The 72,089-nt window shown below is 37.6% G+C and overlaps 2 protein-coding genes across 3 annotated transcripts in view; one reads left to right on the top strand and one right to left on the bottom strand.

Annotated features, from left to right (window-relative positions):
* LOC149826839 (F-box protein At2g32560-like) overlaps positions 1-7,428 on the top strand; it is a 13,992-nt gene extending 6,564 nt beyond the window's left edge. Inside the window, exon 6 of the mRNA XM_090020138.1 lies at positions 6,813-7,428. Coding sequence (XP_089876264.1) covers positions 6,813-7,000 — 188 coding nt within the window. The 3' untranslated portion in view covers positions 7,001-7,428. The remainder of the gene's footprint in view (positions 1-6,812) is intronic.
* A 5,498-nt stretch (positions 7,429-12,926) lies between these two features.
* Positions 12,927-64,016, bottom strand: LOC149826838 (cell division cycle protein 27 homolog B-like). 2 transcript variants are annotated; one of them, XM_090018991.1, is made up of 18 exons: positions 63,788-64,016; positions 62,878-63,303; positions 58,490-58,562; positions 58,231-58,340; positions 42,274-42,320; positions 40,818-40,915; positions 40,291-40,604; positions 39,249-39,401; positions 38,024-38,062; positions 37,538-37,757; positions 28,573-28,790; positions 28,414-28,479; positions 25,501-25,620; positions 18,141-18,217; positions 16,132-16,251; positions 15,836-16,055; positions 15,104-15,385; positions 12,927-13,393 (listed from the first exon to the last, which is right to left on the bottom strand). In XM_090018991.1, the coding sequence occupies exons 2-18, from the start codon at positions 63,013-63,015 to the stop codon at positions 13,346-13,348; spliced, it is 2,343 nt and encodes a 780-aa protein (XP_089875117.1). In that variant the 5' UTR covers positions 63,016-63,303; positions 63,788-64,016; the 3' UTR covers positions 12,927-13,345. The 2 variants fall into 2 exon arrangements, with proteins under 2 accessions (XP_089875117.1, XP_089875118.1); XM_090018992.1 differs by lacking the exon at positions 38,024-38,062 and having other exon boundaries at positions 63,788-64,012.
* Between the last annotated feature and the right edge of the window lie 8,073 nt (positions 64,017-72,089).

The following is a 72,089-nucleotide window of genomic DNA, read 5'->3' as shown; positions in this document are numbered from 1 at the left end:
GACAAGTTGATCAACCTCAAAATGGACATCACGACGACCCTGATCTATGAAAGCTTTGTAGGTCTCGTAGCTTTCAACAAGTTTGGCCCAGACTTGTCTGTGAATGTCACGCATATATTCAACGGCATCAAAGGCATCCGGAGCTGGAGCTGAGAGATCTGACACAGGGGCGAGGTCAACGACATGGGTGGGAGAACGACCATACACTACTTGGAACGGGGATTTACCAGTGGACCGGTTAATGGAGTTGTTATAGGCGAACTCGGCTTGAGGCAGAACGAGATCCCAAGTTTTGACATTTTCACCCACTAAGCTCCGTAATAAATTTCCTAAGGTGCGGTTCACGACTTCGGTTTGACCATCAGTCTGGGGGTGATACGCGCTACTGAACTGGAGCTTAGTTTTCAACAGGGCCCATAGCGACTTCCAAAAATGGCTCATAAAACGCGTATCGCGATCGGAAGTGATTGTGTGAGGTAGACCGTGGAAACGGGCAACATCTTTGAAATAATATGAAGCGACTAAAGAGGCATCGGTGGTGCGCTTGCACGGGATAAAGATAGCCATTTTGGAGAACCGGTCAACAACGACTAAAATTGAATCAAAACGACGTGGTGTACGGGGAAGGCCCACAATAAAATCCATGGATACATGCTCCCACGGTCGCTCAGGAATGGGTAACGGGGTGTACAGACCACTATTCTGACGATGACCCATGGACACTTGACACACATGACAGCCTTGGATAAACTTGGCAACATCTTTGCGCATTTTGGGCCAAAAGTATCGTTCATCTAAGAGAGCGAACGTCTTATCATGCCCGAAATGCCCTGCTAACCCACCTTCATGTAATTCAGAAATCAACTGAAGCCTGAGAGAGAAATTGGGTACACATAATTGGTTGCCACGGAAGAGATAACCATTATGAATACAAAAACGGGGGTCAAGGTTACGAGCGGAAGAGGTGCATCCTTCCCAGACTTTGTGAAAATCAGGGTCCGTAGAGTATAACTCTTTGCATTGTTCAAAACCTATGACCTGCACCGACATAGTCATCAACAGGCTGTTCTTCCTACTAAGAGCGTCAGCCACCTTGTTCAGGGTACCCGATTGATGCCGAAGCGAAAAGGTGTACTCTTGCAAGAAGCTGACCCACTTGGCATGACTGACACTCAACTTTTTCTGACTACTTAGGTACTTCAATGCCTCATGATCCGTGTACAAGACAAATTCCTTGTAAATGAGATAATGCCTCCAATAACGAAGGGCTTGTACAACGGCATAAAACTCAACATCGTAAGTGGAGTATTGGCACCTGGTCTGAGTCAGCTTCTCGCTAAAGAAGGCGACAGGCCTACGATTCTGACTCAAGACGGCGCCAATCCCCACTTTAGAGGCATCACATTCAACCTCAAAGACTGCACTAAAATCGGGGAGGGCTAAGACAGGGGCACTGGTCATTTTGATGCAACTCACGTTGAAGGAGGAGAGAAAATAATGGCCCACCGTGAATCGGTGGGACTGACTTCTTTATTAACTCAGAAATGTTTCAATAAACAATAAAAGAAATGCAATAAACAGGGAAGAATGCAATGGAAAACAGGAAATAAGTAAAGAAGGGAAAACTGCAGCAAAAGAAAAGTCGGTTGGGCTTCTTTTAATCTTCAATGCTCTTCACGCAACCCTAGACAGCCTTTTAAAGACTGTTTACTGGACCGGGTCGTGGATCCAGGTTTGGATCCGACCCACGATCCGGTTCAGTCTCCCTTTGCAGCTGGTTCTGGGGAGTGCGAGCTCCACCACGCCTGACGTAGGTGCGCAGGGGTACCTCCCTGCGTCGTGGCTCCGTCCCTGCAGGTGAGTTATCTCCACGGGGTCTTGCATCTGCCCTGTGTGGTGGATCGAGTGGCACGCTGGGCCCAATCGGGTCCTGCCCTGCATCAACTTGTCCCTCCTTCTCTTCCCTTCCGCCACGTGTCACTGCAGGATCTCCTAGAGGTGCTGCCACATGTCCACTCTCTATTCTTCCAGAGCCAGCCTCATTTGAATTTCAAATACAGCCTCTGAGGTGACGCCATTTGAGAAGACTCCTCCAGCTAGCTGACACTTGTCAGAAGCAGAGTCATCCTGAACTGCCACATGTCCAAATCCCCTTGCATTAGAAAAAGTAGGAACAACTCCCCTCTGAGGTGGCGCATTCTGGTTCCTCTGTTCCTGTCCTCTTGCCACATGGCAGTGTGGAGCCACCCTGAGGTGGCACCACATGTCAGCCTCTGCTCCCTCCAGAAAAAGCAGAAATTTGAACTCCTCAGAGGTGGCGCCACATGGCATTCTCCCCTCCTTCCAGCTTTAAATCTCAAACACCTTTTGAGGTGGCGCTATTCCAGATCTCCCACTTGGCTTCATTTTTTTGTTTTATTTTATTCAAAATAAAAGTAGCCCACCATGAGGTGGCGTCACATGAGGGCTCCCTGCAAAAAGCAAACTTTGAATTTCAAACCCCAGATAGCACCCTCTGAGGTGGCGCCATTTGGGAGACTCCTGCAGAGAAAATCAAGCTACATTTTGAAAATTTTCAAAATCCTCTGCTGAGGTGTCTCACCCACAAAATTCACATTTTTATTTTCTCAAATTCCAAGTGGCATGCCTTGATATGGCGCCACATGGAGGGCTCAGATTGAGCCTGTTTGAAATTCAAAATTCTCCAGAAATGCTACAAATACAAGGTCCCACGCCCAGCTTAGGGAGAATTCCCTTTGGATTTAACATTTTTACTCTGAGTGCCCTACTACACGATTTTGAATTTTGGAATTCGCACCCCCTTTGAGCTCAGTGGAGAGGGTGCATTGAAGCACCAACCTTGCTCGCATCAATCCCAATTCGATCTAGGCGTGGATCGATTTTCGTGAACCCTCGTAGGCTCGAATCGAAGGACAAAAGAAACCGTTGATAGTCGTTCAGTTCGGGAGTTCCAAAGCTGCAGGAAAACACAAGGTGCAATTCCTATTGATTTCGATATAATAATATCATTGCTCGATTCGTATTGTTATTTTGAAGAAAGAGCTCATCCGAGTGATGGATCGAGCTATTCTCATAAAATGACACATATCAAATACAAGGTCCCACGCCCAGCTTAGGGAGAATTCCCTTTGGATTTAACATTTTTACTCTGAGTGCCCTACTACACGATTTTGAATTTTGGAATTCGCACCCCCTTTGAGCTCAGTGGAGAGGGTGCATTGAAGCACCAACCTTGCTCGCATCAATCCCAATTCGATCTAGGCGTGGATCGATTTTCGTGAACCCTCGGAGGCTCGAATCGAAGGACGAAAGAAACCGTTGATAGTCGTTCAGTTCGAGAGTTCCAAAGCTGCAGGAAAACACAAGGTGCAATTCCTATTGATTTCGATATAATAATATCATTGCTCGATTCGTATTGTTATTTTGAAGAAAGAGCTCATCCGAGTGATGGATCGAGCTATTCTCATAAAATGACACATATCAAAGGATGTCTTGCATGCTTTCTTGATTAAATTTCTGCATTTCATCATGTTCATGCATTAAAATAAGTTAGATTTACGTTTTATTACATTTAAATAGCACGCTTCATGAATTTATTTAATATTTCATGCATTCAGCTTCATTTAGGTAACTCCTTGTTTTTGTCAGTCAGTCCACACGTCAGTTCATGCATTTATTTTTCGTTAAAAATGTTGAGAAAATCATATTATGCGCCCTTAGGTGTCCCCAACAATCTGCCAAAAATTCGAAATGATTTGAATTTGTTTACTATGGTAAAAGTTCAAAATGGTAGGTCGGGTTTTGTTACCCGGGATACGTTTTGAAAATTCATCCCCGACTTGTAAAATCGAGATCTCTCTCATATGAGGTCCGATTTTCGATCTGAAAGATGTTCTAAACTCAGGATGATGTCTAGTATTTAATCTGATTTTCTCAGATTTTTATGATTTTTTTTTACATCTGAAAAAAATCCGAGAGTTTGTGACACGTGTTAGAGCCTGATTTGGGCCTCTGAGACTTTGGATCGACTTAAGTCGATGGGTTCTCTTTGGGTATTGCTCCAAATCCAAATCTGTAAAAAGTGAATGTCATGTTCGGGATGTCCTCTGTTTGCATATGAAATTTTATGATTTTTAGAACAGTCTTACTATCAGTTTCGGATTTTTCTTGTCAGTCTCCCGTTTTGTTATATTTGTCTGTTCTGTTAATTTAGGCAAGTAATGTCGCATTTTTATTTTTGTTCTTGTTGATCAAATGCCAAAATCATAAAAATGAAAGTTGTTCCTGCATCTGTTAGTAGTTTCTCATTTGAATATCAGAAATTTCCAGGGTCGGTTGCTATTTTTTTTAGCATTTTATATTAGATCAGGTCGATTTCACCTCCGTCAGAGCCAAATTCCTGTTATCGAACTCACCGTAGTTCAAATTCCGAGGTTGTAAAATCCAAAAGTGTTCAATTTTGGGTCCTTTAGCAGTCTGCAAAATATCAAATGTTTCTATGGTGTAATTTTTTTATTATCATATTAAGTATTGCATTTGGTTCGGGTCCGTAGGCGAAATTTGCCCCTTTTAGGACTTTCTTTAAATTTCAGTATCTAAACCATGTCATTTCTTGAGTTTTAGCATTTTAGGTTGTTTATGAGAATAGGTAGATGCTTCATACCGAATTTGACAGCATTTGGAATTCGTTTGATGCTCGGTTTAACTGTATCATCAAAATAGGGCCCCGCGGGACCCTGATCCAAGCGAAATTCGTTATTTTTGATGAATGATAGCATGTCAAAATTCTGATTTTACAGTCCTAATGTGTTAAGCAGCATGTCATCATGCCTCATATTGCATTTCATCATCATTTGGTTCAATTCGAATTTCAAAATCTCAATTTTATCAAAATTTCCTTCAAAAAACCCTGATTTTAAAGGTATAACTTCAATATTAGGGGTATTTTGGTCAATTTGACCACAATTTCGAATTTCAAACTATTTCTTACTGGATTTTCTTGCATTTACATTATTTCAAATATCAAGAAAACATGAAAATAGGGTTTATATCCAATTAAGTCCAATAATTTCAGAATATTATTGGAAAATCTTGGAAAAACCCACATATTTGAACTAACCCCATTTCAAGTTTGGCAGGGACATTCAAGGGAAGGAGTTGAAGTCTGCAATTTCTTTTATTTCATTTATTTAGTGATGTAATAATGTAAATTTTGGAATAAGAGATTTAATTTTCTGCTTAGACTAGGATGCATATCATATAGTTTAAATTCCTGCAATATCCTGTTTATGTGATTCATGCATTTTATTTCAAAAGCACTATGGATGTACACGAATGGCACGTGCACCAACTCTTAGGGAGTTGATGAACTCGGTGGAGTCCATATTTACGGCCCTAGTCGGAATATGGACGAGACCCAGATCCATCATCTTCCTACCCGTCACACTGAGCCTACACTCTTAGGCTATCTTCCAAAACTTTACTGCATATTTTCAATTTCATAAAGTATTTTAGAATTAACTAAGTAAATTACAGGCATATTTACGGCCATAGTCGGAATATGTGGTAATATTACCTTAGCTTAATCCTAAAACTGCATATTTTCTGAAAAGAGGCTTTTACAAAATGACATTCATTCATATCATTTACATCATGAAATCACTGGTTTTCCTCTTGATTTTCTCAAGAAAATTTCATTCTCAAGAAAATCGATTTCTCAAGAAACTCTGAGAAATTTTCACAATTAGTTTTCCCAAGTCAAGTTTTTCCACAGTTTTCCATGAAAAGGGTTATTTTCTTAAGATGTTCAAAAGGAGTCTCTCATCTTTCTCAAGAATCAAAATCGATCTCTAAGTGTTGCAAGGCTAAAATTTTCAGGATTTCAGTTTCCCAAATTTCGATTTTCCTTCTTCAAAAGTTTTCTAATGAATTTCAACCATATTCCAAAGAAAGCTTTCAAAACTTGAAGTTTTTCCTGACAAGCATTTTTCCTTCAAATGTTTACCCTTTTCTCAAGAATCCTTTCCATTTTCTCAGGATTTTCATCCATTCATGATTTCCCCACACCTTTATGAACTTTCTCGTGATTTCAAAACCTTTTTCATCTGAGCTTCCTGAGAAATTGATTTTCATCTTTTCTTGAGAAATATTTTCCAACTCCAAAGCATTTTCTGAGCATACATCATGTTTTACAACTTGCATTTTACAAAATTTCATAGCACATGCCTGAATTCTCTCTGCATTTAAGATAGAACACAATTTTGATGATTTAACTAAGTCAAGCACATTTTTGGTCCTTGGTTCGATTACCCCTGTTAAAGGCGGCAGGAACGGTCGAACCTCGTACCGACAGGTTGAGCTCCATCCCATGGATTTTCTCGTTATTTTAAAAAACGGAGGCGAGTATTTCAAAAACAAATTTCTGAAATCCGGTCATTTTGACTCGTGAAAGCGTTTCCCTCTTTCTCTCCCGCAAGGGAAGGGAAGACGGAAAAAAATTTCGCGACGATAACACACTGCCAATTGCAAAGATATTACAATGAATTTACAAAGAGAGCATGTTAAAATATGCCATGTATTTCCAAAATACAACTAATGATTATGTACTTTATTAACAGATAATGCATCAAATAGTTATGGAATTTTTAAATCTATCCATAGCCCAAAATTGTGCTCTTGTGTGTGTCTGCATGTGCATGCCTGCATTCGTGTGTGTGTGTGTGTGTAAAATTAATCATATATTTCTGGTTATTTGAATGATTTTTTTTTACTTTATGAAACCATGTTGGCAGATACTGTGATGTTGGAGTTTAACCAGTATGCACCTGGTTCACGATGGCGGCGAACAAGAATCAATAGAAAAGATCATAGAGAAGAGGGGAATGAGTCCAATGGATTCTATGGTGGGATAAGGAAACTGCATAGCAAGGAGGAAATATCTGCTTGGAAGCGGCTGTGGCCAAATGAAGTCTTGGAATAGATATTTAAACTTCAACCCAACTACTTTCATGTCTTTGTTTCTAAGTGGCCGCAGCACTATTAGAAATTGAGCTCACTGAAAGTTGCCGTCACACGAGCCATTTCTTTGAAGAATTCTACATATTCAGGAACCATAAATGAGATTAGAAGCAATAGTATAGCCATTAGTCCCCAATTGGGTATATTAGAACATTTTTTTAGGATGTTATGAAATTAATCTGTTTCTTTCGACACCCACGTGCAGTTGACTGCTTACCTCCAGAATGTACTGCAAATCTGTTGTACCATATTTAGCAAGTGGTTGGAATTAGGCAGAGCTTTCTTATATTGCTGTTCAAGACTCCATATTCAGGAATATGATGGGTGAAGGCTATAAAACTAACTTGTTCCTTTATATTACCATATGACTTAATGCTGAAGCTGCTTCTGTTCTCTGCTGAAGAGACGACCTTGAAATTTATTGAGGAACTCAATCTTATGCTATCGCATAGAACTAGAGAAGTTTCTTGCCTCTATGCTTCATTGATTAGCTGAATAGAACATTTGTGATCCTCCTGGTGAATGACGATGCTTGCTTTTTAATTATGAACATTGTGGTAAAACTATAATAAGAGTGGGATGCTTAAAAGTTTCCATAGAGAAGTTATTTCCTAGATGATAAGGGGACGGGTATGGTCTCAGATTAGCACCTCATGGCGAGTCTTAGTCATCCATATATGCATATCTTTCAGGTTGTTATTGTGCATGGAGTTGAAATATATTGTGCAAAATGCAAAAGAAATGCATGCAAAGTTTGTTAGGCGAACAGCAAAGCATGATACCAGACAGCCTATTATGTTTCTACATCGACGAGGGCAGATGGTCCTGCAACTTTTTCTCTTCACCTGTTCATGGCTTAGTGTGAAGTGTAGTTGGTGCATAGCTTATTCCTAAACAAAATTCCCCTGTTTATGCAAATCTTCAAAGTAGAAAAAGCTTCATGAAGATAAATGGGATGTTGCGTTCAGAAGGAAATCGCTGAATGTTGAAGTCTATTCTTGATGCTAATGATGCAGAGTCGACATCAGATTTCTTGTGCAAAATTCATCCCTAGTGAGTAAATAGGTATGATGAGAAGGTGAGCAGACCATTTAATGGGATAAATGAGGTCTTTTTAGGGTTCCTGGGGATATGTTTGGTTGCATTCAAATGTGATTTAAAATCTCATGCAAATGAGAATGAATCTCATTTGCACATCTAACCAAACATGTGATTTAGAATCTCTTGCAAATGAGAATGAATCTCATTTGCCTAAATAACCAAACATGTGATTTGGAACCTTCAGCAAACAAGAAAAGTTATGTGAAGTGACTCGCATGTGATTCCAAATCACATGGTGGAATATGTGATTTGAAATCATGACTTCAAATCACATTTGATTCTAAATCACATGAGATGCAACTAAACATGATGTATAGTTTTTTCGGCAGTGTGATAAATATTTGGGTAACTCAACTTGACTGTGGAAAGTATTTGGTACTCTCATGGGCAAGTAACCCTCTGGTTGGAACTCATGGTGTTCATGGTGCGAGGTTGTTCGGTCCAAATCTAATCTCATTGATATATTCATAATGACCAAAATAGTAGAAATTGACTCTTGTATCCTATTTTTTCAATTCAATAATACAATTTCAAACGGTTAAAATTTTGGTACATTATAGACCATTAATTTTTTAACCCCAACAAAATCTTACATGCATGTTGGAATAACATGATTTAAACACCGTTTTTTACCAACCAAACTTGTAGATCTCATCTGGAGGGTCAGATATGTGAAAAAAACACTAAAAAGTAAAAAATATGTTGCTGATTTTTACTACCGGGTTCTTTACCTCACCCACGGTGGTAAAGAACATTAACCCTTTAATCTGACTCGTTTTTGTTAGAAAGTGTGCCTTGAATCAAATTGTTTCAATCTAAAGGCGCGATCTTGATCATGGAACTTTGGTACATTTTGGGGCATTGAATTGGTTTCGAGAGCATTCTGCCACTTTTTGGTGACTTTCACTTTTCACCATATTTATTGGATCAGGTATCATGTCCCCAAATCCGGGTCTGATACAGTACAAATATGATTGGAATATAGATGCACCACAGTTGGAATCGGACTAACCCGGTCCATAATTTCTAATATCTGCATGAAAACAAATAGGTTTTACACATTTATATTGGATCCAATATTAGGGGCACTAATATCATAACCAGATCCGAGACTCCAACCTTTATTCAAATAAAAAAGCAGGATATAGTTTGGGGTCAAGCACGACCCCATCCATACCCAGCTATATCTTGCTAGAAGGGTGATCATTAATGAGATAATGAAGAACCGAAATCAGATCCGACTGCTTCGATGCCTGATTCATATTTGTTGGTCCTACTGCTTCCTCTGCCTGCAGAGTAGGGGTGTCAACTGGTCGGGACATGATTAAGATCCGGGTCTGGATTCAAAGGTCCGATTAATACATGGACCCGGGTATAGCTTGTGAGATTTTATACGTAATTTTTTAATATAGAAATGATAAAAAATATTATTTTACCAGCTATGGTTTGGGTATGGTTTTTATTATAGTAGATCCGATTAGACCCAGGTCCAGACCCGATACCATACTCAAAAATCTGGTCCAAGTCTGGTTCCACCTGGGTCCGAACCAAACCCGATCCGTTGACACCCCTACTGCCGTGTGGCAAACCTCCTGTTCTCGTTCCATTTGCTTGGATTTCTTGGAGAGTTGGAGCAATCATCTGCGCATTCTTACCATTGACTCTGCAGCTCTTGAACTTGGTAGAGGCGCGGAGGAACCCCTTCGCTTCATCAACGATGACTTATAACACTGACTCTGCAAGCCTGGATACTTGCTGCAGCTTCTGAGCCCTTTGATCTGAAGGATGGAGGGTGCAAACCTGTTGTTGCTCTTGCTGCTGTTTTATCATCATCATCATCATGACCAACGTTCTCTTCTTCAGCGCTCCGGCGAGGTTGCTTCTGGCCGGCATCAGATCCCAACACCCCCTCCCCCCCATACACTACAGCACAGACTGAAAGCTGAAAGCAATGGGATGAAGGCAACTCGATCGGTTACAACAGATGGGGATCGATTGTTTTAAGTAGATGATAGCCTATGGCAGTAGGAGGTTCCCAGTTTGTTAAAAACACACTGAACCTAAACATATATCGCCTTTTTATCAGTTTCAAGGCAAACCACCTTGCTGAAAATCAAGGATGGTGCCTGGTGGTGGTTAGGGGGATCCGAAATTTTGGAAAGAGGTAAGATTTTACTGTTTTGATTCTTAAACTTACAAGACATTACATTAAAAAAAAAAAACCTTTCGAAACAGATTTACTCTTTTCTCCTTTTTTTGTATATGCATGCATGAAAATAAGTCCAACAGTATGCTTGAATTTTCCTAATAATGATCTCTTTGCTTTTACGGAATGAAGACCTCGGTTGGTGGAGATGAGGTTGGATAACATTGAGGAAGACAGTTTTCTAAGACGATAAGGATACAAGTTAAACATGAAGTTTTCTGTTAATTGGTTCAGTTCAAAGAAATCTTTGAACTGAAAAGGGATGTTGGTGGTTATAGAATATCACGGTAACCATCTGTGAGAGAGAGAGAGAGAGTGGATCTGCATCTCTTCCCACAACTTAAAGAAATTAACAGTTTATCCCTTTTTTTCCTAATAGAAGGAAAAAACTAAGCACCCCTAGCCTACTGAACGAGGATGTTGATAGATTTCGCAGTGCCGGTACTGGGTCCTAATCTGGGTCTGATCGGACCTAGCTTATTGAAGAACCAGACCCAGGTCCTAATCCAAGTAGCATAAATCACACAATTCACAGAACCAATATAACTTCACTGCCTTGGTTCATAGATAATGTAGGAACAAGTGAACAATATATATCAGTTCTTCTGCAGATACATACAAGAAAGACGGTTGTGACCAAATAATTCATAACACAAGATATGTCAAGGATTACAAGAACCACAAAAAGAAATGCGGAAAAAGAAATAGGTTCCTAGAGATACTAGGATAGAAACACGGTGAAAGACAATAAAACCTTATAGCAGAAGGCACATTCGACAATTGAGCATGCATGGTCGGAACATGCACTAGTTATACACAAAGAAAGCGTCCATGGTTACTTAAAATCATTTTTACGACCCGTTGAAGAGAATATACAGATCAAATCACCAAAGATGGCAAGTCCAACAGAAAGCCATTGACTATCATGTTGGCAAGAGAATACGCCTCTCAGAGAAAACCCTTATTGCCCCCACAACATGCACCAAAAATCATCAGAGAAACGACCACTAACAAGGATCCATGTGCACAACCCCCGTTTCAGCAATGCAGGTATAACACCACACTATCAAATTGCCACTATTGCATATCTTCCATCAAGTAATTAAACTAACAGTATAGCTATCAGAATGCAGTTTAATCAAGAATAATCATGATGATGGTATACTATCTAAGAGTTACCTAAAATGTTATAGAACATGGGGATGTGCGCTTTTCCCAAATGCATTTCAAAAGTGTGAAACGTGGAGAAGCACGCTTTCCGCTTGTTTCCTGTTTGCTTGGAAAGTGAGTTTCTTTTTTGGGGGGGAAGGAAAGAGCTTAGACAGTTTTAGCTTTTAACTTTTAATAATTTTTTTTAACCCAATATCAGGAAACCTTAATTTCTATTCACTTCCCACTCTAATCTTAGGTCGCTTACATAATCGAGTCAGAGTCATTCGAGTTCAGGTCTTCATTTGTATCCAAAACCGGATCCATTTTTACTACAAGTCTTTATTTTGGACTCAAGCCAACCCACGGGTCCACCAATATCAGTTCGGATCAGGTATAATGGGTTTGAGACATCGGGTCAGATATACTCGACTCAGTTACACCTTAGAAATTTTAATTCTGTAGAACATTTACATCTCTCACTTGTGCTATCTGTCAGGGCAACATCATGGCTGTCTCTACATGCACATGTGCATCGTACCTAACAAGGGCCGAGGAAGTGTAATTTGTCACAAATACGATGTCGAACTCAAATGGATTATGATGGATATTTGTTTTCTTCATTGATGGATATTTGTTTACTTCACAGGAACTAGTTGAATTCATATATGTTGTAGGTGATCCTCCACCTACCAAAGAGAAAACGTCATCTATTGAGAGAGAGAGAGAGAGAGATCTTGAAGTTTCAATAAACAGCCAAACAGGTAATATATGAAAATCGGGATATATCTTTCAGATATTCTAGTGCATCCAAACACTACACTTTTCTAGAATTTTAAAAACCAGAAATTTTAAAAATCTGCAAAGTAGAAAACCTGATATTTAATTTTCTAGACTTCCAACCAAACAGGCCCTAGACGGAAATTTTTTCCATCAGAATATAACGTGCATAGCAGAGTCCTAATGACCAAACTTTAAAGGTCAGAACTGCTTGAATGTGTCAACTTTTTGTGCCAAATCTTGACAACGTCCTAATGGAGGGTCCATTCTCAAGTTTTGATGGCTTACCATTATCGGAGTACGCAAGCCTTAACTATCTGTGCTGAATACAGCAGTTCTCTCTTCAGAAAAAAAAAACTCCACCTTGAACAAGGGTAAAGAAAGATGAAAAGATCTATGTTAGCAATATTGACTAGATGGACAATTAAACCAACAGATAAACCTCCGTCTTACTAAAGCATTCCAGTTTCATAGCAGCACAAACAGAATCAACCTTCATCCTTCCTGAAACATTCTAGTTTCATAGCAGCACAAACAGGAAGCTTTCCAGTTTCACAGCAGCACAAATAGAATCAATCTTCATCCACTTGCATGAAAAGGTGATACAATTTTCAGCTGAAGTATGCAGCGAGCACCGATTGAACAAATTTAATTGAAGATGAATCACTGATAATGGAGCTCAATTACAACATGCTGGAAATACACGGTCATCGCGATTTCATAATTATACAAGCCATTTTTGGCACTTGCTTCAAAGCTCATGCACCCAGGCAGTCTGCCAGAAAAGAAGGGAAAAAACAATTATAAAAACAAATAAAAATCTCTTCCTGCTCCACATTCGCTGTAATTTTCTTCTGTAAATAAAAATCTCTCCCTTCTCTGCATTCTAGAATACAAAAATGAGGAAGCTCTGGCAACCATCGCATGCTGGATTCAGAAGCTCTTACTGGTACAAGATCCGCCACCAGGGGAGACATGACCGCAGTAGGGCTTCTTCACATGGGAATACTCTGATCATCTAGGAGGCATGCAGTGGATCAGGTTCAAGTCTAACATTAGGCTTTATGGGAACTACAATTCCTGGACTTCATCTGGCACATGCAATTTCTCCATTGCGGACTGTCAATTATAAGCAAGCAATTAGCAGCAACTCTATACCCTTTCCAAGCAAAAGTTTAGCTCTATCTTCAAAGGATATCAACAACTGTCACTCGGTGTCGGCTTGATAATATCAGAACAAAATACAATTTATATTAAAGCCCCTTACAAACTGGTTGTAGTTTCAATAAGCAACATACATGTTCTGCATGCTATGTCACAGATACGCATGCAGATCTCGAATCGACGATTGGAGATAGTTCGCAACATGACCCTTTTATCGTCTCGAGCCCTGCATAGCTAAAGAGACCCGGTTTACTGGCAGACTTTATCGCTGTTTTCCGGCATCGTCCAGAAACCTCTGGTGATACGCCAACTATCGTCGGCATCACTACTGCACCATGAGCCCAGAACCTCCGGGTGCTTGCCAAGTCAACCGTCGAAATATCTGGCAGACCCGCACAAAATGGTGCATTTGATCACAGGTGGGTCCAGGTTTTAGTGGGTAGATTTGGCATGTTTTTTAGTGGACAGGTTTTCATCCATATATATATATATATATATATATATAGAGAGAGAGAGAGAGAGAGGTGTATCGTCAAACAGGTAAAGTGCCCGATACAAATCGGACACTTTTTACGCCACTAATCGTGCACACGATCAGCAGCGCAAAAAAATTTGCTTTTAAAATTTTTCAATGGCGGTCAAGAACCACCGCTAAAGAGTTTTTTTTCAAATGCGTATGATCTCGTCCAACGCCACAGGCACCCGATGTTACGCCTTTTCATATATATACACACACCATAGTCACCTATATCGTCCAAGATAATTTGTCGATGAGATTTTCAAAAGTTTGTATTTCTCAAGAAAATCTCGTGAGTTCAAAATTTTGAAAAAATATAAATAATAACCAAAAATAAAATAATAAGCACCGATTGAACAAATTTTGAAGGAACGAGTTTTAAAAATATAGAAGAAACAAAAAAATAGGAAATGAAAACTTAAAATATAAGAAATAGGCTTTTCCCCAAAAATATCGTGATATTATCACAAGATATTCCCTTTCATATTGGCTACCTTGAAATAGCTTATATCAAAGCAATATTTTCAAAATAGCAGTTGACATTGATAGGCACACACACGCACGCGTGTGTGTGAGTGAGTGTGCACATTTTTTAAGGAAAGCTGTGGATGTATACATGTATCTATGCATATGAATGTATAGAATGGATGGAAGAAACACTTTATGTGACTTGAAAATGTATTAAAATGATCCCACATAAAAGGAAATTGGATCGGGTCAGTTTTGAAAGTGGACTGACCCATACACATAATGTACCAGTACAAATGTTGATGCGCCAATACAGGTATGGCACCCTTCAAGAAGTACCCGCATTGCAAGTTTGCATGTCTATATGTGTGCCAGGCCATGCATCAAAGGTCTTATACCAGTCAACCAGGTCTTTGTGTATGGTGCAAGTGAAACCTATGACTCAGCCTGCACGACCACAGACCCACGAATGACCTAACTATTGCCTAACCATGTTTTGTGTGACAAACCAATAAAAATGCAATAAGAAAAGGGTAACAAAAGAAGATAAGTCATTCTTAAAAGAAAGTCATAGCATCGGAAGAAAGTTCCCTGCCAGCTATGAAGATAGTATTGCTGGCAATAACTAACAATTTACAGGGACATTTTAAATTAGATGAGAAGTACAATAACAAAAATACCTTGATAGCAGCCATATCAGCATCAGGGGGTCTTAGATCAAGCGCAACCCCAAAATGAAACATCGCCTTATCATGTTTGTTTAGTCGCTTGTAAATTTTTCCCATCAATGCATAAACACTGCTCTCACGAGGTGCAAATTCTTTTAGCTGTTCCAAGTGTTTCAATGCTTCATCAAACCTTTCAACACTGGCGAGTATGTTGGCTCTCTCATACATAGGGAGTGGGTTCTTCTCATCTGCTGAAATGGCGCTCTGAAGTATATCAAGGGCCTCCTCATTTCTCTGTCATATGGCAGAAAATTAAGCCTCTATTACCATCTCCAACAAAGGTCACAAACAGGAAATAAAGTAATTTACACTAGGTATATATGAACTATAAGTAGGATGACGATCTGGAAAATACAGACCAAGACCAATATTGTAGAGGACAGGTGTCATCTATTTTCTCTGAGATCACACAAGGCAGTCAGAAAAGCAACAATTATTGGTAAAACATAAACTCCAAAAGTTGTTCATCTACGTTAATGATCTGTTTTTTCGATAAATCAGAACTGACATGCCAAAAACACTGAACATCCTTCCAGTGTTTTGATAATTTGCAAGCATTGCAGTAATCTGATGTAAAATGTCCCAAGCAATTAACAAAAAAGTGTTACCTCAAGCCCATGTGCTTAACTCACAAATCGGACATAAACTATTGAGATACCATATGGTCATAACTAAGAAACACACCTTTAAAGCATGCAAAGCCATCCCGAGATAACACATTAGAACAGAAGAGCGTGGATTGATTTGAAAAGCACTTCGAAAGTGATGTTCAGCAAACTCAAACTTTTCTTGACGAAGGTATATCATCCCAAGGCCGTACCAAGCATTGTAATGCCTTGAATCTAGTCGAAGAGCACTCTGATAACACTTCACCCCATTCTCAAAATCCTCCATTGATACATATCTGTTAAAAGTAGACTTATTATGTAAGCAATCCCAATTTTCATGCAAAACATAAGTGTAAGATCAGAGATCCATACTCATGGCCACAAAGTGTATGTGCATAAGTAAACTGCAAGTCCAGATGAACAGCACGTTGAAAACTCTTCAATGCGGTTTCATGATCTTTCTGCAGGCTATAGCAGTTCCCTATGGCACACCTGCAACCGAAACAACAAATAAGATGTACTACTATAATTTGAAACTCCATGGAAATCAGTCACCAATACCATTAAGGACAAATTTTGAATGGAACAATTTATAAGGAGAAAGTGACATACATTTTCACATTCTTTCTAATGTTAAACTATGACAAGTGGCCAATATTTGCCATAAGATAATTAGAAGATTATTCAAAGGTAAGAATATCTAGGTATCACCTAAATGTCTCCTCTAAAAAGTATTGTATTTTACATATATTTTAATAAATGGTTTTCCTTGTCTAGGCATGTCAAAGAAATGGGGTCACATTATTATGATGTGTCATTGTTACAAGAGTACTGTAATATCAGGTGTGCCAACACGAGAATCGAGATAACCAACAAAGTATCATCACAATGTGTTTCTATCAGATGGGCCAAAACTGAATTTCATTAAAGGTAACAAACACAGCATATAATTCAGAAAAGGAAAAATGTTCAAGAAATTGTGAAACATCACTCAAGGTGACTGCTCTAGGACTTAACATATGCAAGAAATTATGAAAGCAACACCGTTTCCAACTGAACAAAGTACACTTTCAGATTAGGGAACATGGAAACAGCATGCCCTTTTCAAAATACAAATTGGTGGGAAAAGACAATAATGAAGACAAGACTAAACCCTATCTGAATACCTCAGATCTTGAATCCTTGACAAATTAAATGTTAGAATGACAGATCCAAACAGAAGGGTGGGGGCATACACAGGCAACCAAGGCCCTTCTTGGACCTCAGTAAAAGATGTTTGCATTGGAAAAAGGATTTTGGCATGGGCCACATGCCAAATCCAACCCTGGGATCTCGTTTATTAGAGATTTCCTGTTTGCATAGAAAAGGGATTTTTTGCATTGGGCCCATGCCAAATCCAACCCTTGGGAGCTCATGTCCAAGGCACCGAAACACCACCAAATATATTTAGCACATCTACAACTGTTAGAGTAATCATTCAAGGCCATTTGTTCCATGCTTAGGGACACGAATGTCAATTCACAGGAAAGATAATGTTTTTCTAAAAAGTCCCGCAAAAACCCTTTCACACAGAAGAGGTGTGAAGGGATTTTCACATGGAGGGCGGGAAAAGCTGGGGCTCACATTGCCAGCATGCACTTTTCCTATTGAAATGGGCTCAAACAAAAGGGCTCTCAAAGAAATTCTCTAGTTACTGGGGCACTAGTAGGAACTTCATCCACCATGAATTAAAAAAAAGCAGTTCATCAGCAATAAAGTACATCACTAGTAGTAGGAAGACAAAGCTCTGCCAACCATGGCACATGACATCCTGTCAGCATATTTTAGGCTTTTGACCACCCAAGGTGACCTCATCTATGCACATTTAAAGTTCCCAGCATAACGTTTTGTGAGCATCACCAACACTACCAGATAGGTTATGCCTATGCCACTCACAACCAACTGGGTCTGAGATATTCTTACAATTTTCATTACTTTCGGACAACCCAGCCAATTGCAATAATCTTTTGTTTGGGAACAAGGTACTCTCTGGTCTCCAGCTCTTCCTATTTTTCTATTACCAAATATGCTACTTTAGGACGGAAGATAGACAGAACATTTAAAACTCAAAGAATTACTTCTCTAGACATTATCACCTAGCACATACTTTATCAGAAAAGTACATGCAATCAACGTATCTACTTACAGCTGCTATGTCATGAGTTTCTCAAGAATATTTAATCAACTAAAATTCCTTCTCAAGCATGCATGAGTATTTAGCAAATATTCCATGGTCAACAGGTTGGTGGAGAATCTGCTGCATTTACAATATACAGTTCTGAACAAGCAAATCGGGGAAACTAGTCCAAGAATTCCGACTCAAAGAAATTTGAAGAGCATACCAAGCTTGAGGTGATAACCGATCTATTGAGATCAACTCTTGGGCCAAATAGCTTAATTTCATTTCTTCCTTTAAATGCTGCACACAATTGATGCTGTGAGTTGCAAGGAAATTATGGAAAACCTAACTACGAGGAGGTAGATTTTACCAAAGGAAAATATAAGACATGCTTATAGAGAAAATAGAATTACATGAAATGACAAATACAAAGCAAGAAGGTTAGCCAGAATATATTGCAACAATCACAAGCGAACTGCAGGTGCAGAAACTGGAAAATGACAGCATATGCACACCTCTGGTTTTTTGTGATATGTTGCAAGAGGATGGGCAGATTTGTCTATTCCAACCAATCTTGTTGCTTCATCTGAATGAGGCCTTCCAAACAGGAAGACTTAAGGATTTATATCCCCATTGGTTTGCTGAGGGCCTCAGCTCAAGCAACCTTCAATGTTGGGGATTTTCCAAGTCACAAATACCACAGCAACTGTTGTTTGAAGTTATTGCACTATATGTGCTTCCCTATATTTATGGTGCAGTAAATCGAAAAAAAAAACGTGACCCAGAAAATGCTCAACATCAAAGATTGCAAGAGTTGAGGCCTTGGATTTGCAAATGAAACAAGAAATCTACCACTCCCCCAGATTGGCAGACACTGACGAGACTCACTTCTAGTGCCAAATTTAAAACTTAAAAGTAAGTTCACTGATAATATTTGAAAGGCATTATGCATGTCAGTTATACATGGTACTCAGAACTGGTCCCCTAAGTTTGATTTTCATGCAAACATGATCAGAATCCACATCATAAATTTTGTCAAGCTTTAAATAAAATCCAAATGTTCCATAAGTAAAGCTTAACCATCAAAGAAATTAACTTTTAAATAATTAATGAGTAATAAGTATTAAAATATGGACTGGATATGGATCCGATAAAGGATCCATATCCATTCATGAGTTTTGTTTTGTATTCTAATGTAACATGTGTTACTAATACAGGGCACTTTTGTCCATGTAAAAATATTATTGTAACCCTATTAAGGCTAATGAAGCATTACTGCAGCCATTAGGTTTTGCAGTGGCTGCCGATATCTGAAAGCTCTTTCCTTCCCCTTTGCACTCTCTCTCATAATTTCAACAGAACATGTCTGTTCATAAAGCAAATTTATCATGGTATCAGAGCAGCGGAACTTCTGGGTGTGAAAGGCTTTGCTCACTTCACGTGAAAGTCGACTTCCCTTTGCCGTCAATAAGCAGTGAAACTTCTGGGCGTGAAAGGCTTGCTCAGTCGGCATGAAAGTCGACTTCTCCTTGCTGTCAACAGGTCACGTTCTTCTTCCATCTTTTCATTCCTATTTCTTCTATCTTCGTCTGTTGTGTATTCCTGTCGCAGATCTGAAATCTTTTCAGATCTGCTGTGTATCTTTAACAGATCTGAACTTTATCTTCTGCTGCCTTCTACTTCTATTTTCTGTCAAAAGATTCCTTTTCTTTTAACGTCAGCACCCTGTTTTCTTCTTCTACTTCTTTTATTTTCACTTGCTGAACCTCTCTGTCGCAGATCTGAAACATATTCAGATCTACTGTCGTTCCCCCTTTTTGTCGCCTCCTTCCTTTCATGCAAAGGTCGAGTTCTCTTCTAGTTTCATAAACCCGAGTTCCTGTCTGTGTGAACCTGGTTCCATCTTTTCCAGGGAAAGACCAGATTCACATTACTGCTGATCTGGATTTTGCCTGTCACACCTACCCTAAAATATTCTTTCGTTTTTGCTTCTCACCCTAAAATTTCCTTTGTTTCTGAATATCACGTTATTGATCTGGTTTCATTCTCTCCTGCGAGATCCACGTTACTGCTGTCCCAACATATTCTGTCATGCCTGTCCCAACATATTCTGTCAACTGTGTCAGTTTATGATAAAACAGGTCAGCATCAGCCACTAGTGTCTTTCGTTTCAATTCCTGTCAACAAATCTACAAATGAATACTTTAGCCAATTCGGGTATCTCTTCCAGTTTCCTGAGGCAATTAGTTTCAGAAAAGCTAACTACCAACAACTATTTGACTTGGAAAAGGCAAATTGCTCCTTTTATTCGGAGTCAAAATCTTTCAGGCCACTTGGATGGATCCACTCCAATGCCTCTAGAATTTATCACAACCGAAGTCAAAGAGGATGGAGGATTGCCGAATATTATTCACAACCCTGCATTTGTTACTTGGATGAAGCGCGATCAGGCCCTCGTCACATACATCACTTTCATATTGTCACAAGAAGTCTTGATTTCCATTCTTGATGATTGCACATCTAAAGTTTTGTGGGAGGCTTTAGCTCAGACCTACTCTCAGATATCAAAGGCTAAAGTGTTATTTCTTAAACACGAATTTCAGATGTTAAAAATGGGTGCAATGAGCATTATTGAATTCTTAAATCAAGTCAAAAGCATCACAAATCAATTAGCTATGGTTGGGTATCCAGTGTCAGATAAAGAAAAGGTGCAGCAGACACTGAATGCCTTGGGATCAGAATATCATGTTCTTGTTACATCCTTATTATGCTTGTCTACGTTGCTCAGTTTTGAGGAATTACACACCAAACTCTTTCAGTACGAGATGACACTGAAAAGCATGTCTGAAGCTTCAACAGGACAATCATCTATGCATGAGGTTCTTGCCACAGGGGTGATAGCTGATCGTGCGCGAGGAGGACGTGGCAGAGGCAAGGGAAATCCAATCCAGGGTGGACGTGGGTTACTACCTACACCAAATTCCACTGTCAGTTTTTCAAAGAATGATCCCACATGCTATCACAAACGAGGACACATCAAAGACAACTGTTGGTTCAACCCACAAAATCGGAATAGAACGCAAAACACTAGAAATGTTGGTACATCAGGAACTGCAAGTACATTTCAGGTCAGTGATGATGTTAAGGATCTTCTACTATCTGCGATGGCCAACTTGAATCTGAAGCAGAATGATGATGGAATATGGTATGTTGACTCTGGGGCAGCAACCCATATGACTGGCAATGCAGGTAAGTTCTCTACTTTGACTCCCTATTTTGGAAAATCTAATGTTGTAATCGGAGATGGGACTCACCACCCTATTTCAAACATAGGCAACGTCCCCATTCCTTTGTCTGAGTCATCTATTCTTTTATCTGATGTTCTTCATGCACCAAATATAAAGAAAAATATTGTCTCTATTTCTAAGCTTGTTGATTCTACCAATTCATCTGTGGAATTTACTCTTACTTCTGTATTTGTCAAGGATCTTCAAACGGAGGAGATGTTCGCTAAAGGAGAGCGACACGGAGACATGTATGTCTTTAATGAAGATCCAGCCTCCAGTGTCCTGAAACCCAAGTTTGATCTCGTCTCTAAAAGCATCCTAAGTACATCCAAATGTAATAAGTCAGATCTCTGGCATTCTCGTCTCGGTCATTGTAGTCAAGTCTTTATTGAAAAGTTAGTGTCCAATGGTTTTCTTTCAGAGTCTGTTTCACCTTCATTGAAGGATAAAATATGTCCCAGTTGTCAGGTCTGCAAAAGTCATGTACTCCCTTTTCATCAAATAAATAAAAAAGCCTTAATGCCCTTTGAGATAATATGTTCAGATGTTTGGGGCCCAACCCCCAATCCTTCCTCTTCTGGAAGTAAATATTATGTATATTTTATTGACAGTTTCTCTCATTTTACCTAGATATTCTTTATGAAACACAAATCCTATGTTAAAAATCAATTCTCTCAAAATATTCAAATTCTCCAATGTGATGGAGGTGGTGAGTATTCCTTCAAAGAATTTTTAGATTTTCTCCAAGACAATGGGATGCACCGTAGAAGTTTCTTGCCCGTACACACCACAACAAAATGGAATTGTTGAACGTAACCACAGACATATTGTGGAAAGTGCAATGAGTATGATGTATAGGAGTAACTTACCCATTAGTCTTTGGAGTGAAGCTTTTCACACTGTCACTCATGTAATAAATTGTCTTTCTATGCTTATTCTTGAAAATCAATCTCCCTATTATGTTCTTTTTGGTGCACATCCTGATTATGATGAGTTATGAGTTTTGGGGTGCACATGTTATGTACATATTGACAAATCCATGAGGACTAAATTTCAGGACAAAGACTCTATATGCCAATTCGTAGGTTATTCAGATGAACACAAGGGTTACAGGTGCTATGATCCTGCCAATAAAAAGATTAGAATTTCCAGAAATATTGTTTTTGATGAAAATAGTTTTCTGGGAAAAGGAGCAGACGCCAATCGTGAACATATTGGTGCAGTTGCTAATTGGTATGATCCATGGCTTAGTGCTGAACTTATTTCACATACTGCCGAACATACTATTTTGACCCCTGAAAGCATACATGGTGAGACGGTTTCAGATGATGCATCACAAACAGAATGTCTGAAATACAAAGGTAATGTGTATACCAGGAGACCTAGAGAGCAAACAAATGTACCTGTTGAAGAACACATTGCATTGTCTAATAACAGAGAAGCACCAAGAAGATCAGGCAGGATAAGGCATCCTATTGAAAAATGGGTTAGTTATGACAACTTTTCTATGGACTTTCATATTTTTCTATCCAAGATTGAAAAACACGATGAACCACTTGGTTTTCATCAAGCTATCTAATCCAACAAATGGATTGAAGTGATGAATGAGGAGATCGAGGCACTTCATGAGTGTCAAACATGGGAGATAGTTGGCCGTCCACCAGATAAAAATGTTGTTGGTTCCAAATGGGTATATAAAATTAAATATAAACCAAATGGTAACATTGAACGGTACAAGGCACGTCTTGTAGCCAAGGGTTTCACTCAAGAATATGGTCAGGATTATGATGAGACATTCAGCCCAATGATGAAAATGGGAACTATTCGCATTATACTTGGCCTGACAATTGAACATGGCTGGATCCTTAGTCAGCTTGATGTTAAGAATGCATTTCTTCATGGGGACTTAAAGGAAGAGGTCTACATGGAACAGACTCAAGGTTATACAGAGGGAGACCCAAAAGAATATGTATGCAAATTAAACAGAGCTTTGTATGGTTTGAAGCAAGCTTCTAGGTCATGGTTTGAAAGCTTCTCCTTAGAAATTCAGAAACATGGTTTCTTTCGTTCCCAACTTGACCATTCTTTATTTATATACAAGAATGGTACCACTATGGTTTTCTTACTCATATATGTTGATGATATTGTGATCACTGGTAATGCTCCAGACCACATTAAACGAATTAAAGTTTTATTGAGTATGCGGTTCAAAATGAAAGACCTTGGGGAACTGAGATATTTTCTTGGTGTAGAGGTGGACAGACAAGATGAAAAAATGTCATTAACTCAACATAAATACACTCTTGATCTTCTGGCTAAAGCAGGAATGACAGATTGTAAACCTCTAACCACACCCAGTGTTGTCAACCAAAAGCTCAGCATTTGTGATGGTGAATTATACCCTGATGCATGATGCAGTCAAGTATCGCAGTTTAGTGGGTAAGATACAATATCTTACTTTTACTAGACCAAACATTGTATATTTTGTTAATCAAGTATCTCAGTTCATGCATGAACCAAAGACTGGTCACATGCATGTTGTCAAACGCATCATTCGCTATCTAAAAGGAACGGTGGGTGATGGACTCACATATATTCAATCTTCATGGAAGTCACCAAAACATGACATACTGGCCTATACAGATGCAGACTGGGCAGGGGATCTAGATGAGAGGAGGTCTGTTTCAGGATACTGTGTTTTCATTGGGAGAAATCTTGTCTCATGGAGTAGCAGAAAACAGAAGGTTGTGGCAAGATCTAGCACAGAGGCAGAATATAGATTCATGGCAGCTGCCACAACAGAAGTAACCTGGATTAGGCATCTACTTACAGAAATGGGAGAGGATATCTCAAATTCGATACTTATGTGTGATAATAGAAGTGCTATACAAATTGCATTTAATCATATTCATCACAATCGGACTAAGCATATTGAGATTGATATTCCATCAGACAAAAGATAGCAGACAAAGAGATTGAACTGCCTTCAGAAGACCAAGTTGCCGATATGTTTACAAAACAAGTCACCGTTTCTGGTATCTGAAAAACAAGTTGCACGTGGTTCACTCCCATGCACAACTTGAGGGAGGGTATTAAAATATTCATTCACGAGTTTTGTTTTGTATTCTAATGTAACATGTGTTACTAATACAGGGCACTTTTGTCCAAGTAAAAATATTATTGTAACCCTATTAAGGCTAATGAAGCATTACTGCAGCCATTAGGTTTTGCAGTGGCTGCCGATATCTGAAAGCTCTTTCCTTCCCCTTTGCACTCTCTCTCATATTTTCAACAGAACACGTCTGTTCATAAAGCAAATTTATCATGCAAACCTTTTAAGCCTAGAGTTAATAGTAGTTAACCCTACGAGATTGTAATTAGTGCAGACCTTTTCAATTGCAGGATATCGATAGCAGTTAATCAAATTAAAATTGTAGCAACCTTGAGTCTGTTGGCCACATAGCAGACCTTTTAAGCCTAGAATTTCCCGAGTAGTTAAAGCAGCTGGCCTCAGTATGAGAAAATATATGCACCATAATCAGCAAACTCAAAAAATAAATAAATTAATGCGCTATGTATGCATGGTTCTACAAGAACAACCCTATTTGTTCAATAGTACCTGCACAATTTAATTTTTCATTAGTGGCACAGCCACTACACCATCTCCAGAATATTTTGCCAAAAGTTATACCAATGTCCTGTAGTCTTTTAAGTTGCTGAAATTGCTACTTAGGAGCAATAAGCAGTTTAAAATCATAAACTCTCTATATGGCTGTCCTGTAGGAGTTTTTTTTTTTTTGCCAAAATCTTGGGAAGCAGGCCCTCTTTCATATGAAAGAGGTATGTTCCCCACCTGCAGTGAAGCAATCATCCCATTAGAAAACAATGGTTTGCTTGACCACAAAACACCAGCTTTTCCATGAAAACCATTCACCCCCCCCCCCCTCTCTCTTGCCAAGCACTTTTGTAGAGACGATGGCTTTCTTGTGGAAGATTCATCCCACAACCCTGGATGCAACAAACACACCATTAAGGGCCCACTTGTTCTAGGACTCTAGAAAGAGGATATCAAGACCCATAATATTTTAGAAAATCCCATGTTTCATGAGTGTGAAAAATCACTAAGTGTGGGATTATCTAGAATAAATGAGATTCTTACAAAGCCCAAAAGATGTACTTGAAAGACAGATTGTTGTTATTGAGACAACCACAGCAACAATAAGTACACAGCAGGATCTATGACCAAAAATCAAAAGAAATATAGATATAAGACAACTACAAGCACAATGATCTTACAAATAGCACAGTGGAGTAAACATCCATTTCGTCCAAAGTGTAAGGTGATGCACGGCGAGCCCAACTAAAGGCAAGGTCAGCCTCTAAATAATCAACCATCTCAAAATATGCTTTTCCAACCTGATGGAAGTATAGAAAGTGATTTTACCATAAGGGAAGTAAATTATGTCCAAACATATTACATCAATCATAGATTGCCTCTAGCACAGTCATATTGGCTTCTGGCTGTTTCTAACAAGTTCATAAACAATTGAAAACCATAGCATTGTGAGCTGTAAACAAAATCATGCTGGATAGGGGGGGGGGGGGGGGGGGGCGGAAGCTTCCACATGAATATGATGAATACATAGCACTACATGGGAAATGTTGAGAGAAAGACTGAAGCCAGAAGACATGGAAGCTCAACATATACAGTTTACATGAACATTGCAAGTCAAAATTCCATTGTTACACTATTTAATACCTAAAACCTATTTAAATAACTTTTTTAAACGCAATCATTATGTATTAGAGTGCAATTAAACCAACCATGAAGTGCTCAAGTTTCACAACAAACATAAACCTTGTCTTTTCCTTAGAAGTGGCAAAAAAGTAATGGTTTTTGTAAAGCAACACATCCTAAGTATTAAGCATTGTTTTTTTATAGACAACTGTTTTTATCAATAGGCTTGGGTAACAGCAGGCCCCACAAAAGAATGACATAACTCATAAACAACCCATATGATTTTGCATAGGCTCCAAGAACGTCTTGAAAATATGCACTATGATTTTGACTAGCTTATCTGGTAGCATCATACAACTAACCATCTGTGCAGTTAGTTATTTTAAACCGTGCTAACCATTATCCACTGTGCATTTTCAATGTTTATCTGACTACAGATACTTTATGCCCAATCATTGCAGATATACATTATTTATTGAATGTAAAGCATTCTGTTTTTGACAAAATGAAATCTAAACACTACTGTGCAAAGATAAAAAGCAATCAACTGCAACGACCCCCAAGGACTGAAAAAAAAGACAGAACCCTTCTTGTTCTCCTAGATCATACTTACTCATCCTCCAGTTACTTGTTATCAATATTGGAGTAGTAACAAAGGTCATAAAGTTTAGGGTGTCATAAACATGCTTAAGTAGTTGACTTAGTCCCTGATGATCTCTAATCAGCTTGTGGTTCATCTTATTGCCTATATATCATACTTAAACCTGTATTGCAGTTAAAAGGCCATAAAGTCTAGATGTGTCATAAACAAGTAAGAAGTATTTGACTTGCTCTCCAGGGATCTATATCTCCTTACCATTCATCTTATTGCCTATAATATCATTCTTCAACCTATATTACATTTAACATCCTGCAATCACAATCACCAAAACATAATCAAGATAGAACAGAAGTTGCAATCTAGCCTACAGGCTGACACCAGTGATTCACAGGGTTCAAAGGTGTGCTTGTGCCCAAATTGACTGAGGTGGTGAAACCTTTTTCCAGTGGACATCAGTGGAACAAGTAGTTCCGGAATAAAACTTTACCACTATATTGATGATAAACGGAATTAAATGGATGGACTTTGAATGGTACAATAGGGTCGTAGAGAACCCTCACTTCACCCAAGGAGAGGGACAAGTGAAGGATTTTAAACAGAAAGCAGGAAACTCTTTTTCTTTTTCCTGTGGTTTGCTAAACTCATTAAAATTGGAAAAACTTCTTCAACATGTTGAGTGCAGCGCACTTAATACAATTGCTACAGGGAACAACTTCAAAAAATAGACACAACTCTTAGTATCAAGATTTTTCTTGGCAAGTAAAATCATAAGATAAATTGGAATAATTTATCTTTCCCAGAAAACACCAAGAAACTTGGCATATTAAAAAAATGAAAATAGGAAAATACCATAGTCACAAATATCAGTCTCGGCTATATCTTGGCAAGGAAATTTCTTGTGATAATATAGGTTTGGTTGATAATTCTCGGGAAAAACTCGGGGCTTAAAAAGTTTAAAAAAATATAAAAATAGCAGAAATAAGTAAGAAAATAACATGTTTAGATAATAAAATACACATGTAATCAAAGAAACAATTAAAAAATATAAAAGAAAGAAGAAAAATGTACTTAAGATATAGGAAACAAGTAAAAAAGTAAGAAGTAATTGATAATAATGTGATGTTATCGTGATATTATCACGATATATATAAATTTCTGACATTTTCAAAATATCATGATATTTTGCCTTTAATATTGCTTTATGAATTTATAGTGATGTCATCGCTATATTTTCAAAATATTGCCTATATTTGTGACTGGAAATTACATAAATGAACAAGAAAAGTATGAAAAATAAGAATAAGAAATATTAAGGACCTCCTGAAACCATCATAGAATCACAATTAACATGCAATCATAACAAGATATTAAAAAAAACATATTTTGAATTTATCATGATTTTATCGGGTCTTACAGTTTTGTGAATTATCATGATTACAATACAGGTGATATTTATTACATAGCATCTAAGGCTCTAACCATGTCAAGCCCAGAAAAAGGAATTATATAATCGAAAGGAACTGAGGGACTCTGCTGCAATGAGGCTAAGCTAGTTGCATGCTCCAAATTTTCACCCATTCAAAGTATCGTCAACCACAGTCAAATTCAACTTGTCTAATAGAACAAAGTTTTCCATTTGCTCAACTTACCTTTCCATTTCTAGTAACAATCATGCAACTTGCTGGAAGTTGGTTAAACTGTATATACAAATCTATCTTCTGTTATTTAAAATTTCCACAATATAGTTATATATCTGACATCAAAACAACCAGTATGGTCATGATGCAACTCCGATGAGCACATCAGAATAGTAAGATGCACATCAATGACGAGAACACCATGAAGTCAGAGATGAGTAAGTAGAACTAACCTGAGAAAGAACCCATCCAGTAGCATATTGCCGGGGTGGGAGCTTGAGAAAGGTTTCCAATGCTTCCTGTTAGAGGGAGAAATACTAGATCAGCTTGAAAGGATAAAGTTCGCATGGCATGGTTTACAATTTCTCATTAAACATCATGCTGCCACACACCTGGCATCTATACATCCTGGAAAGCCTATAGCCTTCACCAAGTATACGAAGCAGTCCAAGAAGCTCCAAGGCTCCACCTGTGAATCTTGAACCATGTGCGCTTCCAGTTAAAGTATTTGCTTTGTCTCGGTCATAAGGCCTATCATCACATGCCACTGACAGAGAAGATGTTGCAATATCATCAGGACCATTGTCATCAATGGTATCAGACCGCCTCACTATAAAAAAGTAACAGAAGCAAGTTAGCCCCAAAAGGTGTTCCCCCAAGAACTAATCTCCAAGCACAACCGTGAAGCAGATATTAGGCCAGCAATATTCAACACAACCAAGTAAACATGAAAATGTGTCTGAGTTTGTTCATTAAATGGTTCAAATTCTCTGATAATGATCAGCAGAATGGAAATTGAACATAATAGTCGCCTGGCATAGTAGAAATTCAACATAAATATCCTAGAAAAAGATGGAATTTAAAATTTCAAGAGGGAAATAGGAGTTACAATAACGGTTTTAACTCCATTATCATTTGATCATGATCAAGGATGATGCTGTTGTTGTTGTTGCCACTGCCGCTCTTATTGTCACTGGTTATATCCGGAGCAGAAACTTCTCAGTTCCCCCTTTATTGACAGAAAAGCAATTAACCTGGGAGGAATTATATATCCACCTAGTTAAAAGGATTTTGGCTCGCAACATGAAAACAAATAGTGTGGAATTTACACTAACTTATCTAATCTATAACATCAGCAGTCCTACCAGACCACTCTACCAATGTTGTACCCGTGTTGTACCTCCAGTGGTACTGAGTACTCCTCGATATAGGTTAACGGGACTCAATCTATTTTATCCATCTTATGGTCAAATCAATGTGTAGTCTACTCTCAACATCAAAAGTGACCACCTATGTCACATGGGTGCGGGTGCGGGTGCGGGTGCAGGTGCGGGGATTCGGCACTTCCAAAAAACCCGGGTGCGGGGCTGCGGCAGGGGCAAAAATGTAATATATATATATATATATAAGGGGGTCAGGGTTTCCCCGCAGGTTTTTCTGCTGTCAGCAGCTGCTGTCAGCCCTGACAGCAGATTTTTTTTTTTAAAAATTCAAATTCGCAGCCCATTTCACAGGGCAATTTTTTTTTTTTTAAAATCCAAAAAACAAATGGACCTAAATGATCCTGGGTGCGGTCAACGCACCCAGGATCGGGTTGACCGCACCCGGTGCCGCACCCGAACCCGCACCCGTGTCGACGCAGGTGCGGCACCCTGCTAGCCGAATCCCTGTGACACAGGTGACCACAGTTAACACTATATTTGTTGATCATTATCTGTTAGTCGAAGTTTGACAGGGTTGAACAGGATAGCTGGATGGTTAGGTCACACTGAACTAATTAAGAGGACTGGGTTTGAATCCCAAGAGGTTAACCCCCAGCTTGCCTATCAAATATATATATATATATATATATATATATATATATATATATATATATATATATATATATATATATATGATTTAGCTTTTTATCTCATATTTGAGTCTATAACTTCACATCTATAGCATTTCATAAAATGATGTACCCATTGACCCATCTTTTCCAAATTTCTGCGTCATGCCATTTGTACCAATGTCGTACCTCATACTTGGCAGTCGGGCCTGCAACTATATGACAAAACTATCTATTTAAGAATAACCCTGACCTTTCACATAATTCCAGAGAAGTTTAAGTTGCACGTGATAACTAATATGTGATTAACCCCATGCTCAAAATTGTTCACAACACTAGTGGACATTGACAAACTGACAAGCACTTGATCCCCTAGCATTATTTGAAATACAGTGTGATGCCTTGAATCAGTTGGTACCACCAAGAGTGTCTTGGAAGATTATAAAATATATGTCTGACCTTTCAAAACTGATCTTTATGTTCCCTAATAAGTATGATGTGCTTTCCAGAATTATCATTACCATTTCTGGCAACAGATCCATTAATGATTGTAGTCTAAGATACCCACATGGATATGGCTGCAGATACACAATATGGTACAAGTGGAGCTGGTAAAACATTAGTTCTCTCCAAGCACATTTAGGGATTCATGTGAGGATGTGTGCATGCTCATGCATGTGTTCGTAAACTTGCATTTAGAAATGGAGATTTCTTTTCTGAGAAATCAGAAAAAGGAGAAGTCATGCCATTTGTATCAATGCGGTACCTCATACTTGGCAGTCGGGCCTGCATTTATGTGACAAAACTAACTATTTAAGAATAACCCTGACCTTTCACATAATTCCAGAGAAAGTTTAAGTTGCACGTGATGACAACTAATATGTGATTAACCCCATACTTTCTCAAAATTGTTCACAACTCTAGTGGACATTGACAAACTGACAAGCACTTCATCCCCTAGCATTATTTGAAATACAGTGTAATGCCTTGAATCAGTTGGTACCACCAAGAGTGTCTTGGTAGATTATAAAATATATGCCTGACCTTTCAAAACTGATCTTTATGTTCCCTAATAAGTATGATGGGATTTCCAGAATTATCATACCATTTCTGGCAACAGATCCATTAATGATTGTAGTCTATGATATCCCACATGGATATGGCTGCAGATACACAATATGGTACAAGTGGAGCTGGTAAAACATTAGTTTGTTAGAAATCCACCACCCGTACCTGCATTGAGAAAGAGAGAGGGAGAGGGAGAGACGAAATGCAAGAACTGCGTCTGTCACGATTTCTATATGAAATCGTGACCTAAAGGAATACATTTATAACTTTATTTTACATAGATATGGATCCGGGTCTGGTGTATCCAGACCCGATTAAGAGTAAACGTATACTCTGTACACGATCTTTACATTACATGGATCGGGTCGACTCGGGTCGGGTTCCGGGTCTCAGATCCTTTTCACTTTTTTCACCCCCCCTCAAGTTGATCATGGTTTTGGACCATGAACAACTTGCCTTTAAGCATCCAAAAACGATCATTGGTTAACCCTTTGGTAAATATGTCTGCAACTTGCCTTTCAGTACTGATGAATTCAGGCTCAATCTCTTTTTCTTCAACCTTCTGTCTCACAAAGTGTTGGTCAATCTCAATGTGCTTAGCACGACTGTGATGTACGGGATTGAATGACATGTTGATAGCACTTTGGTTGTCACATAGCAAGGTAGTGTGGGAGATCTTTTCTCCTACTTCAGTTAGTAGATGCCTGATCCATGTGACTTCGGCAGTAGCAACAGCCATGGATCTATATTCAGCCTCAGTACTTGATCTAGCGATAGCCTTTTGTTTTCTACTGCTCCAAGAGACTAAATTTCTTCCAATGAAGGCACAATATCTTGATGTAGATCTTCGTTCGTCAGGATCTCCTGCCCAGTCAGCATCACAATATACAGTAAGTTTGTGCTCATCTTTGCCATATGACTGTGGTGAATATATCAATCCATCCCCAATAGTCCCTTTCAGATATCTAAGGATTCTCTTGACGGCTTCCATATGTCTAGTACGTGGCGCATGCATAAATTGAGATACTTGATTGACTGAATAAACGATGTCAGGTCTAGTGAATGTGAGGTACTATAACATTCCTATTATGCTTCGATACCTGGTGGGGTCATCACACAAATCTCCATCATCAGCGCTAAGTTTCTGATGAAGCACACTTGGAGTTCCTAGAGTTTGCAGTCTTTCATGCCTGCCTTGCTGAGAACGTCTACGGTGTACTTATGCTGAGTGAGTGTCAAGCCATGAGCCTGGTTATCAACTTCTACACCAAGAAAATAACGTAGAACTCAAAGATCTTTCATTTTGAACCTCTGACCTAGTAAGTCTTTGACTTCTTGAATATGGGCTGCAGAGTTTCCTGTGATGATAATATCATCGACATAAATTAATAATAGAGTGGTCACAGACTGATTTTTAAAAATAAATAATGAGTGGTCCAGCATGGAACGTGAAAATCCATGTTTCTGAATCTCTAGCGAGAAGCTATCAAACCAAGAGCGAGATGCTTGCTTCAAACCATAAATAGCTCTTTTTAACCTGCACACATGGGTTTTACAGTTTTGTTCTTGATATCCAGGAGGTTGCTCCATGTATACTTCCTCCTTCAAATCTCTATGCAAGAATGCATTTTTCACATCAAGCTGACTCAACTTCCATCCATGTTCAACAGCCAGAGAAATAATAATTCGAATTGTTCCCATTCTTACAACCGAACTAAAGGTCTCATCATAGTCTTGCTAGTACATAATGAGCTCATCTTCCTTATTGAGGGCAGTTAAAAAGAGTTGAAGATCCAAGGAAAAGTTGTTATAGCTGACCCACATGTCAATAGGATGTCGTATGCGGTTTGATTTTCTGATCTCAAGAGTATGAGGAGTTGGATTGGTGATTGAGACATGATCTGAATGACTTAATGCTATCAGTCTCTGTCTGGAATAGACAATGCCTTTATATCTACCTGGTACTTCCTCTGCATTCTGTGATCCCAACGTCCCAGCGTTCTCAAACATCTCTTCTTCTTGTTGCACGCAATCTGAGGAACACGCTTCATTGGGGCCAGCAAAAAGTTCTAAACTCAGCCAAGGATAGTAAACTTCAGTTGACATGTTCGTTGTGTCAGCTTCGCGATCAAAATTTTGCTCATCAAAGACAACATTTATTGAGGTTCTGATGCGTTTGTTGATGGGATCATAACACCTATATCCTTTATAGTCATTTGCATATCCCACAAACCTACACTTCTTGGCCTTGTCCTGAAACTTGTTTCTCAGGGACTGATCAATATGAACATAACAAACACATCCAAAAACACGCAGATCGTGATAACTAGGATGAGTTCCAAAAAGACAGTGATAAGGAGACTTATTTTCCAGAACAACCATAGGTAGTCTATTTATCACATGTACGGCAGAATGGAAAGCTTCTGTCCATAGGTTGATGGGAAGATTACTGTCATGAAGCATGCTCATGGCACTTTCAACAATATGCCTATGTTTTCGTTCAGCAATCCCATTTTGTTGAGGGGTGTGAGGGCAGGATACCCTTCTTCCTATTCCGTTATTTCGGAGAAAGGAAATAAAATCACGGGATGAGAATTCCCCACCTCCATCACATTGGAAAAATTGAATAGACTCAGAAAATTGATTATTGACCAAGGAAAGAAAACTTTGAAACAAAGAGAAGACTTCTGACTTATTTTTTATGAAATATATCCAAGTGTATCGGGAATAGTTATCGACAAAGATTAGATAGTATCTGCTCCCCGGATCCAGAGGCAATCGGGGCAGGTCCCCATACATCAGAACAAATTATCTCAAAAGGTTTTGAAGCTCTCTTATTAATGGAATGAAAAGGCAATACATGACTCTTGCATGAAAGACAACTGGAACACTTATGACTGCTCTTATTCCTATTGAGACTTTCTTTTGGAATGAGATTATTAGAGACAAGTTTTTCAATAAAATGACTCCCACAATGTCCTAATCGACTATGCCACAAAAATGGCTTATTACATTCAGAAATACTAAAAACATTAGCATAAGAGGATGAACATGACTCTAATGAAGGCTTTGAATTCAGATGAACAGGGCGAACAACATGACATGGAGCTTCTTCAAAGACATACATATTGCCTCGTCTCTTTCCTTCAGCGAATGTTTCCCTCATGCGTAGGTCCTTGACCTGCACAGACAAGGGAGTGAATTCAACTGAAGCATGATTATCATCAATAAGTTTGGAAACAGAGACAATATTTTTCTTGATGTCAGGAGCATGAAGAACGTCAGAAAGAGTAAGAGTGGAATATGGCATGGGGATGACAGTTTTTCCAACATGAGAAACAGGATGGTGGAATCCATCTCCAGTAACAATCTTATTTTTTCTAAAATAAGAAATAGGGTTAGAAATTTTACCTGCATCGCCTGTCACATGAGTTGCTGCCCCTGAGTCAACAAACCAAGTGCCTTCATCACTATGCCTTAATTTCAACTCTGATAAGGCAGATATCAGCAGATCTTTAATCTCTTCACTATCTCTGGTATTTGTGAACTTTCTTTTGGTTTCCGTTTGTGGACTCTTTCCTTTATTCTCTGGATTATGCCAACAATTTGCCTTGATATGCCCCCTTTTGTTACAAAGGAAGCAAGTAGGAATGGATCTTGATCCCTACGCATGAGCTAACATGTTTGGAGTGGGAAGCAGACCACGCCCTCCGTGTCCACTTCGCCCTTTTCCTCCTCGTCCCCGTCCTCTACCATAAGACACTCCTGTGGCAAAAACTTCTTGAGAATTTGGGTGAATGTGAGTTTCTTCAGAGAATCCCTTCAGAGTCATTTCGTACTGGATCAATTTGGCTCGTAGCTCATCAAAGGTAGGAAGAACAGGAAGGCACAATAGTGAAGTGACTATCATATTGTAGTCAGATCCCAATCCGCTCAGAGTTTGTTGCACCATGTCATTGTCACTAACGGCACATCCTATAACTGCAAGCTGATCTGTGATGGTCTTCATCTTGTTCAAATATTCCATGATGGTCATGGAATGTTTTCTTAGCAACTGAAATTCCCTTTTTAGAAAAACCATCCTGGCTTGTGAAACCTGTGACCAGTCGCTCCCAGAGTTGCAATGTTGTACAATTGTCGAGAATGGCAACAAGAACCTCTTGGGACAGGGTTGAGGTGATGTATGCAACAACAGATTGATCTTTCATTTCCCAATTGAGAAATTCTATATTTTTGACATATACGATCGAACTCGCACCTTGATCATCTTTCTCTTCTCTCTGAACAAATTCTGGTGGAACAGGGATGGTTTCATCCAAGTGACCTAAGAGACCTTGGCTCCTTATAAAGGGAATGATTTGTCTCTTCCAAATCAAGAAGTTTGAAGTATTCAACTTTTCAGAAATAAGTTGGTTGAGAAAACTTGAAGAAATATTTGATTGAAGGGAATAGGGATCCATAGAGAGGATTTCTGCAAAAGTGTTCACGAAATGCTCAGCCTCTTTTTTCTTTTTTTTTTGCGGCTGTCAGATTCAGAGAATAAGAATAGAGAGACTGAACCTTTTTTTTATGCTCTCCAGAAAACTGATATTAAAAGAACTTCTCCACGTTAGATATTTTCAAGCGAGTAGCAAAAAAAAAAACTACACGGCAAATATATATTTGAATATGTAGGAATGAATGCGTGAAAGGGATTAGACAAAGGGAGATCGAGCGGACGACAACAGTAAAGGGAGACAAGCAGGCAATGTCAAACAGAAAACGAAATAGGGCACACGATTGGTTTGATGTTTCACGTGAATCGATTTCAGCGATTCACGTGAAATACAACCCCTCGTTTTTCACGGTCTGGGTTCACGTGAACAGGATTCACGTGAACAGGATACATAGAAAAAATTCAGAAGAGGAGGGAAGAACGAGAGAAGAGTTTTATGCAGACAAAAAATAGCACAAATATTAACTTTAGCAAATAAAATATTCAGATCGAGGAAGAGAAAACTGGTCTGCGTCTTTTCACGTCGGCAAATCCAACTGAAAGTCCACTTTGATTCCAGAGAGAATCAGATCTTAAAGAACAAGGAAGAAAAGAGGAGATGTTGACGGAAGAGAATGAGACATTCTCGATCTTACCGGAACTGAAGAACACGAAGGAAAGGGGGAAGAAAACGCATGCAGACGAGAAGGCGATCTCAGGCTAGGCTTCAACACTACTCTGATACCATGTTAGAAATCCACCACCCGTACCTGCATTGAGAAAGAGAGAGAGAGAGAGAGAGAGGGAGAGACGAAATGCAAGAACTGCATCTGTCACGATTTCTGTATGAAATCGTGACCTAAAGGAATACATTTATAACTTTATTTTACATAGATATGGATCCGAGTCTGGTGTATCCAGACCCGATTAAGAGTAAACGTATACTTTGTACACGATCTTTACATTACATGGATCGGGTCGACTCGGGTCGGGTCCTGGGTCTCGGGTCCTTTTCACCTTTTCATAGTTCTCTCCAAGCACATTTAGGGATTTATGCGTGGATGTGTGCATGCTCATGCATGTGTTCGTAAACTTGCACTTAGAAATGGAGTTTTTTCTCTGAGTAATCAGAAAAATGAGAAAAAAAAGAGAGTATCAAGTAACTAAAAGCTCAGACAGGCTACAATAGATAGATGAAACACTTCTCATTATACAGATCTCTCATTATCTTATGGGCTTCTTACCACTCAATACTTATAACAAACCAAAAACTAAAATTATCAAAAAACTATACAATGTTCAGAATAACTGGTTCTAACGCTAATCAAAAGCAGATATTACAGCTAGCAACTCTTTTTGCCATTAAAAAGATGAGCAGTTTCGAAAATCAGTATGACCTGGAGAGGGAAATGAGTGATTAGGAGACAGACACAATACATGAATACACATCTGTATATTTGACTAGTCAAATTGTCAATACAGAAAATATGACAGTGTGTGCAAAATATAGATACTAAATTCCTAAATCCCCAACACAAGTTACCAAGTCAAGACTTGATAGTACTATTAGAACAATGGAATGCCAAATTGTGAAGAAGAAAAAGAAACAAAAAACAAGGGATCAAGACTTTAGAACATAACACAAATGTGCAAAATCATGGACATAGAAAGAACCAAGTCCAAGATATGAAGATGTGCATATTTTTACATGATCGCCCATGTCAAATGTCAGCAAAGGGTCAAGTGATCTGCCAGCATGACATATGATTGTAGCATACGCAGAAAAGGATGACAAATCCTACCAGAGCAAAGAAGAACTCAGAATGTCTTGGTGCATTTGCAAAGGAAGAGAAGGATAAAGTCACAGGGTATCAATTACAATTAATTGCCAGGAGAATGGACATGGAATATCCAATGATGTTAGGAATGAATGCAGTTCACAAGTTTAATACCACAGAAGTTGCTGAAAAGTATTGTACATCACCTTCGTCAAAGTTTTCCGAACCCCAGGATTGCCCCTTGCGAACAGTCACAGATCGACTTGATGAGTTAATCTTAGAATTAAGTCCTCCAACAAGCTTGGTAGAAGAATAAGACACTCCATTTCCTCCTACGCGAGCACTTGAATTTGCATGATTGGCTGCTTCTCCAGCAAGTCTTGTACTTCTTCGAGGTGCTGAATCTGAGAACAACCTCCCTGAGACCTGCAAAAAGACATTTGAGATGGCAGATATTACGAGTTTGAGCTTGCAAATGCAAAAAGCAGTATGCACATTTTCCTACGTATCATCAGCAATAATGCTGAACAGCGTCAAGGAACTTATATGATACACAAAGCAGAATTGGTTCCAGGATACACTGCAGAAACCAAAGGAGCAATATATCCTCTCACCCTTTGACTGGAAAGACGGAAATGCTCAAAGTAGTGGTGCCATCCATTTTAAATAAAAAGAGAGGCATGGGCATGCACCTGAGAGTAAGTGGCACGAGCAGAAGATGATCGGAAGCTCTGCACTCAAGTCCAACCAACACAAAAGAATAAGGACTCTGAATGCTGGAAAGCTATTGAGATGAGATGCAAAGATATTTAAACAAGACCGATGATTATATGCAAATACAACACAGAGAGGAGATGTAACGAGAGAACAGAAAGTAGCACAGACATAGGAAGATAATTTATTTTGAAACTCGAACTCGTTAAAGGACATTGAAGGGATGAATAGACAAAAGATTTAAAGGTGCAGGAAGTTATAGATGGCAACAATATGAAAGACTTGGAATGGTGAAAATCAGTGTTGTAAGTATCGTACCGTACGATATCGTACGATATGTATCATTACTTTTGGGTTTTGTGATATGTTACACACTCGTATCGCGATACAAGTGTATCGTACCCGTATCGGGTGTATCATACGATACACCCTGTATTGTGTCGTATCGTACGAAACACCTTCAACACACTTTAAAAAGGCCAAAAGTTACTTTTTTCATTTTGGGTTTTAAATATCTTTTCAAGGCCGACTTCTTCATTTGTTTAGAGGCCATTAGAAGTGCATTCTCACCGTTTTTTCACCCAAAGAAGTGGGTTAAGGTAAAAAAATGCATTTCCATCATTTTTCCACTCAAGAAAATGAGTTAAGGTAAAAAATCTTTATTTTGAGTAAAATTACAAAGCTACTCTCCAAAAAAAATCACCTCAGGAGGCGCTACCTCCCTAGAACCCCTCACCAACTTACTGTGAAGTTGGATCCGTAAAACTTAAAAATTTATATCAAGATAGAAATCATGCTCCACACTCCTCCAACAAATATGGTATAAGATGATCCAGCATGGCAATGGGGCACTCAAGTAATGAGTGGAAACCAATTGAAAATCGAGTGCAACTATTGCCATAATATTTTTGTTTATGAAATATGGAAGTACGAGTCTTGTGGTGTGTTCTTAATTGTAAGATATTTAATATTTTGCATCATTCTTGTGAGATAGTTGATGTTGATGATGTGCAGCTCATAGAGACACAAATGTTTTATATGTGATTTTATGGCATGTGCCCCATAGGATTAAAAAGTATTTTTCAAAATGGTGTGGAACAAGCGGGAAGATGTGAATGCATATAGGCAAGAGTACAATTCACTGGAATGTTCTTGGTGACAAATAGCATAAAATCATGAAGAAATGAATGAAATTAAGAAAACCTTCCGGAGTTTGCCTTCATCCATCAACTTTCTCCTAGGTGCCTGACCAATAGCATTGACTGTAGATTTTGGAGAACCTTCCCCACCTAGTGAACTCGTGTTTTGCTGCAGATGGATATTCCGATACACAGGAGGTGGAGCAATACTTAATAACTGCAAGAAGTCAGAGAAAACTAAAGAATCAGAAAAATCTATGAGCACTACAATCAGGAGAACCTATTCACACGTCTTTAATTAACAAAAGGGAAATATAACACCACCATCCCAAATCAAAATCGAATCACTTCAGAAAGGCACAACCCCAAAGTCCGAAGCATGAACAACAAAAAGGAGACATAACACCACAACCCCCATGACCAACACACACAACACCCCCCCCCCTCCCCCCCACGCACACACAATCAAAATGTAACCAAACTTAGAAAGTGACAACCAAGGGAAACATGACACTGCAGCCCAACAGCCCCCCACCTCACCAAAAAAAAATCCAAATCTTAGCAGAAATCACCTAGAAAACATGCTCAAAGTGACAGGAAAGAGAACTAAATCAGAATTTAACCCATACAAAGGTACAAGTCAAATCCATATCCATGTACTGCCTATGCTGCAGGCATCAATGCCCTTGTATGAATATTTGGCGGGTAATATTGTTGATCCATACAAGCCAACATTATCACAACTTTTGTACTTTTTAAAGTGGGCTCTTTTTTCACACAGAAAAAGGAAAACATACAGAATTTGAACATCTGTCAACCCTAGTTTCCAACTTCCAACCAAGCATAAGTGAATTTCTTTGGAGTTGAACCAGCCTCTTAGAGGGGCTAAAATCTCTTGCTTTTAACATTGGGAATCATTGGATTGGGTTGTGAGTTCAACCAATTTTCTGACCATATTGTTGAAGGAATGTGACTATATATTAGATTATGGTAATACCCTTGTACACACTCTAATCATGCTCTAAATGAGTTGTGAGTTGCAAACACAAATTTATGCAGAGTCGTGATCACATAATAATTAAATATGGATAAAAAGTGTCAAATACCTGGGTTGACACTGGAGAAGGAGTATTAAATAGAGATGTATTTGATGAACCAAAGTTTGAGTGTTGACCAACATGCCCTGCTCCTATCACTGCACCGTGTAAGTTAGCTGTTGCATCTTTTACATGGTTCCCATGTGATTGTTTTAACTGTTTTGGGCTCATTTCATCTGAACTGGAAATCCTATTACAAGTTATATTGTGATCATCAGTGCCAGCGTGCAAATTGTAGGAGCCCAAATCCACGTTAAGATGGTGTTGCTGAAGACGATGAACAGCTGATTCGCCAAAAACTTCAGCTGACTCTTCTGCAGCGCCTGGAATGCCAAGGAAAATTCTGTTGAGACGTGCATACAAAATAAAATAATATTATTATTAACTGCTTATTAGTTAATGAAGGAAAAAATTTCACGAAAATTTAGGCCTAAAGTCATCAGAAAACATTTAACGGAAGTACACACCATGTAGTCAAAATTAAGCAGAAAATTTATCATAGTGTACGAAGATTTCTGAAAATTATACATGCTGACCTAAAATACACAGCTCCTCATATGCAGCCCATAGAAATGGATCTACGGACAAGGCTTGTGTAAGGTGTTCAATGGCAAGTTTCCTTCTATCAGTGTACCTAAGAAAAGAATTATTGAGGGTTAACAAATGGTAGATAAACTTAAAAATTATATGCAAGTGTTACTTTATAAGTTTATATCATTAATGTGAACTGACAAAGAAAAGGTCATTTCAATTATTTGAAAATTACACACTTCACAATGCTTAATATCAAGCAACCACAAGGATCTCAGGTTTTAGCAGTAGTAAAAACAAACAGTACTTAAAACAAGCCAACAAGAAGAGAGGAATCGGATCATATAGTCAAAAAAAGGAAACTGAAGATAGTATAAACAAAGAGAAAGAGAAAGTAAGACAGTCTAATCCAAAGTCTAGATGCCAGGCCCAACCCCTAAATCATTGTAACAAATATCGGCGATAATTTGAAAATATCGTGAAAAAAAGACAATATATTATCCTACCGTTTTAAACTTTAAATTCTCACATTTTCAAAATAGCATGATATTTTTTACAAAACCTAAATGTCGCATTTTTATCATGATATTTATGATTTTATCATGAGATTTAAAATAAAAAAGAGACCCTTGCTTTAAATTAATTTAAAATGCATTGATTTTCAAGTGAATAAATTCTCATTAAACTATCTTTTAATTCATCTCTCTCTCTCTCTCTCTCTCTCTCTCTCTCTCTCTCTCTCTCTCTCTCATTTAATAGTAATAAACTTCCTCTCATCCACCAAAAATATAAGAGTTTCTCAACATGTCAGCTTTGGAAAGTGTTGATAATAGAAAATGGTTTCCTAAAATGTTTCTTGGAAATTAAAAGCTTTAAATGTGTTGAGAATAGAGCAGGTCTCCTAAAGTCCAATGTGTAAATTAAACCCATATTTTGAAGTTTTAAATTATTTTATTTAGAAGTTTCAATTTTGGACAAGACCTTAAACCCATATCATTTTTCTAAAAATTTTATTTTGCCCCATATTTATTAAATATTAATTTATTTATTTTAAGCCGATGTTTTCCCGAAAAAAACTCAAGATAAATAAACATTTTCAAAATCAAACAAGAAAAATCCTGGCGACAACACTATCACAACATCAGTAAAGCAACTTCTCAAGATAAACTTAAAGGAGTTCTTTTGTCAGGCACATACAGTAAAAATTAAATATAATAAATTCTGAGAAATTTGCAAAAAAATAGTGTTCGTTCATAATTAATTTGCCAGACAATCATGTGTAAGCATCATGATGAATTCAAACGTGGTCAGGTCTTCTACAAGATTCAAATCAAAGGGAAATAGGGTATAGTGCACCAATTAGATGCAAAATGGCACTTCTCACAGAAAACAAGAGTTAAACTGTTAAATCATTAATGTTAGAAAAGTATTGAAATGCTATTGAGAGTGATGGAATTAAACCTATATATTAGTCCAAGTAAGTAATGACCTGCTGCTCCATTTGGAACCTGCATGAAACAAGAAAAATGGTCAAAACCTTCTAATGAGATAGTTAAAACAGGTAAATAATCGAGACACCTGCAACTCAGCTCTGTTCAGTTCATTATCAGCTCATTTGGGACTCATAAAACAGCTGTAGAATAGTAGGTTTTACAGCTCATTACATTTAACGATCTAACTACAAACCTATGTCACAAGTGTTAAGATTAATGTATCCTTTTTGTATATAATATATATTGTTATTTGTATATATACATATTTATGTATATAGTATAGTATATACGTATATGTTCACATATATACGTATATGTCTTTATATACATACTATATGTATATATCTATGTCACAGGGATTCGGCTAGCAGGGTGCCGCACCCGCGTCGACGCGACTCGACGCGGGTGCGTGTGCGGGTGCAGCACCGGGTGCGGTCAACCCTATCCTGGGTGCGTTGACCGCACCCAGGATCATTTTGGTCCATTCTTGTTTTGGATTTATTTTTTTAAAAAAAAAATTGCCCAAATGGGCTGCGAATTTTTTTTAAAAAAAAGTAATGCTGACAGCAGCTGTCTTTCAGCTGCTGACAGCAGCTGTCTTTCAGCTGCTGACAGCAGCTGTCTTTCAGCTGCTGACAGCAGCTGTCTTTCAGCTGCTGACAGCAGCAGCAGCTGTCAGAACAGCTGCAGCAGTCTGCTGACAGCAGCTGCTGTCAGCCGCAGCAGCTGACAGAGCTGCTGACCCCCTTTTATATATATATATATATATATATATATATATATATATATATATATATATATATATATATATATATATATATATATATATATATATATATATATATATATATATATATTTTTTTACATTTTTGCCCCTGCCGCACCCCCGCACCCGGGTTTTTTGGAAGTGCCGAATCCCCGCACCCGAACCCGCACCCGCACCCATGTGACATAGGTATATATTTATATATTATTTATATATTTATTGAAATATATATATAATTGTTGACTTAGTCCCAACAGCCAGAATTCTAGCCGTTGGGAGCCTCCTCCCTTTGGTTCTTGAGAGGACTTCCTCTCCTCTCCTTTTCTCTATAAAGGTGTGAGGGTGTGTGCTTTGTACATTGAGAGAATGGGTAATGTTAGGTATTTTTTGTGTTTTGAGAGTTATGTAGTGAGGACTTTATGGAATTTCTTTTTTGTATTTTATTAGTGTTCTTTATTAATGAAGATATTCATTCACATTGCTTCACCTTTGTTCTTATGGTCTTGTCCAAATGCATTATGTTTAAACTCTTGGACCTCATTTTGGAGTGCATCGGGATCCGCACTATTTCGTGGTATCGTTTCAGAGCATGGCATCTTGGTCTTGGTATTGTTCTTCTAAAGAAAAATCTTAATTGATGTATGGATTGGACTTGATGATCTCACATTCCGGTATGTGTTTCTTATTTGGTGAAGTGTCTATGGTAACATTCCAAAAATTGGTTTTTTGGTATTTTATGTTGAAAAATTGGATGTGTTTTTCAAATTGATTGGAATTAAAGCATCTTTTTAAATCTCTTTTTAAATATGTTATTGTTTTGTTGGCTCTTGGGCGAGCATGTTAATTTAAAGTAAATTTTGGGTATACTAGTACCTTTTTTAATCATCAAAGCATGTTAAAAATTATGTACTAAGTAAATGTGATTTCTTAAGGATTCTAAAAACTATGATTACATGCTTTTCATGGATAAAATATTTTTGAAATTGAGCCAATTTGTGTATGCCCTTTTGTGGGCTTTGTTGGTGTGTCCTTCGACACTCGTTGTGTTTATCCATTTAGATCTTTAGTGAACACTTTTGTTCTTGATTAAAGGCTCTTGATTCATTGCATACTTTATTAATTTATATAATGAAATAGAACAAAAGCAAATAAATGTGACTTATAGACTTACAAGAACATAACCAACCAAGAAGAATACTTGATAAATCAAGCTACGCTACCCACACAAGGGTCAAAATAAAGGTTCTTGTATTGCATCAAATGCTTCATTGAAATATACAAGGGCTTGAAGCCATATTTATAATATACAAGGGTCACAGGGAGAAACCCAACTAACTCTTGAGCTGCTCTCAACGGTCACATTTTCAAAACTAGTTGGAGGTGCATAATTGCAGTACACATTTATATTTACAAAAAAAAACATAAAAATAAACAGTCAGTCCCTAAGGGTTGATGCCTATTACAATGTAAAATGATCCAGTTTATATAATATATATATATATATATATATACAACAACAACAACTACACCTTCATCCAAAAACAATTGGGGTCGGCGATATGAACAAAAAAAGAAAATCATTTTGGGTCTTCCACATGAATCCTTCTCCTCCAATCATTTCTATCCAATGCCATGTCCTCGGTGAGGTTCAAAGCATTCATATCATTTCCTATCATCTCCATCCAAGTCTTCTTAGGCCTACCCCGACCTCTTTTAACTAATATATATTCCCATTTTTCCATCCTTCTAACTGGAGCATCATTAGGCCTTCGCTGAATATGTCCAAACCACAGTAAACGATTCTCTCTCATCTTATTTTCAATGGATGCAACGCCTACCTTCTTATGTATCTCCTCGTTCCGAATCTTATCTTTTATTGTATTTTCACACATCCATCTAAGCATACACATCTCAGCTACACTCATTTTTTGAATATGATGTCTCTTGGCAGCCCAACATTCCGTACCATATAATAAAGCGGGCCTAATTGTCATCCTATAAAACTTTTCCTTCAACAGCAATGGCATTCTACGATCGCACAACACTCCAGTTACATACATATAAATATATATATTAAAGGCTTATCTTAACACCCTCTCTTAAACTCACGATGTAACAACCAAGAGTTTGTCAAGTAGAAAGTAAAATCTAGGTGATGGGAACGTTTTAATGAAGAAATCCGTCAGTCTTCTTCAGAAATTCTTCACGAACGTAGTGGCAATCCATTTCAATGTTTTCGGTCCTTTCATGAAATGTATGATTGCTTGCAATCTGTCACATGGGTGCAGGTACGGGTACGGGTACGGGTGCGACACGAGTGTGGAGTAATTTCAAAAATTTTGGACACAGGGACGGTTATATATATGTATATATATTTTTAAATATATATATATAACAATAATAAGACTCGGTCAAAGTTGTGCCCATTAGGGGACACGACTATATATATATAACAATAATAAGACTCGGCTATATATATAGATATATATTTAAAATATATATAAAAAGATCGATTTTTTTTAGTTTTTATACGTCTTTTGCCCTAAAAATGGACAAAAAATGACTCGATCAAAGTTGACCGACTCCAAAATATGGACGAACTCGACCCCGGTGCGTTGACCGAGTCTGAGACTTGGTTGACCGTGTCCGTGTCCGCATCCATGTCGGGGTGGGTAAGTCGACCTTATAGCGAGTCTGTGTGACTTAGCTTGCAATGTATACTGCGCTCTTGTTGTCACAACATAATCTTGAGGGTTTTGCAATGTAAACTCCTAAATCTTCTAATAAATGTTTCAACCATAATAACTCATGCGTAGTTGCCATGACATGGTATTCTGCTTTAATAGAAAAAAGGAACATCTTCTACTCCTTTTTATATTTCCATGAAATTCAAGAATCATCTACAAAAACACAGGAACCAGTGATTGAGCATTTATCATTCACATCCCCCTAGTCAGGATAAGAATATGCAATAACTTCTAACGAGGAAGAGGATGAAAGAAATAACCCATAATTAATAAAAATTTTAATATATATATATAATAATTCTCATTAGAGCACTCGTATGTACTATAGTGAGAGCATGCTGAAATTGACTAACAGAATAAATAGCATAAGAAATATCAGGACGAGCAATAAAAAGATCAAACAAAGCTCCAATCATTTGTCTATAAGGAGTTGGATCTTTTAGAGGTTCTTTTTAGAGGTTCTCCATCATCTTTCTTCATTTTTTTCATTTATGACCTCTGGAGTATCAACTCGTTTTTCATCTAAGAATCATGACCGCTCTATGATCTTTTTTGCATACTTAGTCTGCGATAAAGAATAACCACAAGGTGGGTAAGCCACTTCTATTACAAAAACATATCATAAAAAGCCAATATCTATCATATCAAAGTTATCTTTGAGCACATCTTTGACATGATTAACTCCCTTCTTGTCACCTCTTGTGATAATCATATCATTAACGTAAAGAAGTAATATCACCATTCCTGCATTATAAGACTTAAATACAAGATTTAAAGTGAACTTCTATCATCACACTATCAAATCGATCATACCAAACCTTGGGAGTTTGCTTTAAACCATACAATACTTTTCGTAACCAAAGAATTTTTCCATGTGCTAAACTTAAACCTGGTGTAGGATCCATGTAAACTTTTTCGTTGAAAATACAATTCAAAAAAATATTTTTTACATCCATTTGAAAGATTGGTCAATTTTTAATTAATGCTACAAAAATAAGGGTTCTAACAGCGATCATTCAAGCGACTGGAACAAATATCTCGTCATAGTCTATCTCATATTCTTGATTATATCATTTGCCTACTAACCTAGCTTTATATATTTCTAATATCCCATCATTTTTAGTTTTTATCTTATAGATTCATCCGCGTCATATAGTTTTCCTTCGTTTAGGTAATGTTTGAATTTTCCAAATTTTTGTCTTTTGATTCTAATTCATCATTTATTGCCTTAATCCATTCTTGATGATTTTTAGCATCATGATAAGATGTTAGTTCTACATATGAGTGTATAGCCATTAGACAAGATCTATAATTAGGTTCAAAAGAATCATATGATACAAATCTATTAGGACCCCTTGAAACTCTCGTGAATTTTCTAACACTAGGAGAATATATATCTTGATTTTGATAATATCTTTCTAAAGCATATGGTGGATGGTCTTCGGTACGTCGAGTATAAGTTTAAATTTCATTATGAGATAGGCCTATATTATCAAGACCCTCATTCACATTCACATGCACATTCACATTCACATTCACATTCACATTCACATGTGCTACATAAGTATCCTCATTGTCACTCTCATGCACATCATGAATGTTATTAAATTTTTCATGCTCTTGGATTTTCTCTTTACCAAACCCATTTTTGTTTTCAAGAAAAGTAACATTTCTTGAAACATATAATTTGTTCATTTTAATGTCATAACATTTATATCCCTTTTGATTTTCGGCATATCCTAGAAAAACACAAGGAATTGCTTTTGAGAAAAGTTTGTCATTTTTGTTGGTACGAACAAAGCATTTACAACAAAAAACTTTCAATCTTTTATAATCAAGAGATGTTTTAAATAAATTTTCAATAGGAGAAATGTTTTCAATATTTTTTAAGGCATTTTATTTATCAAATAAACCGCCGTAAAAGCGGCTTCGGCCCAAAACATTTTTGGAACATTTATTGATATAAAAAGTATTTTAGTGGTCTTAACAATATGTCTATGCTTCTTTTTGGCTAGTCCATTTTGTTGAGGAGTATAAGGACATGATTTTTTATGAATAATCTCATGTAAGTCTAGATAAAATTTTAATTCTTTTGACACAAATTCTCCTATGAAATCGGTTCTAAAAATTTTAATATTGGTTTTAAATTGAGTCTTTAAATAACAATAAAAATTTTTAAAACAATCAAATACTTCGGATTTGTGTTTAAGAAAATATATTCAAAAGTGTACTATAATCATCCACAAACACAACATAATAAGATATTCCTCCTTCGTTGGTCCCCATACAGCTGAATGTACCAACTCAAAAGAATTTTTAGATGTAAAATGTTTAGGCCCAAAGGGTAAATATTACATTTTACCAAGGATGAAATCATTACAAACAAAATTTATTTCTTTATAACTTATAAGAAATGAAAACAAATGTAATTTGGACACACTAGAATGTCCTAGTCTTTTGTGCTAATTTTCTATATCTTTCTTTTCTACAAAATTACAAAAGGTATGTTTTGATAACTCAAGATTATCCATAACATAGAGATCTCCTCTTCTATGGCCTTGCCCAATCGGCTTCCCGAACTAGAGATCCTGTATTAAACAATCATTAGATGAAAACAAAATTTTATAATTTGAGAAACGGATAAGAGGTTTAAATTCAATTTTAGTACTACTTTAATATTTGGTATAAAGAAAGTTTGTTATTTTTTAAAAGCCCCATAACTTTTAGTTTTTAAGGAAGTTTCATCGGCGGTTGAAACATATGAATCATTTGGGTTAGGATGACATTCGGATAACATGAACTCATTTGGAGTTATATGAAAGAAGTCACCACTTGTGGATACGGCCACACCTGAGAAGGAAGAAGCTTGATTTTTTAACATTAGTTGTATTGCCTTAATAAGTTGTGTCAAAGATAATGAGCTGATGCATTTGGAGTCATCTACACCATTTCTTTCAAAAGATGGTTTCACTGAAACCACCCTTTTATCATCTCTTTGATCTTATTTCTTTTTTTGGGGGGGCGGGGGGGCAAAAAGGCTTGATGTATTCTAGTTCATAGCAATGGTAACATATTATTTTGCCAAGTTTTTTGTATTCATAATAACTTCTTTTATGTCGACCCCAATTGTTTGGGAAGAAGGCGTTGTTGTTGTTGTATAATAACTTCTTTTATCATTTTGACTTCTTTCATAGTCATTAGAATTTCTTTCATTCTTATTATTTTTTACAAAGTGAGGAAGTTTATAACTTCTAGTGTGATTTCTGGGCTTTGACATAGCAAGCATGGATTCTTTATCCTTTGAAGCGGATGGTTTTTTCAACCTATTTTCTTCCATAATTAACTCTTGTTTCAACTATGGTAGGTACACCTCCTCTATGAAGAAGGATCAACTTGGTCACTTCAAATTCAGGTCTAAGATCATTAACAAATTAATAAAAATACTTCATTCTAATTTGTTTTTCACGGAGTTCTACATCTTTGAGGCAATGTCATTTTGACTCTATAAGAGCCAATTCATCTCAAAGAATAGAGAGGGCATTATAATATTTCCTAATGTCTCTCCTTGTGTCATAGTTTTCATTTTATTTTGCACCACTAGCGAAGTCAAATTTTGCTAAGCTAGAGCATTTGTTGATGTCAATATTATTGATGAGCCATCCAATTATCTTGGAATTACTCATCCTCAACTCTTTCCATTTTTTCTCATATTCGGTGACGGCCTTAGACATCTCTTCTCCACTTCCTTTTCATTTTCAATCTTGGTAAGTATAAGTTTAGGCTCTCTTTCGGTATCATCAACCAAACCCCATAGACCCTTTTCCCATATTTTGTGTTTCACTATGAATGCCCACATCACATAGTTAGTATCATTGAGTCGCACGGAAATGGAAACGATTGTTTATCTTTCATCCTCTATGTTTTACAATAATGAGAGAGAGAAAGGAAGATTGTTAAGATATGTTATACTATGCATATACATGTATGTATATGTATGTTTAAAGGTTGTAAACCGAAATACCTATCAAGGGTATTTTGGTACTTTCACTGTAATAGGCGTCAACCCAATAGGGGCTGACAACTCTTTTTATTTTTTCTTTTATTTCTATTTCTTTTTTGTTTTTTGCCTTTTGCAGTTTATTGTTTTTTGGGTTATTGGGAGCAGCTCCAATATGACTGTTGGAGCTGCTCCCAACGGTTAGAATTCGTTAGGAGCAGCACAACACTCACATTGGGCTGCCCCAACAACCCTCTCTTGCTCTATAAATTGGCCTTGAAGGCCTTGTATTTTCAACACACTCTCTTGAGTGAATATATGCAATATTAATTTGTTAGACCCTTGTGTGAGTAGTTTGGTGATTCAATCAAGCATTTGACTTGATTGAAAGAGTGCTCTTGCATGTATATCGGATTTAATCCACTTCATTACACGGTATCAGAGCTTTGGTGTTCCAAAGGACGTTTGTTAGAAAGAAGGTCGTGATCAAAAGGAGGATCTTGAACTTGGGAAAATTCTGACATTGGGAAGCAGACCATCTCCAAAAAAGGCCTTGTATCACTTTCTTCTTTCTTCCATTCTTTCTCATCTTATCTTGTGTTTTATTTCTGCTTGTTGTAAATGGAGAATGAAAGGGAAGTAATTGTCTTCATTCCCATACACCTAAATGACACCAACTATGTGATGTAGGCATCCATAGTAAAACATAAGATATGGAAAAAAGGGCTTTGGGGGTTGGTTGACGGCACTTACAAGGAGCCTAAACTCATCCTTACAAAGTTGAAAAATGGAAAAGAAATTGCGCTTTAAGGAGAGGAAATGGGTAAAGTTGTTTCCGAATACGAGAAAAAATGAAAAAAATGGAGGATGGGCCATTCCAAAATCATTGGATGACTCATCAATAGTGTGGACATTCACAAATGTTCTAGTTTGGCCAAGTTTGACTTCACTAGGGATGCTTGGAAATATCTTAAAGACATGTATAGTCTTAAGGATATTGCACATATATGTAATGTCCAAAATAAAGTGAGGACTATGACTCAAGGGAAGATGAGTATAAGAGAATACAATAATGCTCTCTCTCTCTCTCCTTTGGGATGAATTGTCTCTTCTTGAGCCAAAGTGGCATTGCCCACAAGATGTTGAGCTCCGCGAAAATCAAATCAAAGCAGAGCATTTTTATTAATTCATAAATGAGCTTAGGCCTAAATTTGAAGGAACTAAGTCCGCTTTACTTCATAGAGGAGGTGTGTTCCTTCCATAGTTGAGACTCTTGAAGAATTAACTATGGAAGAGAATAGGTTGAAAAGGTCACCCACTTCTAAGGATGAAAAATCCGTGCTTGCTATGTCAAAGCCCGAAAGCCATACAAAGAGCTATAAACCACCTCGTTTTTGTAAGAAATGAAAATGAAAGAAACCCCAACAACTATGAAAAAAGGGGTGATCATGAGTCAAAAAAAGGTGAAAAAATTATTTGCTACCATTGCTATGAACCGAGACACATCAAACCTTTTTGTACCAAAAGAAAGGAGGATTATAAAGAAGATAAAAAAGTGTCTTCGGTGGAAATTAGTGAAGTAGACGACTCCAAATGCATTGGTTCGCTCTCTTTAGCTCAATTGATAGAGGCTTTGCAACCTTATGTTCAAAGCTCAATTTTCCTCGTATTCGAGAGCGGCCGTATCGACCAATGACAACCATGGTAAGACCTCTTGGATCTTAGATTCGGATGCTTCATTTCATATGACCTCTAATGAGTTTATATTGTCTGAATGCAATTTTAACTCAAATGATTTTGTGTTTCCACTGCCGATGGCACCACTTTAAAAATAAATAAAAAATGGTATTTATCAAAAAACACCTATATTTCACATACCAAATATTAGAGTAGTACCAAAATTAAATTTAAACCTCCTATCGATTTCTCAAATTGCGGACTATGGTTGCAAAATAGTTTTCTCATCTAATGATTGTCCAATACAGGATCTCCAGTCCGGGAAGCCAATTAGGCAAGGCCATAGAAGAGGAGACCTTTACGTTATGGACAATCTTGAATTGCCAAAACATTTTTTTTTTTAATTTTGTGAAAAAGAAAGATATAGGAATTTGGCACAAAAGACTAGGACATCCTAGTGTGACCAAATTACAATTATTTTCATTTCTTTCAAATTGTAAAAAAATATATATTTATGTGAAGATTGCATTTTTGGCAAAATGAAGTCTTTACATTTTGGAACAAGACATCTTATAACTAAGAATCCATTTGAACTTGTGCATTCGGATGTATGGGGACCTGCACCAGTTATATCCAAAGGAGGTGTTTCTTATTATGTTGTGTTTGTGAACGATTATAGCAGACACTCTTGGATATTTTTTTTAAAACACAAATTTGAAGTATTTGATTGTTTTAAAAAAAATCATAGTTATATACAAAATCAATTTAAAACCAATATCTAAATTTTTAGAATTGATTCCGGGGGAGAATTTGTATCAAAAGAATTTAAAAATTATCTTGGCTCAAGTGGAATTGTACATCAAAAATCATGTCCCTATACCCCTCAACAAAATGGTCTTGATGAAAGAAAGCATAGACACATTATCGAAACCACCAGAACTCTTCTAGTGTCTGAAAATGTTCCAAAAAAAATTGGGATGAAGTTGCCCTTACGGCAGTCTACTTGATTAATAAAATGCCTTCAAAAAATATTGAAAACATTTTTCCTATTGAAAAACTTTGTAAAATGTCTCCCGGTTACAAAAGATTGAGGGTTTTCGGGAACAAATGCTTTGTTCTTACCAACAAAAATGATAAACTCTCTCCTAAAGCCATTACTTATGTGTTTTTTAGTTATGCCGAAAACCAAAAAGGATATAGGTATTATGACATTGAAATAAACAAATTATATGTTTCTAAAAATGTTACGTTTCTTGAAAATGAAAGAGGGTTTACCAAAGAGAATATCCAAGAAAGTTGTGATTATTCGTTCCTCTTTGACCTTGTCAATGACAAGAGTGAATATATTGATGAGAGTCAAAACATTCATGAGGCAAACGAGAATGAGTAAGAGTCTTGACAATGTGGACCTACCTCACGATAATTTACAAACCTATACTCGTCGTATTGAAGATCACCCACAAAGTGCTTTAGAAAGATACTCTCAATGCCAAGAAGAAGATTATTTTAACCTTAGAAAATTCATAAGAATTTCGAAAGCTCCTAATAGATTCGTATCATATGATTCATTTGAACCTAAGTTTAGATCTTGCCTAATGGTCATTCACTCGTATTCTGAACCTCAATCATATCATAAGGCTAAACACCTACATGAATGGATTAAGGCTATGAATGACGAGTTGGAAGCATTAGAAAAGGCAAAAACTTGCCCATTCACTCGCCCTCCTTGCGCCAGCACCCCTGCTCGCAACCCCCAATGTCATCGGCTCCCTGCGGGCGGCTGCGACCCCAATGCCATCCTCACCCTCTCTGTGTTCACCCACTCTCCCTTTCTGATGGACCTTTGAGCTCCGGCCTGCGAGCCATCGCCGGTGACGCCGACCTTGTCGGCCCCTTCTCAGGTAACTCTCTCTCTCTCTCTCCCTTCGTTGTCTGCTTCCTCTTCTTCTTCTCCTTTCGGCAGGGGCGCCGCCACTGTCGCCTGAGATTTCTGGCGGGCAAGGCGACGCCATGCCTTCCCTTGGTGCTGATTTTTTTTTGCTCGCCCTCCGACAGGCTGGCAGGGGTCGAACCCTGTCGCCTGGGCCTTCTTTCGATAGGTCGGTAGGGGCCAAGCCCCTGCTACCTTCGGTTCCTCTGACAGGCCGACAGGGCAATGGCCTAGTCGCCTCTTTTCGGCAGACCGGCAGGGGCCAAGCCCCTGCCACCTTTACCTTCTCGGCATGGGCTTCACCCCTGCCCTTTGTCTTTCACCGGCAGACAGGGGCAAGGCCCCTGCCGCCTTTAGCTTGGTTGGCAGGGGTGATGCCCTGCCCCTCTCTGTCTCCCTCTTCTGCCTCCCTCCCTGATTTGCGTACCCTACAACCCAGTGTCGAGCTCGGCCTGACAGTCGAGCCCACCACTCCTCGTAGCCTCCTTGAAGACCAGGGACAGGCTTGGCCTGAGGATCGAGCCTGGCCTCCTCTCCTGCCCTTGTTCGTTTTCGATGGGGGGGGGGGGGGGGGGGGGGTGTCCCTGTTTCTTTTAGGCTCGCGGCAGGGGGTGAGGCTCCCCTGCTATTCCTGTGTTGCTTGGCAGAGGGCTCCACCCCTGCCTCTTATTAGTTTTCCTGGCACGGGTCGATCTCCCTCCCATCTTTTCCTGTTTTAGAAGAGGGGTGCTCTGACACTCTCTCTTATTCGTGTAAGGCGGACAGTCGGCGAGCAGGGAAACACTCCTGCTCCCTGCCTCTTCTTTGGTCACTTTCATACTAACATTGGGTTTCCTGCAGATTCCGCGACGGATTTCCACTCGTACCCCGTGACCCGAGCCCCGCATCGCCTACACTCTCAAACGCTCGCAACGACGCAACCTCACGAGGTAGGGTAAAGTCGCACAAAGGGCAATAGATGAACCTAATTAAGTTGAAATAATTAAGATGCCCATGCTTAGAGTTATATTGCTTCTGCATTGCGTATTTTCTTGTTTACATGCTCATGGGTCGATGTACAATTTCATTCTTCGATTATTATTTTGCGTAGTTGTTTATGAGTTTGAGGTGTGGTTTCATACTTCTTGCAATACTTATGCCCTTGTTTTGCTTGCATACATTTTTGCCTGCACGTTTCCCTTTGAGTGAGGTATGACTTTGTGTCTCATGTATTACTTATGACCTTATGTGTTTGCCTATCTAAGTGGCCAAGGTATGGTTTTGGTACCTCGTGTATTACTTATGTGATTTTCCCTCTATGTGTGGCATCGCAAGTCGAGAGTTGCTTGTTGTCATGTTATAACCTGCATATGCTCACATTTATGGTAAATATGTACTTACATAAATGTAGTCTTGTGCCTATTCTGATTTCACTTGTTTTCAAAACACTAGAAGTTGTGCTTGTGCATTGCAGTTCTTTAAAAGAAGGTTTCCTTTTGCGAACCCAGTGCTCTTTAAATAGCACAACTTTTGCAAAGTTAAGTTTTAAGTCTCGCAGGATTGCGAAGTCACATTTGGGTCCTCCCAAGTCCACACACTTGGGAGAAATGTTTTATAACCCTTATTCGAGTTGCGACCCAATTCGAATAACCCCGATCAGGGACATGAGCCTATGAGTGAGTTGGGTTCTGTTGAAGGACTCATTCTTCATTTATCAAACCTAGTGTCGCGTGTCGTGCGAATCATGTGGATACTAAGATAAATTTGGGATGCAAGACTGATAGCGATGTGCCTTGTGTGAATGACTCAATGTAGCATTGTGGCTTTTAAGGATGAATCGTGCCAAATGAGCACTCTTATATTCTTTGGATCGTTATGAAGTTGTGTGTTGAGGATTCCTTTTGAGAAGCCTACGCACCCCCCTTTTTCGGTATAGCGTACTTTTAGACATGCACAACATGTTAAGTACTTTGTTGATCGGACGAGAGATCCGAGACGACCTGTATCATGAAATATGCAAAATATTGTTGAAATGAATTCAAGACTTATCTTGCCAAACTGTGTTGTGTTATTTCTTTTGCAGATAATATTTGTTGGGGTTTCTTTGGTGAAACCATATCCCTTTCATCGTAGTTGTACTTTTGACAAGTACGTCCATACTTTTTGACAAGTACGTCTTTTTACGTTGCGATGATTGGATGAGTAGGTTGTGGCAACCTCGATAAGTGCAAATAACAAATGTTGAAATCACCTAAATAGGTGATGATTTTCGCCTTCATCAGCAAGATGCTCGAGTTAGGTCGAAAGACCAGAGTATGTAGAATGGGTCTTCAGTTAACTAACCATGATGTACTCATTTGAACTGCTGACTCCCGTCAGGAGAGAGAACGGGAAGATACAAAAACTTCGATGGACAAGCTATTAAGGGCAGTTACGAGCAAAAGACTCGGCTTCCCTAGTCATCGGAGTTAGGGGAAGAGGACTACCATAATTATCCTAGGTGATAGCTCTCCATGTTCAGGATGCATCCATTGTTTATGCTGCTTTGGGGATTTCTCTCCTGGTCACCGACCGTCCCCTTAGATGCGGACTCAGTCAGCTATCCGAGTTATCATAAAATACATAGCATAATAAACCCCCGGATCAGTCTAAGTCGTTTCTAGAGTCGTGCCTTGTGCGTACCCACTTGGCCAGTTAATATTGAAACATAATTTAAATCCGATCACACAATTTGTTGAGTTATGCACGTATGAAGGTTATAGTATGCAACGGGTTCAATACTTATGGAATTGTGTATGTGGTTGATGTAGCATTGTATTTTGCTAGTTAAATTTCTTATGCAGTTCTTTTCTTATAATAGTTAGCCAACTTGTGCCAGTAAAATGCTTGTAATAATTTTAGCATCGTGCTCATGATAGTTTGCTCCATGACTTTGTTGAAAGCAAATTGCTATTTAATTACCTGTCTACTTGACATATTAAATTATTCTGCATAATTATGTTTTATATTGTCTTGTCTGTGCACCTACCAGTTTTTAGTGAAACTGACCCATTTTATGGGCAAGTGATGAACAGGTGATATAGTTTGCGATGACACGATGGCGTGATGAGATCAAGATAGAGCTCTTTTCCTGACGTTTCGCTCCTGAGGACGTGTTGAAAAATTTGGTATAAAGTATATTTCAAAAATTCTCTTTCAATTAAACCTTGAGTTACTAAAACTGTTTTAGTAAACTTCTTTTTTATTTCAACAAATATAATGAGTTGTAAAATCTCATGAACAAATTCTCAATTATTGAAACTGCATTTTGAAACCATTTGATTTCAATAGTTGTGCGGAATTCGACAAAGAAAAGTTTACGCTATAATGCGCTCAAGGTCCATTGACTTGTTGTTATAAAAATATCATTTTCCACTCCTGAGGACATGTTGAAAAATTTGGTATAAAGTATATTTCAAAAATTCTCTTTTAATTAAACCTTGAGTTACTAAAACTGTTTTAGTAAACTTCTTTTTTATTTCAACAAATATAATGAGTTGTAAAATCTCATGAACAAATTCTCAATTATTGAAACTGCATTTTGAAACCATTTGATTTCAATAGTTGTGCGGAATTCGACAAAGAAAAGTTTACGCTATAATGCGCTCAAGGTCCATTGACTTGTTGTTATAAAAATATCATTTTCCGCTGAAGTACTATTTAAATTCTGATAATCGTATGATTTCAAAGCTTTCTAAACTATTCTAAAAGTTACAAGTCCTGGATTTTTGGGGCGTTACATAAATGAGGTGTGGTCAAGTGGTAAGGCAACGGGTTTTGGCTATTACTTGAAGGTTTGATTCCTTACATTATATTATATAAAATATTTCACTCTCACCAGCTCTCGTGCACGAATGCATGTGCACAAAGTTGTCTTCAAAGGGAGAGCATTATTCAGATTCGTAACATCGGAATTTTGAAACGCCCAAGGTACCCATGTCAATGCTGGCGAAAGGTGCTGGTTGCTTTGCATATTCTCTGTGTATGTGTGTGTTATATGCTTTTTTAATATTTCCCTTCACTTATAGTGAAGCTCCCTCCCTCCCTCCTGTGTGTGTATAATATATACATGCATACATGCCTACATCATATATATATATATGGTTAAGAGTTGCTATAGTCATTTGTATGTGCAAACGACGCAGCAACTATCATTTGTTTTTGTTTTTTTTGCTCCAAGTGACCCCATGGATGTGATCTACAGGTTTTGTTTAGTTGGAATTGGCTTTTGGATTGTCGGGATCCGGCCTGTATACAGGTTTTTCCGGCAGTCCAAAAATCAACAGCTATGAAGGAATCAATTTTTCCCGACTCATAAAAACATGTTTTCCATTGAGAAAACATGATCAAAGAGTCAATTCCTACTAAATCCAGCATACTGAACACATCTATGTGGTTAGATTGTGTCAAAACAACCCGCACTGTGAGATTCAGACTAGATTATATGTACAATAGTGTGTATCAAATATAAACCCTATATATATATAGAGAGAGAGAGAGAGTAGTATGTGGTTCATAAATAGTCTCATCTCCTAAACCATGCTAAATGCATTAAGGAAGCATAAGCGCAGGTGTTGGCTTAGTCTAAAGACTCTAAACTTAGAGATGTGGTTTTATACATGCATACATCTATATATATACATATATATATAGGTTGCAACCATGCCATACCACGTACCTGTACCCATATCCACATCAAACAGGTATTCCAAAATTCTAGAACTAATTTTTTGTGGATTTTGCTTCAATGATTAGACCAAATTCACTTTAGAAGTCACAAAACCTGATACCTCATTGTTAGGTTCATTTGAAGGGCATAATGCTGCTTCAGCTTCACGAAGAAGATCCATCTGAAAGCATGATATTGCAAACAAGTAGCGGGATTGAGCCATTTGTGTTCCTTCAGAAAGATAACCAGAAAAAAAAAAGTATGTTAATATAGGTAACGAAAACACACACTTGCAAAAAACATATTTCAACAAGAAAGAATCCCATGCTACAAGAACATGCAAAGGATCGGGAAAAAAATAAAACAGTGCCTGGAATTACCTTTCAGGATATGATAAGCACGGTAAGCTTGATTGTTTTGCAAGTAACATTTTGCTAAGAGCTGTAAATTCACCTGAGAATAGAATAAACAATAAACAGAGTAGAAATCAAATACAATATACATACAGTTCCTAACAACAACAGTCATCTGGGGAATGGAGGGGTTTTGTGTTTTAATTACGATATAAATAAAAGAAAAAAATAAAAAAATAGAAAGGGAAAAGAAAAAGAGAGAAAAAAGAATGCTTCATTGACTATGCAATACATTATAACAAGCATAATAAGGCCAATACAAGGAAAAGTACCAAAAACTGTGCTGACAAGCACCTGCAGATCAAAAGTCAAAACATGGTATGCATTAGATGAAGAAAAAACTCCACCATTTGGTGGGTTGCCAAAGCGAAGGAGAGCATAATCCAGCAGGGGATGGCATATCAATAACAGTATACATAACGTCTTCGATAGGTTATGTTTCACATCAAAGAGACCAAATCGTAAGAGGGGTTCCGATGTTAATTCAAAACAAAACTTGGTCAATGGTCATTGAAAAATACACAACATTCCTTATTTGGTCTCAACCTTTTTCACTCCAAAAGTCACTTAATTTTGGAGTTATGCACATCACTGGCATGTAAGCCACATTCCCTGATTGATTTCAGCCCTTTCAGCTCTAAAACTAGCTCAAGTGAGAAGCCATGCACCCATTTGCATGTACACATGAAGACACGCCCACACACACATGCACATAGCATTTGCACCATACATTAAAAAAAAGGTGCTATTAGTCATAGTATTACCCAGTGTTGTATCATATCGACACAGATACGGGTGTGTATCGTATCGTTTTCCCAAAGTAATGATACATATTGTATCATATTGTACGATACTATCATTTTTTTTTTGAATCGTATTTCATAAACTTGGTTATTTTGTTTATTTTTATGTAATATGAAAGTATGAGTCTTGTGGCATTGTTCTTGTGAGATATGCATGCAATATTATCTATGATTCTATATTAGTTGATGTTCGATGATGATGCAGAGCAGGACCAGATTGGGCATGTACCGCGTGACCCAGGCACGGTCAGGGAACCCAACACACAGAGGATGGACGATCGGACCCAGGAGCTAGATCCGATCGCAGGTAAGGTGACCTGATGCAGGAACGTGACCCTGCGCACCTACTCCAGACAAGGGAAGGCCCGGATCGACCCAGATCCATCTGCAGAATGAGGACACCTCGGGTCCAGGACCGGACCCGAGACCCGGGTCCACTTGCAGCCTTTAAGTAGGCCATTCTAGGGTTGCGTGCGGCAAAGAACATATTGAGAGCCTTCCTTTTTTTCATTCAGTTTTGCAGCAGTCCTTTGTTTTTTTTTCATTGCTTCCTTTCTTTCCTATTGTTTATTCCCATTGCTTGTTTCAGTTTCGCGTCCGTTTTGGCAGCAGCCTTTTGGATATCTGCATTTATGTTATTTGTCTTGTTGGCCAGTTGTTACAGCAGTTTTTTCATTTTTCTTGCTAGTTACGTTGTCTTGATTCAGTGTAGCCTTTCTCAATCATTAATAAGCTATTGATCGGATCGATTGATCTGATTCCTTGCGTCAGCATTTCCATTAAGTTATTTGATGTTGCACAATTGTTCGTGCATTGGAGAATCAGCATCAACGTCGGCCCAACATCGGAACAACGTCCATTCCCTCGCTGCAATCACGATCATCAAGTCGGCATCCTTTACGTGAAGGATTTTTCGGCTTCCTCACTGCATCAGATGATGTCTTATATATCTCATAGAGACATAAATGTGATTTTATGGTTGTATTTTGTACAATTCATAATTGTTTCATGTGTTGTGATTTTTTAGAGTCTTGGATAATTTTTTCTAATTTTTCTTGATTTTTTTGGATTTTTTGAAATTTTTTTATTAAAAATTTACAATGCGTTTATGATACCATACAATATGGTGTTATTTTGGGCCCGACCAATATGGGTAACAATACGATACTTACAACCTTGGCATTATCAATGGCGGATAACAACAGGACCGATTAGGTTTTAATGCCTCTACCAATTCTTGAATCACCATGGCAATGCCCTCCATCAGTTGTTGGCTCCAACAAGTCAATAAATTTGAAAGTGCATGAGTCATGTTATCAACTGCACCTCAGGATTAGAAAAAACATCATAAAGTTAATATGATTACTAAGAATTTGCATAATTCCCACTAATACAAGGAACCACTAGTATCTGAAGAACTATTGTGGTTAGGAAAGCCTAGTGATATTGTTAATGCCAACCAAACTGGTCAACAATAACGATACCCGTATGTATGCTAATGGATACAAGACACATATGTATATTTGTAGATACATAAGAATATATGTGTACACATACATGTGTCTGTCATGCAACAAAGCTGAAGTTTAGTACAAACCATGCCTATCAAAACATGCCAACATATACAAACATAGATGCATGCAATTACATATGTGTGCACATGGCTCACAGTTTGGTAGATATGGAAAAGCAATGGTTTTGAATGCAAGCTATGTATCATATGCCAAAGTAAGGAACACAGTAACTAAGCCCAAAACCAACACATGTAAATCAGCACCGGGTGTTCAAGCCTACAGAACTGCATCCAACTACTAATAATCACATGACAACGACCTAAGTATAGCAATACCTTGATAACATATTGGATACAATTGTGTTTAATTTTGTTTGCAACTTCTAAGGGACACTATTCATGTATTTGTTCAATAGAGCTCATAATCAAATTTAAAATGATCCCAGAAAAGCAATAATCCAGATATTCTTCTTATGTTAGACATGTAAGCATGTCAAACAGTAGATCAAGAGTATTGGATCAGCCAAGCATGTGTAATGGAGTTCTGATGAAATCTTAAACATGTTTTAAAAGCTAAATTTCCTTTCCATCATATAACATAAGCAAGGAAATGGGATCTAAATTGATTCATTCTCGTCCCCATGCAAAGCAAACGATTTATCCACTGTGAATAGACTATTACATGCATGTGGACACCCATCCAGACACCACAAGCATATACGAATACAATAAGTAGTCTGCTTATTCTGCACTTGATTTCTTTATTTGCAAATATTAACATCTCAGATTACAAGATGTATTCTTAACTGATTCCATTGTAATAGTCATCATATTGTATGCTTAAACGCTGTGTCACTCTGATACTCTATTTTGGCCCTTGTATCATGCCCCCTTATATACTAGCTAGGGCAGAGCCACGTTAGCAGGAGGGTCGGCACGTGCCCACCCTGACCGGCTGAAATCCATTAAGAGGGATATGGGTCAGGGTGAGCACTAGTGCCCAACCCAAAGGAGGCCGACGGCCCCCTTTTGGTTAAGCATCTAGTGAAGATGTTGTTGGTTTTGCGCAGCAGATACAAAGAGGCAAACCGGACGGAGACTCGCCAACAGTAAAATCTCTCTCTCTCTCTCTCTCTCTCTCTCTCTCTCTCTCTCTCTCTCTCTGTGTGTGTGTGTGTGTGCTTTAATGACGACATTGATGGTTTTGTGCCGCCGATACGGAGAGGTGAACCTCCAAGAGGATGGAGGCTTGCTAACGGTAATATTTACAGTGAAAGCTCTTTCTCTCATAAAGGGGAGCGTCGAGAAGAGGCTCTAATTTTTGAGAGTTTGTTATTCTTCTCCATTTTGGCCTCTTTTCTTCCTTCGTCATATCGGAGGAAGGAATTTGAGCGCCAGAGATTTTTCTGACAATAGAACGATAGATTTTGGGCATGATGAGAACGGGGAGGCTGGAATGTAGATATTTTTCTTTTTTGGTGCTGCAAATTTTTGGTTTACTAGCAGAGTCATCATCTTGCTAGTTATTAAAAAAAATTCTTTGTTACTAAAAACATGTTTAGTTTCAACCAAGGTTCCTAATTATAAATATGACACACTGTAGTTCCTCAAATTTTTTTGCACTTGCTGATATAGTTTATTGTCATAAATTTTTTTTTTTTTTACTGTGCATTTGTGCCCATCCTAGCTTAAATTCCTGGCTCCACCCCTGATACTAGCCATATTAAAAACTTCATAAAAATGGTTGCGTCCGTGTATCTGCACCCACATCCAAGTGACATAGCTTAAATGCAACCCCATAACCATAGCAAAAGAAATTAACAAAAAAGGGTGACCGAAAAGAGTTCTTACACAATTAGTCACTACAACAAAATCTTTCATGGGGACAAAAAAAGGTACGACGTCATTAACCTAACAATCTCCTAAGGAAATATATGAACAAACTCATGAGTTTCAAAATCTTAGAAAGCGTACTAGAAGTTAATCACCATGAAAAAGGATAACTGAAGGCAAAAATAAAAATAAGAAAAAGCATGTACCTCAGATGGAAACTCTGCACAAAGGCGCTCCGATAAAAATGTAGCATTCCGGTGCATGTAAAGACGAAGGCTACTATTTACACAATCGATCAGGATGGATTCCATGCTTGATTTTTTCTTTTTAATGAGAGACTCCATTCATTTTAAGGATAGCATTTCCGAATTTCAAATCAGTTTGAACGAAGACCGAACTTCCACCACTATCATCACTCACAAGTAATGAGGGAGACACAGAAGTTTCTTGATCTCAAACAAATCTATGGCAAAGGAACTCTACAAAACTCTAAATTCAAATTGAAATCCCCCAGATTGGCAGACTCAATAGTACGGCAGGATGTTATGCAAAAAATACTGATTGGCTGAACAAGTTAAGTTGCAAGACGGGCAAGCGAATCACGGAAGCCAACTGCGTATCCAAACAGAAACCTGCACGTCATCAACAAAAAACAGAAGAACATAAATTTCAAAACAAAAAGCGCGTAAAGCTACAATACCAAGAAAAGCAAAACCTTGCTCCCACTTTAAATGCAATCCCAGACTAGTCATGTGCGAAGAAACACACATACAAATCAATTCATTCAAGCATGTCAATTTGAAAAATAATAGCTCACAACCAAATCGAAACCATGCACATACAAATCTTTTTTTCCAACATATTGTATATGTTTGATGCTGAAATTGAATGGTTTTCGAACCAACGAAATGTTTCGAATGCAGTTGGCTGATGGATAGCGTCTGAATTATGCTATTTTGGTCCTTTTCCCACATTATGCAATCAAGAAGAAGATGATGATGAAGAAACAACACCCCCCACACACACACACAGACACACACAAAAGAAAACGTCACCCTAAAATAGTACATAAAATCCTAATCCTAAGTCCCTAACCATATTCTTTGAGGGACAGACCAGAGAAGGGACGACCACCCAAGTGGATCGAGGCCTCTTCCTCGTGAGAAACAGCCTTGCTGGAATATAAATGCGATAGAAAGAGTGGAAAGGGGGAAGAGTATCCAGCAGCAACTGTGGGTTGAGCACGCACTATTCAGAGGACCAAAGCCCTGCAAGATATAGAGGAACAGAGAGTCGAGATACTTTTCCTTTGAACCTAAAGAAAATAAGGAGAAGAAAAAGAAGAAGAAGATAGATAGATAGATATAATCAAAAGATACCTCAAATCTAAAGAAAACGGGGATCGGAGGGTCGACCGGCAGGAACGGTGGCCCGGTCGTCGCCGGAGTGTACCAAAGCCCTAAAGCCCAAAGGATCGGAGCAGACGACTGAGAGAGGGATCCAAGAACCTTACAATCAGATTTTTATGGAACCGTTCAAAAAATTTATTTTAGACATACATTTCACTAATTTTACAACAATGCCAAGATCCAACCATTTAAAAGAATGTTTCCTACCAAAAAAAAATTATCAAAGAGTGAGGGGAATGAATATGTAAATAGGCAATGCTTGTTAGATGAAATTGGAAATGACTCAACTTCACCCTCATCAAATACCATCTCCACTCTCATGTCCTCCTATCTCTGACTCTCGAACAAAGCCTTAATGGGTTAATATTTGGTGATGTTTGAGCACGAAACAAATCACTTTTTTCATTTTATTTTAATTTTGTTTTTGTAAATTGGACCTTATGGATTTGATGGCTAGGTTTGTTTACTATACGAATGAGTTTAGAACTATCTAATTGTGACATATAAGTAGGTTTTCCAAGGGCTTCAAAATATCATCAACACACAATGCATTAAGATTTCACGAATGGAAGAGATTGTTTGGATTAAAATAACATGATGAAATATTTGATGGGTAATAAACAAACCGTGCTAAACACATCTATATGGTCAAATTGAGTCGATAAAGCTTGAACCTATGATTTTTCAGCATAATTGTTTTGTTCCTTCAATAGCACCAACTATTAACCATTATTTAGTTTCTATATATGTATATAACATGACGAGATTATATTAGCTACCCTTGCATGTATTTCTAGTAGAAACAGCTTGTTTGCTCATATTTTTGTGAATTTTTTTTGGATCAAGCCCAATGCATTGTATTTTTTTTGTTAACAAAATCATATTTTTGCATTGAAATCACTCAACCTAAAGTTCATTCCCTAGTAAATGGATCATGTTGAATGCATCAATTTGATCAAATACAACTTGCATTTGGGTTTCAGCTAGAGGGTACAGTACTCTAGAGGGTAGCTAGTAGTTTACTTAGTATATAATGTATGAATACAAATATTAGAACATTTTACAAATACATGCTTAACTTTTACCCTAACTATAAAAACCTCCTAATTTTTTAGATATTGCAAATAGTCGCTTGGGTTAAAAAGCAATTCTCAAACAATTGCCTCCTCTAACTTTGAGTAGGTTTACCATGGCCAAACAATGATTGTACTTTATGTATTTACCAACTTGTCCCACCTTGCTCTTTTACCAACTTTTACTTGTTTAAAACTGAAACCCATCTCCCACTAGTTGCCAGATCACCTGAAGCTCGTTTCCTTGCTGGTTGCCAAAGTGATGACCAGTCTCTCTCTCTCTTTCTCTCTCTCCCTCCTTGTACATATTTACAAGAATATGTGCTTTTACCTCTTTCAGTGTGTTTGTGCATGTGTGGTTACTGTTAATAGTATAGGTTATATAGTTCATGGTCGAATTTGCACTTATGTGGCATTCTGTTTAATCAGGCACATACAGTAGTCATTAATGTCATGGATGCATCTATGATGATCTCTCTACTTTCCTACAGCACAATGACAAGCCAATGCGAGGCATTTGGCTTGAGAACCAGGAAGAAGTTGTCAAGTTGGTTGGTTCAAGATCTCAAAATGGACTCATTATCTCTTTGAAATGACACCCAACCTGTAAAGATGATGGTGCACCCAAAGGTATTGATTCTACTGAACTTATTTTGTGAAATCCTTCATAGTGTTCTTATACGTCTCGTTTTTGTTTGCCTTTTCAATCTATGTTATGAGCGCTCCCTTTTCATGAAATCAACTAAATGAACTGGCAAAAAGATGATTTGCCACCAGAGTCAGGGCACCTGCTAGCCCATTTGGCAATTTCTTGAAGGCAACAAAGGTTCTAAGGACATGCATGGATGCCAGTGTCTTTGACTTAAATACATTGGTTAGGGGTTCTTAGGTACAGCAACTTCTTGATATGCAAAGGAAATTGTTGGACAAGTTGGATATGTGTTGAAAGAAATATATGAAACAATGTATCGTCTTCCTCTATTTTGTTCATATGTTAAAGAGTGAATCAATTACTCAATTGTTGCCGGCAATAAAGGGCTGATGATGGCTGCCCAGTCCAGCCAATCTCAACAGCGCTGACCCTGCCAGGGTCAGCTGGGTTCAGCCAGGTGGTTGATCCCATGATTGGGTTTGGTTCTACCCTAGTTGATCTAACTAGGTTAGACCTAGTTAGCTCAACTAGGAAGCTAACTAGATCTAGAGGGGCAGGATTCAGTTGGATCCTAATTGGATCCGGGTCAAACTAGGATCCACCCCAAATTTTAAGCAACCCTCTCCCCCTCTTTCATTCTTTTTGCCCTAGCTACCTCCCTTCCTCTCTCCTTCATTTATCTTCCTCCTCCATCGTCCGGCCATCTCCACCCTTTGTGGTGCACCACCACCTCCATCGACGTTCTCTCCTCCTCCTCATAGAGCTGCAACTGTGGGAGCTGCCTTCTCCCTCCTTTTCGTGTTGCTGCCGAAGTGGAGACGCCCACAACTGTGGAACTACGAAGGTAGGTTGGTCCCTCCTTTCTTTTCTTCTATTTCTTTCGTTGTTGTTTTTGTTTTGTGCTTGTTCTGATTTTTTTTCTCTGTACTTTGCCTTCTCAAGGAAGAAGACGGGCTGCAGTGTTGGGCATGCATTACGAAGCAGGTTATATGTTCTCCCCCGAAACACGCAGGTGCGTGTTCTTCGGTCTGAATGAGCGCCATGTATGTAAGCACGTGGGACTCGTTTCCTCGTTTGTGTCGGCATCACTTAGCATCGGAGTCCGGTTCGTTTGCAAAGACTTAAGTACCCTTTCCCGCCATTAGCGCCATGAAATAACATTTTGAGTAAAGGACAAAAATGTTTTCCCATCAGAAAAGGTTAAAATCATCATCTTTTTCGCCCTAAGGAGTAAACTCCTTTGCTTTAACAGGAGCTCCTTGCAATATATCGCCCTAAACGTTCTGGCTCACCCTTTGACGATGCATCATCTGTTGTAATAGGAGCTCTCTTTGACGACACAGCCTTTGATGTTGTCTGTTGCCGCGAGATCACCATTTGTCATCGACTACTGCCGCCAAAGCACCCCTTTGGCATCGTCTGTTGTTGCTGGAGCACCCCTTTTCGTTGTCTACTATCATCAAAGCGTAGTCGAAGCACTATTGCCATCATCGGTTGCATCTATCTTCTAGGTGTTTCTCCTCCACTATCAGATTAGCAAAACTCATGGTGTTTGAGTGAGTTTCGTTTAAGGTTTCGTTATGTAAACAAATTGATTTGTAAATATGAATGTTAAATCTTACAATTGGTTGTACTGTTTATGCTAAATAACACCTATTTTCATGCTGAAACAAATCGATTTGTACTTATCCACCTTCTGGGTGTTGAAAAACAGTTAGCATGATTTGTTCTTATGAAGGCCAAACATTATTAAATCGAATTGTACTTAATTTTGCTATTCATAGCAATGTGTAATTATGAAGTTACCTTAATTTGTACTTAATTTTGCTAAATCATACTACGATGTTTACTTATGAATCCAAATATTGTGATGACTTGTAATGTTGGTGATTGTTTAATGAATATGATAATTTGTAATAATATATACTTGGGGAGACGGTAGTAACATATAATGATGTAGTTAAATTTATGTGTTGTGCACGTTAGCAATGACTATAATTCATAAGACAAAAAAGCCTTCGCCATTAGAGGGGATGACTCTTGGAGAAATCATCCGCCAATCCAATATATATGAGGGTTATGTAAAGTACCAAAATATAATAAACATTGAGAATGAAAAAGACAAGAACAAATTGTTGGATATTTATCATGCAGAGCCTGATCCATCAGATATTGAAGATAAAAAACAAACAAAGAAAGATGAGGAAGAACTAAAGATGAATAAGAAGAATAAGAAGAATGATGAAGAGAAGGAAAAGCAAAGGAAGAATGAGGAGAATGAAAACTACGTGCACTTACGAGGCAAAAGGATTTCTTCCTGCCGACCATGCAAAATTAATTTTACATGCACATCATTCTTCATGTTATCTATCATGATCGTCAGTTGCATCGCACTATATTATGCATCGAGTTGTTATTTACTTTGCTAATAAAAGAAATGACTTATCGTATATGTGTGTTGACGATAGCGATTCTCGTGATAATGATTTAATGACAGCTACGACATTGTGAATTGATTTCAATTTTAATCGCTAAATGAACAACAATTTGAATACGCAAACCACCACCGTAATCACGCAATAATGTAAATGCCGCACGCACATGTTTCAATATCGTAATATAAATATCTTATAAATCGGCACTAGCAAACACATAATGTGTTATAAATCGATATACATATCGCATAATATATTACAAATCGATACAAAAATTCAGCATAATAGCTTACAAATCGATATTAACAAACAAAACAATATTTCACAAATCGATAATATGTTACTACAACCACGATTTGCGTTATACTATTCCAATATTTTCTATGCAACCGCGATATGTACTTATGAAGGGTGTGATTTATATATCAATTTGTAAGTTTGAAGCAATGATTTATTCGTTTAAAGCATGAATGATTTATACGTTTGACAAAATAGCGATTTATACTTACTGATGATAGTGATTCGCGTGACAGCTATTTAATAAAAGGTACGAAGCTTTGAAGCGTTTTCTATAGAAATCACTAAATGAGCAACGATTTGAACACGCAAATGGCCACCTCATGACGCTACAATGTAAATTCCTCACGCACAGGTTTCAATTACATACTACAAATATCTAACAAATCGATATTAGAAAGCACTTAATATTTTACAAGTCGGTATATATATCCCATAATATATTATTATACCTAAACCTATACACTAAACCCTAAACCTTTAATATCTTACCAAACTTAATCCTAAACCCTAAACCCATAATATATTACCAAACCCTAAACCCTAAACCTAAACCCTAAACCCTAAACCCTAAACTCTAAACCCTAACCCTAACCCTAACCCTAACCCTAACCCTAAACCCTAAACCCTAAACCCTAAACCCTAAACTCTAAACCCTAACCCTAAACCTAAACCCTAAATCCTAAACCCTAAATCCTAAACTCTAAATCCTAAACCCTAACCCTAACCCTAAACCCTATACCCTAACCCTAAACTCTAAACCCTAACTCAGAAACCTAAGCCCTAACCCTAACCCTGACCCTAAACCCCAGACCCTAAAACCCTAAACCTCAACTGTAAACCCTAAACCCTATACTATGACAATATTTTTGTAACAAAGGAAAATCAACTAAACATTACAGCGATTTTAAAGATATCGATAGGAATTTCCATATCGATTTAAGATATTGTTTTGATTATTAATATCGATTTAAGATTACGTTTTGATTCTAAATATCGATTTTTAAGATATCAATACGATTTTTCAAATTGATTTAAGATATTGTTCTGAATCTTAATATCGATTTCTATGCTATTTCTTAATATCGATTTAAGATATTATTTTGATTCTAAATATCAATTTGGAAGATATCAATAGAAATTTTCATATCGATTTAATATGTTGTTTTGATTCTTAATATCAATTTCTATGTTGATTCTTGATATCGATTTAAGATAGTATTTTGATTATTAATATCGATTTAAGATTACATTTTGATTCTAAATATTGATTTTTTAAGATATCAATACGAACTTCCAAATCGATTTAAGATATTGTTCTGAATCTTAATATCGATTTCTATGTTGATTCTTAATATCGATTTAAGATATTGTTTTGATTCTTAATATCGATTTAAGATATTGTTTTGATTCTAAATATCGATTTGTAAGATATCAATAGGAATTTCCATATCGATTTAAGATATTGTTTCGATTCTTAATATCAACTTCTATGTTGATTCTTGATATCAATTTAAGATATTGTTTTGATTATTAATATCGATTTAAGATTATGTTTTGATTCTAAATATCAATTTTTAAGATATCAATACGAAATTTTAAATCAATTTAAGATATTGTTTTGAATCTTAATATCGATTTCTATGTTGATTCTTAATATCGATTTAATATATTGTTTTAATTCTTAATATCGATTTAAGCTATTATTTTGATTCTAAATATCAATTTGTAAGATATCAATAGAAATTTTCATATCAATTTAAGATGTTTTGATTCTTAATATCAATTTAAGATATTGTTTTGACTATAAATATTGATTTTTAAGATATCAATACGAATTTCCAAATCAACTTAAGATATTATTTTGAATCTTAATATCGATTTCTATGCTAATTCTTGATATCGATTTCTGATATTGTTTTGATTATTAATATTGATTTCTATCCTGATTCTGTGATATTATTATCGTAAAAAAGTCAAATCGTTGTGGCCGACAAAGTTATCATTACGTAAACCGCCTAAAACGTGAATCACTTAAAGGCATATGTTGTTTTATTATAAAATCTTTTGTGGGTCTCATAAGCATTAAACTCCTCTGCTATAAAAGGAGTTCCTCACAATATTTCTCTCTAAACGTTCCACAAAAAATCTAACGCTTCTTCTTTCGTCGGAGCACCCTTTGTCATCTTGGTGAGCTTTTTTGTTGTGCAGGTTACCAATGGCTTACATTTGTAAGAGAAGAAACACTTCATCGTTAGAGGAAAAATCTCTTGCCGAAATCGTCGAACAATATGCTTTGTATGAACAATTAGAAGCATACTACATAATAATTATGATTGAGAATGATAAAGAAAGAGAGCAATTACTGGTAAAGTATAGAGCGGAGACTAATCCGTCAGATATTGAAGATGATAATCCAACGGAGAATGATGAGAAAGAAGTACAAATAAAAAATAAGAAGAAGGATGATGAAGATAAGTAAAAGCAAAGGAAGGAGGATGATAAAAGGCAAATGAAGGAGAATAGGGAAAAGCAAAGGAAGAATAAAGAGAAGGAGGAAGAGAAGTGAAGGCAAAAGGAGGAGAGGGAAAAACAAAGGAAGAATAAGGAGGAGGAAAAGAAGCGAAGGCAAAAGAAGGATAAGGAGGAGGAGAGGGAAAAACAAAGGAAGAATAAGAAGGAGGAAGAGAAGCGAAGGATAAAGAGGAGAGGGAAAAGCAAAAAAATAATAAGAAGAAAGAGGAAGAGAAGCAAAGGCAAAAGAAGAAGGAGAGAGAAAAGCAAAGGAAGAATAAGGAGGAGGAAGAGAAGCGAAGACAAAAGAAGGAGGAAGAGGAGATGGAAAAGCAAATGAAGAATAAGGAGAAGGAAGAAGAGAAGCGAAGACAATTGAAGAAAGAGGAGAAAGAGAAGTAAAGATAATTGAAAAAGAAGGAGGAGGAGGAAGAGAAGCAAAAACAATTGAAGAAGAAGTAAAGAGAAAGGCAAAAAAAGCAAATTTAGGACGAGTAAGAGAAGGAAAGACAAATAAAGGAGAAGGAGCAAGAGAAGGAAAGACAAAGGAAGGAGAAGGAGGAAGAGGAAGAGGAAGAGAAGGAGAATGAGGAAAAGAAGGAAAGGCAAAGGAAAAGGAGGACGAGGAAGAGAAGGAAAGACAAAGGAAGGAGAAGGAGGACGAGGAAAAGAAGAAAAGAGAAAGGAAGAAGCAGCAGGAGGAAGATAAATAAAGGGAAAGGAAAAAAACAGAAGATGGACATGAAAGAGCAAAGAAAGGAAGAAGTACAAAAGCAGAGAAAGGGAGGGGATGAAGAGGAGAAAAGTATGATCAAGGTACGTTAATCGCTATTGGATGTCATGATGTATTGTTGTAGGTATTATTATATATAGTGATTGCTCTATATAGCAATTACTATGAATAGTGATTACTATGTATAGCAATTATTGCGATAGCAATTAATTGTGACTTGATATTTTGTATTACAGGCAGGTCAGAAGAGAAGCAGAGCAGCAGACGAAAAGCTTAAATGGCGGTGTCAGTGGCCTATAGTTCTA

The sequence above is a fragment of the Nuphar pumila genome, chromosome 10 (genome assembly GCF_984573655.1).
Source record: "Nuphar pumila chromosome 10, dmNupPumi1.hap1.1, whole genome shotgun sequence".
NCBI lineage: Eukaryota > Viridiplantae > Streptophyta > Magnoliopsida > Nymphaeales > Nymphaeaceae > Nuphar > Nuphar pumila.
Note: the sequence above shows the minus strand (reverse complement) of the source record. Positions and strands in the feature narration are given on the sequence as shown.

Bases quoted from the DNA above. Each gene is read 5' to 3' on its own strand.
- LOC149826838 (XM_090018991.1), bottom strand. From the start codon at position 63,015: ATGGAGTCTCTCATTAAAAAGAAAAAATCAAGCATGGAATCCATCCTG. The intron at 42,321-58,230 runs GTATCAGGTTTT...TGTTTCATGCAG, and splicing joins CAAATGAACCTAACAATGAG to GTTCCAAATGGAGCAGCAGG. The intron at 37,758-38,023 runs GTGCATGCCCAT...GTCTTTTTGCAG, and splicing joins CTCGTGCCACTTACTCTCAG to GTCTCAGGGAGGTTGTTCTC.